General features: G+C 42.7%; 1 protein-coding gene and 1 long non-coding RNA gene across 6 annotated transcripts; one reads left to right on the top strand and one right to left on the bottom strand.

The window, feature by feature from the left end:
• Positions 1-29,494: 29,494 nt before the first annotated feature.
• On the bottom strand, positions 29,495-43,272 carry YPEL5 (yippee like 5). 5 transcript variants are annotated; one of them, XM_009183924.4, is made up of 5 exons: positions 42,957-43,059; positions 41,487-41,783; positions 34,115-34,175; positions 33,235-33,399; positions 29,495-31,397 (listed from the first exon to the last, which is right to left on the bottom strand). In XM_009183924.4, the coding sequence occupies exons 4-5, from the start codon at positions 33,373-33,375 to the stop codon at positions 31,173-31,175; spliced, it is 366 nt and encodes a 121-aa protein (XP_009182188.1). In that variant the 5' UTR covers positions 33,376-33,399; positions 34,115-34,175; positions 41,487-41,783; positions 42,957-43,059; the 3' UTR covers positions 29,495-31,172. The 5 variants fall into 5 exon arrangements, with proteins under 5 accessions (XP_009182188.1, XP_009182192.1, XP_009182189.1 ...); XM_009183928.1 differs by lacking the exon at positions 41,487-41,783 and having other exon boundaries at positions 42,957-43,107; XM_009183925.4 differs by lacking the exon at positions 34,115-34,175 and having other exon boundaries at positions 42,957-43,072.
• A 15,969-nt stretch (positions 43,273-59,241) lies between these two features.
• Positions 59,242-70,596, top strand: LOC103876827. Its single transcript, XR_002516585.2, has 3 exons — positions 59,242-59,578; positions 69,117-69,198; positions 70,355-70,596. It is a non-coding gene; the product is annotated as an uncharacterized LOC103876827 (long non-coding RNA).
• The last annotated feature ends 1,493 nt before the right edge of the window (positions 70,597-72,089 follow it).

The raw sequence follows: 72,089 nt of genomic DNA, 5'->3' as shown, positions 1-72,089 counted from the left end.
ATTGGCTACTTGTATATATTTTTCTAAATATAAAAGGGGAGGGGGGACGTGAGGTACAGAGGTGGAGTGTGTGAGACGTGCAGTTTTTGGGGTAACAATGGGTACAGGTAACCAAGGGAACAGTTGTGAGTTATTGATTAGAGCTAATGGGAAGGGGGTAGGCTGTTTACTGTAACTAGAGGCAAGGAAGAAAAAGAAAGTTGAGTTTGAGAACAAAGGATAAGGAAGTTAACAGGCTAAACCCTTTGAAGACAAACTCAGAAAGATTTATTGTATCTTATATGAATAATATTCCATTGTCTGAATGTATCACCATTTACCTATCCATTCACCTCCTGAAGGATATCTTGGTTGCTTCCAGGTTTTGGCATTATGAATAAAGCTGCTAAAAGCATCCACATGTAGGTTTTTGTGTGGATATGTTTTCAAGGTACCTCATTCTTAGAAGGTATGAGGCAAAGAGGGAGATAAAGGATTTTTCATACATTGTAAAATAAATAGGAGATGATTCCATGACTTATGATAGCTTTTTCTGAGATCTTGAGACCAGAATCACTTTTTAAAATTGACAATAGAAAAAATGACACAGGGTTTCTTTCTCTGAAAGGCTTTCCTTGACCATCCTTCCTTCCATTCCAGCTCCAGAAACCTCCAGACCTTTCTCAACTCAGGATCATGGCTTCTGACTGTTCTCATGGTTCTTGCACTGTCTTTCTCACCAGACTGCGAGGACTTGAGGACAGGGAACTGCATCTTACTCATTTTTGTGTCCTCAGATCCTAGCAATTGTTCAAAAAAGTTTTATGGATATATGCAGGCAAAAAGGAATTTTGTGTTTCCCTTACTATAAGCTAAACCTAAATTTACATCTGTAGCTATAGCTGACTCAGTTTGTCTTTTGGTAACTCTGCTCCATTGTTCAAAGGGCTTTTAAGAACACATTCACTTTTACTAATGCTTTCTGAGGCAGAAGGTGTGTTATTCCTACTGGAATGCAAATTCCAAGGTCAACAGAGCAAGTCTCCAAGCCAGGAATAGAACCTGGGTCTTTGGCTCAAACCAATGCCTTTTCTTATCAGTGTCATCCCTTTTCTGTAGCATTGTTACTGAAGAAGGGTGTCCAGGGTCTTGGCGTCTCAAAAAATAATTGGACAAAACACACAAAGCAAAGAAAGAATGAAGCAACAAAAGCAGAGATTTATTGAAAACAAAAGTTCACTCCACAGGGTGGGAGTGGGCCCGAGCATAGGGGCTCAAGAGCCCTGTTACAGAATTTTGGGGGGTTTAAATACCCTCTAGAGGTTTTCACCGGTGTACAGTCTATGTAAATGAGGAGAATGAAGTAAAGTTACAAAGTCATTTACTTGGTGTATGCCCTATGTAAACGGAGAGGCTATTTCCTGTCATAGCTGAAGTGTTTCCATTTGATTTAGTTCTAGGAAGTCAGTGTGAATCGGCCTTATGTTCCCTCCCTCCAGACCCTATTCTCCTGCCTCAGCATCACTCTCTAGACCATTCAATTGTTACTAATGTCAGGGAGGGATAGGCTTCAGCCAACAGCATAGCTGTTCTGCAGCATGCCAGCCATTCCTGTAGGCTAATTGCAGCCAAAAAGATGAATTGGCCAGCCTTGCTCCACATGGCATCATGAGATTCAGGGGAAGAGGGACTCAGAGCCTGCTACCTTCCCCGAGCCCAGCCTGGTCCATTTCCTTTCCCAGGGAGGGGTTCAGAGCTGGGTGCTGTCCATGAGTTACCTTGTTTTATCCTCACAGCACCCGAAGTGCTGCTATTATCCCTATTTTACAGTAATGAAGCCAAGGATCAAAGAAGTTTGTTGGTTTGTCCAAGATCATCTGTCTTATAAACAACAAAAACAAGATTTTACCTAGATCTAACAAACTCCAAGCCATGTATATTAGCGTGGCTTAAAATAGTAGAAATGTATTATCTTACAGTTCTAGAGGCTAGAAGTCTAAAATCAAGGTGTCTACAGGGTCATGTTCTTCCAAAGGCTCTAGAGAAGAGTCTGTCCTTGCCTATTTTAGCTTCTGGTGCTTGCTGGCAGGCCTTGGTGCTCCTTGGCTTACAGACAGATACAGCATTCCACCTCTGGTCCATCTTCAAGTGGCCTTCTCCCCTGTGTGTCTGTATCTCTGTGGCCACATTTCCCTCTTCTTACAAGGACATCAGTAGTATTGGATTTAGGAAACACCCCAATCCAGTACGACCTCATCTTAACTTCATTACATAGGCAAAGGCTCTATTTTCAAATATGCTCACATACATAGGTTCCAGAGGGTAAGGCCTGAATACATCTTTCGGGGGGAGACAATTGAACCTACAGCACCATATTTTCCCTGCTATATTTGCTGCTTCAGATGAAAGATCACTAAAACGTTAAATGCTTCACTCTGACATTATTTGTTCTCAGTTTTGCTTGAAGACGCTTGTACGGTGGACAGAAAGAAGCCTAGTCCTTGAGCTGTGGGCTGCAGCTCAGCTCCGCTAATCACTGGAAGGGACTACTCTCATTTGCTCCCCTAGGGCCTCAGTTTCCTCATATGTAATACATAAAAGTTACACTAGATGGGTGACAAGGTCTTTTTCCAGCCCTAGATACTGATGTGATGGGCTGCAAAGACTATAAAGACAAAATCTCATATAGCACCTCTCTCTGTCCAAATTACAGCTAGTTTAACCCCATTTGATAATATTTACTTAGCACTAGATACCCATCTCTAATTATATTGCTTTTTTTACTCCTCAGGGACAATGATCACACCTGGTAGAGTGATAGGAACTCAGGAGATAGGGAATTCGAATGTTGAATTACGTTGGCTTTCTCACTGAGTGCTGCATGGGTTTGCCTTGTTTCCCCGAAGGGAGTGTAAGCTTCCAGCAAACAGAGCTGTCCTCTGTTCTTTATAATGCCTGAGATAGGGCTAGAGAAAGTAGAGGTGCAATACATAGTTAAATTCCCCACCCCTTATTCATTTCTACATAAACACATACATGTGATCCTATCATTCTTGCTGGCTGTTTTTCATGGTTTTCTTTTGTTTGGTTCCACCTTTCATCTCTCCTCCATCCTCTTCAGCACCCACTGCCACCCAAAATCCTGCTGGGTAGTTGATATTAACAACCCGGTATGTTTCTTTCCGTATTTTGCTCCGTACATGCAGACTCATATGGGCACACATACATGTACCAAAGTATTCATGTACATAAGTGGAGGGTTGTTTGTCATTGTTTTATACAATAGGAGCATGTCATAGATGCTTTAAAAGCGAAGTATCTTGCTTTTCTCAATCAATAATACCTGGTGGAAATCCACCCAAGTCCATTGATGTAACTCTAATTTGTACTTTTAGTGGACGCACAATATATCATGGTGTGAGCGTACTGTAATTTATTCAGTGACTGCCTAGCAGATGGGCAGTATTTGATTTATTGATCACTTGTTCTTGAGGAAGAGAGTTCTGAAAATTTGCTGATCATACTGCCAAAGTACACTCCTTGTCCCCATTTTACCGCCATCCCTCCTCCCCCTTCCCCACCCAGGTGTTCTCAGGAGCCTGCCGGCACTTGGAGTTCTGTTTTCTCCTACCGAATCTAAATCCACCTGGTTCTCAATGTTTCATCTTTAATGGGATCTGAGGTTTTTAAAAATGGAATCCAGACTTTCTGGGCTGTTTCCAAAGAAGATGACTTTTTACTTAATGGCATCAACCCCAGTAATCCTGCCTGAAATCTAATCAACACATCAGACAAGGGAAGAGAAGGCTGTGTCTCGAGTGAAAAGGAAGGCGCCTTCTATAATAAGATGTGCCTCCTCTTGATTAGGCGCCTGAAAGGAGTGGGACAGGGAGAGAAAATTTTCAAAATCCCTTCCTCGTAGGAAAGGTAGCAGAGCCAGAGGCCAGAACCCTGGCCTGGGAGTCCGGCCTCTGAGCTGAAGCTGTCTGCCTGGGGTTCTTCCCAGAGCCTCCCATCTTCCAGGGCATCAAGACAGCAGAAACTTCTTAGTTTCTTATTTATTTTTAGAATTTTTTATTGTAAAATATACCATCTATACATAAAAGTACAGTATTGCATCACTTAACCATGGGAATACAGTCTGAGAAATGTGTCCTTGGGCAATTTCATCATTGTGCAAACATCAGAGTGTACTTACACAAACCCAGATGGTGTAGCCTACTACACGCCCAGGCTGCATGGTAGAGCTTATTGCTCTGAGTCTACAAACCGGGACAGAATGTTCCTGTATTGAATATGTAGGCAAGGGTAACACAGTGGTAAGAATTTATGTATTTAAACATATATAAACATAGAAAAGGTACAGTAAAAATACAGTGTTATAATCTTATAGGACTACCATTGTATATGTGGTCCATCACTGACCAAAATGTCCATATGCACTGCATGACTGTATATAAAACCTAAATGTTATGAAGAGCTTAATGGATTACTGTAAGTGATCATCTGTGCAACTACCTCCAGGTCAAGAAACCTCCAGAACACCATCTGTAGTCAAGGAGCCCTATCAGGCTTTTTCCTGATTATAACTCATTCCTTCCTCACAAAAGACAGTGGTATCCTGACTTCTATGAGAACCACCTCTTTGCCTTTATTAAAAAATAGCAGTGTAGCTTCTTTTGTGCAATTATATATATATATATATGTACTTTTTACCTTTTCTTATTGAGTTATAACATACACATACTTGGCATTTTCAATCTCTGTGACCTTTCTGGTGGGCATGTAGTGGTACATTATTGTGGTGTTAATTTGTGTTTCCCTGAATCTGAGCATGTATGACTTTAAGGGCCCTTGAAGACTATTTAATCTCTCCCTTCGGAGGAGGAAAAAAAACCCAAGAAAACAGATGGAGATAGGAGTGACTTCCAATGTCTCCTGGTTAGTTGGCATCAGAGCTCAGTGGAGAAGCGCAAGAGAGCCGCCATCTGGTCCAGGAGTGTCTTGCAAGGGTTATGCCTTACCCTCCTCTTTGCTCCACCCACCCAAGATAGCCAGTCATTTGTGTATGCCCTATGCCTGTAATTTGCTCATCCACTTCTGGCCTTTGGCTCCAGATTGTGGGACTGTGGGTTCCAATCCAGACTAACAATTTATTAGCCGTGAAATCTTGGCCAATTCACTGTGATGGTTAACTTATGTGTTAGATGGGCAAGACTGCAGTGCTTGATGTTGAGTCAACAGTGTAGATGTTGCTATGAAGGTATTTCCTAGATGTGGCTAACACAACCAGGAGATGTTGAGTCAAGCAGATTACTCTCCATTGTGTGTTGGGCATCATCCAATTATTTGAAGGCCTTAAGTAAAGCAAAGACTGAGGTTTCCAGAAAAACAAGGCATTTCCTTCAAGACTGCAACATAGAAACCCTGCCTGAGTTTCCAGCCTGCTGCCCTGATGAATTCACACTCGAGACTGTAGCACCAGCTCTTACCCGAATTTCCAACCTGCTGGTGTGCCCTGTGAATTCGGGACTTACCAGCACCCACAATCATGAAAGCCAATTCCTTAAAATAAATCTTTCTCTTTCCTGTTGATTCTGTTTCTCTGGAGAACCCTGACCCATACATTCACTTCATCTTTCAAGCCTAAGTTTGCTCATCTATAAAATAGGAGACAATAAAATCAACTTGCAAAGTTGTTGTGTGGATCAGATACAATGCGAATGAAATCCCTAACAGATATTTAATGGGGATTTAATAAATGGCTATTTCTTTAAAAACACTAATTTGCATTAAATAGAGAAAGTTATATGTGCTCAGGTTGGAAAAATAGTAAAACAAACGCTATAAAATGAAAAATTAGTCCTTTTTTTTTTTTTGAGACGGAGTCTTGCTCTGTCGCCCAGGCTCGCTGCAAGCTCTGCCTCCCGGGTTAATGCCATTCTTCTGCCTCAGCCTCCCAAGTAGCCACCACGCCCAGCTAATTTTTTTTTCTGTTTTTTTTTTTTTTTTTTTTTTTTGTATTTTAGTAGAGATGGGATTTCACTGTGTTAGCCAGGATGGTCTCGATCTCCTGACCTTGTGATTCACCTTCGTTGGCCTCCCAAAGTGCTGGGATTACAGGCGTGAGCCACTGTACCCAGCAAGAAAACTACTCTTAATGGTTACATTTATTTCTTCTAGAAAATTTATATGTAAAAACCTAACACAAATGGAAGCATGCTATGTCAACAGTTTGGAGCCTTCGTTTTAGATAAAAATATGTAACGCTTATAAAATATCTGCACAAGGCCCAGACTCTGAGCAGTGTCCCGACCAGAAACATCCACAACAACCAAAAGTTAATCTAGAGAAACTCAAGTTGGTCATTGTATTTTTTGAACCACATAAAGGATTTGTCTTAGAAAATCCTTTCTCTTGTGGTCGGGTGTGGTGGCTCACACCTGTAATCCCAGCACTTTGGGAGGCCGAGGCAGGCAGATCACCTGAGGTCAGGAGTTCGAGACCAGCCTAACCAACATGGAGAAACTCTGTCTCTATTAAAAATACAAAAAAATTAGCTGGGCGTGGTGGTGCATGGCTGTAATTCCAGCTACTTGGGAGGCTGAGGTAGGAGAATCACTTGAAGCTGGGAGGCAGAAGTTGAGGTGAGCCAAGATTGCACCATTGCACTCCAGCCTGGGCAACAGGAGTGAAACTCCGTCTCAAAAAACAATGATAATAATAAAAAATCCCTGACGGATATTTAATGGCGATTTAATAAATGGCCATTTATTTAAAAACACCAATTTACATTAAACAGAGAAAGTTACATGTGCTCAGGTTGGAAAAAAATAGTAAAACAAATGGTATAAAATGAAAAATTCGTATCTCTTGTAGCTCAGAGAAAACTATGCTTAATGGTTACTTTTATTTCTTCTAGAAATTTTCAATGTAAAAACCTAACACAAATGGAAGCATGCTATACCAACAGCTTAGAGCCTTCATTTTAGTGAAAAATACGTAATGCTTATAAAGTTATCTGCACAAGGCCCAGACTCTGAGCAGTGTCCTGACCAGAAACATCCACAACAACCAAAAGTTAATCTAGAGAAACTCAAGTTGGTCATTGTATTTTTTGAACCACATAAAGGATTTGTCTTAGAAAATCCTTTCTCTTGTGGTCGGGTGTGGTGGCTCATGCCTGTAATCCTAGCACTTTGGGAAGCTGAGATAGGCGGATCACTTGAAGTTAGAAGTTCAAGACCAGTTTGGCCAACATGGTGAAATCCCTTCACTGCTAATAATACAAAAAAATTAGCCAGGCATGGTGGCACACGCCAATAATCCCAGCTACTCGAGAGGGTGAGGCAGAAGAATCGCTACTAAAAATATAAAAAATTAGCTGGGCATGGTGATGCGCCTGCAATCCCAGCTACTCAGGAGGCTGAGATAGGGGAATCACTTGAACCTGGGAGGTGAAGGCTGCAGTGAGCTGAGATCGCGCCACTTCACTCCAGTCTGGGCAACAGAGTAAGACTCCGTTTAAGAAAAAAAAAAAAAAAAAAGAAAGAAAGAAAATCCTTTTTCTTGGCTCACACCTGACTCCACTTGGCTCCACACCTGAGCTGACCTGCGTTTTCTCCTTCAAAATTCCCTGAAAAACTCTCTCAGTGTGGGTCCTGCTTCCTTTTTTCTTTCTCTTGCTCATTCTCTCCTTCCCCATAGGAAAAGCTCCAGAAACTCCCCTAGCAAGGCTGGACCTCTCCAAGCTTTAGAAATAGGAAGACAGCTGGACAGGCAGGGCTTGCATCTTCTTTAGAGGCGGTGGAGTTGGAGGACAGCTGGTAACAGGATAGATAGCAACGACCACCTTGAAAATAATGCAACAAGTGCTGGCACTGCACAATACATGAATGATCTCACTTAACTCCCGTGCAAACCCTATGCCATGGGTGCTATTATCATTCACGTTTACAGGATGAGGAAACTAATGCTCACGCAGGGTGAGTAGTTATATTAGGGCACGTGTAATTTAAATAGCTAGTGTGTCCAGAGGCTAGGGTAAAACCTGTGACAGTACAGAGATTCCTGCTTACATGCTAGTAGGTTTTGTCCAGTCCCTCTTTCCCCCTGTTGACTTTTCTATGGACCTTCCCAAATGTCTAATGATGCCTCCTGTTATATTTACAGGCTAAAGCCTCCCTTTCCTACATGATAATCATCAGAGCACATTTAATTCCTCTCTGGGAGGGAGCTCTTTGGGGACTGCTGGCTAGAGCCTGAATGAGTCCTCTTACCTCCTTCTTATGCACCTAGGCTGGAGGTGGCATGGCATCATGAGAGCTAAAGTCTTAAGGTCTTTCGATCCGTATCTTCTTCAAACTTCAGCGTCTTAGTTTTGTGAGGAAAGAAGAATATGGGAATAACCTTAAATGCCCTTATTTGTCACCCTTGAATGTCTTTATTTGTCAAAATCCATGTAACTATGAGGCCTATGGTGGTTTTAAAATAGGTCCACAAATTCTTTAACCCTTCTCCCGTCTAAAGATGGCAGCTATTTCTCTTCCTCTTAAATATGGGTAGGACTTAGTGTTATGTATTATAACGAACAGAATGGGGCAGAAGTGATACTTTGTGGCTCCCAAGGTTATAAAAAGGACGAAGTTTCTGCCTGGCTCTCTCTCAGGAGCCTGGCCCTTGGACAGCCACCATACTCTACAGATGCCCAGGCTGAGTGGAGAGGCTGATGTTGGTGTCTGGCCAACTGCCCCTGCTGGGCCTTCAGCCTGTAGTCAGCATCAACAGTCAGGTGTGTGAGTGAATGAGTCTTCAGATAATGCCAGCCCCAGCCTTTGCTTCTTTCAGCCATGGCCCCAGACATAGTGGAGCAAGGACAAGCCATCCTCACTTTGCTGTGCCCTGTCTGAATTTCTGAGCCACAGAAACTGCGAGAGATAAATTATTATTGCTTTAATCTACTAAGTGTTGAGGTAATTTGTTAGGCAGCAATAGACAACTAATATAAAGCCATTTCCAGCCTCTTGAGTGAATGACTGGAGCACAGTTTTCTCATTTATTGACTATTCTGCTAGATGGAAAGCAAATTATAGACTCTTACCCAATGCTTGAGAGTCCTGGGCCTGGGACCCTGCTTGTCTACACCCACTAAGACCTGGAGTATCAGGGACCTGCCTTGGTTTCAATGGAGGCTTGCCTGGACCCTTCAGATCGGACCTCCATTTGTCATCCTGCTTCCTTCTGGCTGCTCGGGTTGCTTCTCTTTTCTCCTCAGCTCCCTGGTGCTCATGGTAGATGGTGACCGAGCAGAACAATGGGAGCCAATACCTTGGTTTATTCATCTCTGCTGCATACTATTTGCTATGGTCTGAATGTTTGTGTCTACCTACAAATGTATTTGTTGAAATCCTAACACCCCAGATGATGGTATTAGGAGGTGGGGCCATTGGGAGGCAATTAGGTCATGAGGTCAGAGCCCTCATGAATGAGACTGATGCCCTTACAAAAGAGACCCAGGGGAGCTCTTTCACCCCTTCTACCATGTGAGGACACAGTGAGAACACCATCTGCAACCCAGAAGAATCTCTCGCCAGAATCTGACCATGCTGTCATCCTTATCTCAGGCTTCCCAGCCTTCAGAATTGTGAGAAATAAATTCCTGCTATTTGTAAGCCATCCAATTTATGGTATTTTGTTATAGCAGCATGAACTGACTAAGAATTCATTGCAGCAGGAAGTCAGTGAGGGCATGTGTGGACCTCCAAGCCTTGCTGGTAGGTCCCAGGCAGAAAGCACCCTGCCGTAGTTACAGGAGATGTCAAAGTTCCCCAAGTCCCTGCAGTAAGGTTATGAATTCAACACATCAGCCCCAGTTGCTATCTATGCTGCCATATGCTCCTTTGAGAGTGGCGAGTGCGACCTGCCCAGAAATGCTGTCCCACGTGGCTCTGGGACTGCCAGCTCCGCTTTGGGTGAGGCCTTGTAGATGTTCATGTGGGCAGCAGCATCTCTGCTGTGGAGCCTGTTCAGCCTTGTGTTATTTCTGAGGCATGTTCTAACCCCTTCCCAAACATTTTCTCTGTTCCCTAGCACAGGATTCGCTGCTAATCCTTCTAATTTCCAGCGGAAAGCAGTCTGTTCTGATGCTTCCCAGGTGTTCAGTCCCATAGGAGCAGCTGAGTCCTCAAGGCAGCAGCCGGTAGGCAGGCAGGTGCTCTCCTTGAACCAGCCTGACCATCTGACTCTGATTCTGCAAGGGAGTCTTAGAGACTTCCTCAATTTAGTGACTCATACTCGTCCTCCACTTGGAACATCCAGTTCTGAACCTTGCCGTCTCCCAGAAATTGTCATTCTAGCCTCAGCCTCATCTCTACAATGTCCTTTTGGCTTCCCAGTGGTGTTCCAGGAAACTCGTTCATGCCGGGTCATCTGTCTCCCCTTTCAGGCAGCCAGCATGGCAATGGAATTTTGGCTCCTATCCAGGGGGATGATTTTAATTCAGGATGCAACTGGGCGCTGCCCTTTAACTTCAAAGCCACCCGTGTGGTACAGATATAGAGTGGTATAAGGATTAATGAAACACAGTGTATCGTTCTACTTCATTTAATTTAATGGTTGCATCATGTACCATGGATGTACCGTAATTTGTTTAACTAATCCCCTATTGAAGAACATTAAGGTAATTATTATTGTTATTCGATGAGCAGCTGAACCTTGGAAATACACTCTTAAATGCTTTCCCTCTGAGGAAAATGAAGAAGCTGACTGTTTCTTATCAAGAGGATCATGCCCCTTGGAGATAATTATGCCCCAGCCTGAGACACGCTGATATCCTCACTGGCTGTTCCCAATAGGAGGGGGCTACTCAGGGGTACTGGGGTGAGAAAAGATTGGCTGTCACCACACCCTTTAAGGAATGGATTTTCAAACCAAGGACAGTGAAGGGCAAACCTCTAAAACGTCCGCTAATGAAAGAGTAACTACAATGTTCTTGTATGTTCCTCTGATTATCATCATCCCCAGGGCCTTCCTGTACCCTGCCATGAACTGTGTCTTGCTGGAAGTGCTTATGGTTTGATGTTGCCTCCATGCAGATATTCAGAAAGGACTGCTCGCTGGAAAGGAGAGAAGCTGAGAGATGACCACATTCCTCCTGGATTAATATGGGCTCCGATGGCTCCTCCCTGTGATGTGCCGTGCTCTGTGCCTTGGGACTTACCATGTCATCAAAGGCAGCCACATTTATGCAGACATAAGGGAAACCAGAATCTATGAGAACTGTCCCTCCAGGATGGAAACACTCCATTGAACAGTGTCAAATGGACCTCATCAGAACCTGGACTTGATGGGAGACCACAGAGAGATGGCCACGGAAGCAGAAGGCAGCTGCCAGCAACTGTTGCTGCCATGTGCCAAACATGGTTCTTAACGTCTCATGTTTCAACTCTTTTAATCTCATAACAACCCTGTGAGGTAGGTGCTGTTGTCCCCATTTTGCAGATGAAGAGGCTGAGGCACAGCAAGATTAGATGCCCATCCCAAAGCAAGAACCCAATGGTGCTGGATCTGAACCCAGGCACTACGACTCAGGCTCCTACCACTGCACTAAGAATCTTTCAATGTAGTTGAAGCAGAGGTGGTCACAGCAGAGAGCAGTCAAGAGGAGACAGAAACTGAGAGATGGATACAGAGCTTTGTGATCAGCAGGGGACTAAGGACATCTACTTCTGAGGGGACAACAAAGCGACCAGGCCACCATAATAACCCTGAAGGATAAGAACCTTGTTCCTGTGCTCCAGTGGGTAGTGGGACATCTGAATGGATGGCTTCCCAAGCTCTGCAGCCTCAGGTAACAGGAGCCAGTCTTTGTTTCCTGTGGCTTGGAAGAGCCTAACTAACTGTTTTATTGTTAATTGTGCAGATAATCATTGAGTTAAGTGATCATAGAGAAAGAGAAAAAGGGACGGCACAGCATGGTGGCTCATGCCTGTAATCCCAGCACTTTGGGAGGCTGAGACAGGCAGATAACAAGGTCAGGAGTTCAAGACCAACCTAGCCAGTGTGGTGACAGCCCGTCTCTACTAAAAATACAAAAAATTAGCCAGGCATGGTGGTGTGTGCCTGTAATCCCAGCTACTCAGGAAGCTGAGGCAGGAGAATCACTTGAACCCAGGACGTGGAGGTTGCAGTGAGTCAAGATTACACCACTGCACTCCAGCCTGGGCAGTAGAGGGAGACTCTATCTCAAAAAAAAAAAAAAAAAAAAAAAAAAAGTTAGGGTAAGTAAACCAAGAGCTCCAGGGCCCAGCTGAACAGCAGATCAAAAGACAAAGGAATTCCATATCTTGAGACTTTTAAAATTGGACCACAGCACTTGGCAACTACAGTAGTAGTCTGTGCATCAACAACTACCAATTATTTTCAATTACATTGTGTTTCGCAGTTTCAATAGTTGTTCATGTCCTGTATTTATTTAATTGTCATGTCAGCCCAAGGAATTATACCAGGTAGGTATTGCTATCTCCATTGTACAGATAAAGAAGCTGAGGCCCAGGGAAGATGTGAATTGCAAAGGGTCTTGCAACTAGGGAGCAAGGATGCCAGAAAGAGAACCAACACATCATTTTCATTCTTAGTTCCAAAGTACCAGCAGGACCAATGGGAGCCGGGTTATGTTGGCTCATGAGATGCAAGTGTGCACACCATTCTCAGCTCCACATTTAGGGATATCATTTTGGTAGCCTGAAATCAGTCATGGTAAGATTATTTACACCACAGGAATTGTCGAATGCTGCAAATCAGGGTTCCCCAGCTCCCCCTGCTACACCCACACCGCTGAGAATATCCCGATAATTTCTTAAGTTGGTGCTAAAGAATATCTTATAGTCCTTAAGCTCAAAGTTGATGCGTCATAACCAAGATACAAAAGTGCTGTCTTTCCATGCATTTCAAGTTCCCCTCTTGCTGCAGCAGAAATCATAAGAACTAATATTTATTTTGTGTTTGCTAAGTGCCAGTCTCTGGGCTATATGCTTTATACGTCATCTAATTTATTCCTTATCATAACCCTTTTCTAAAGATGAGGACGTTTGAAAAGTTAAGTAAATTGTTCAAGGTCACACAGCCAGAGAGGGGTGAAACTGGGATTCAAATCTAGGTTTCTCTGCTTCTTAATCATGGAGCCACCATCCTAATTACTACTATTATTTCATAAGTAGACATCTATTTTATGGCACCCTATCTTCCTCCATCTTGTAAACATAGAATGGAATTATAACTAAAATCAATCAAGTCAACTAATTTCTAACACACAATGAATATTTTAAGGGCCATCTCAAATCTCAATAAAATTCCATAACCTATTAGACCATTTTAGCAATTTATACTCATGGTCTATAGAGAATGTCAAAATTAATATTCTGCTCTCTTATTATTTTGACCATCAGAGATATTTTACATGATAATTGGCTCTTAACAGCTGCAATTCAATTTAATTTATTTATGAATATCTTGTATTTATATTTTATGGATATTGTTTTAATTATTAAATCACTACATCTTAGAACAAAATGTAATTTTGTTATGGAGCAAATATTCTTCATGTCGACATCCCTAATGTCATTTTAAAAGTGTATGAGGATAAAACGATTGCCTAGGTTTCAAAGACAACATTTATTATATTTTGCTGAACATTTTTTCAGAAAATAAATACTTCACATGCAGAACTATTTAGAGAGCTAAAGTAACAATCTCGATGATTAAGGAAAACCACCTGCTAATGCGCTTTAACCTGGACTATCCAGAATTAATATCCTAATTCAGAGAGGTGGGCTGACTGGAATTAGACAGCTGAGCCAGGAGGGCAGTAGATCTGGGGTTTATAGCAGAGACCTGGCTTCAAAGCCCAAAGCTACCATCCTCAGTCTGTATGATCTTGGGTGAGTTCCTGAACCTACTCTAATCATAAGTTTCCCATTTAAAAAATAGGACTAACAATACCTACCAAGCAAAAGGGTTATGGTGAGGATAGGACTAGCTCTATTCTTTGCAGGTGCAGTGTGAAGTGAAAATGCAGGATCCTTTGCTCAAAAGGTATTACAAATGTCAGGAGAACAACAGCAAAACGCTAAACCAAGCCCAGGGCCCTTCTGAGTGTGCAGCCCTGTGCAACAGCAAGGTCACATATGTCTTCAAGACAGTGATGGTGACGATTACATTAAATGTCGCATCCCCCTTGGGAAACTGCATCCCCCTTGGGAAGCGCCTGAAGAATGACAACTATTTGTGTTTTGGCTCCATTTGCCACCTTACTTTTACTTTGGCTCAGTTTGCCACCTTACTTTGCCACCTTAGAAAAGAAACCTAAGAAAAAAGCTATTGTTTTAAAAGATAGGCACAGGCCAAGCTTTACAGAGCAGGTTCTTAGATATTTAGGGTTCAAAAGATTCAGAGAGGAGTAGGTCATAGGACCCAGGAGGGGGCCCAGGCCCCAGGCTGATGTGCCCCCAACATCCTTTCCTCTGTAGGTGTATATCAATTTTTGAAAGAGAAATAGAGAACGCAGGAATCTGTTTCCTAGCGAAGGTCTTGAAATCATAAAGTTAATCTCATTGGGCTTTGCACTACATTGAATTAAACTCCTAATTCTAATTTCACCAAATAGGGTTACTGAAAGAACAGGAAGTGAAGCTTGATAACTGAGTTCCACTGTCCAGAGGGAGTCGAGAGGGAACAGAAAATCAATTTTGTGACTGTTGAGAAGCGGGTAAAGCTATTCCAATATGCTGGGGGGAGGTCGTTTCTTTGTAATGAGGCAAACACATTTCTCATAAGAAATTTTTCACGTAGAGGCAGGCCATAATGGTCTTCTAAATATGTTTTTGGGGCCAGGTGCTGTGTCTCACACCTGTAATCCCAGCATTTTGGGAAGACCGAGGTGGGAGGATTGTTTGAGCCCAGGAGTTTGATGCCAGCCTGGGCAATGTAGTAAGACCCTGTTTCTACCAAAAAATAAAAATAAAAAAAAAGAAAGCAATTAACCAGTCATGGTGGCACGTGCCTGTGGTTCCAGCTATTTGAGAGGCTAAGGTGGAAGGATTGCCTGAGTCCAGGAGGTGGAGGCTGCAGTGGGCCATGATTGTGTCACCGCACTTCAGCCTGGGCAACAGAGAGAGATCTTACCTCAAAAAAAAAAAAAGTGTTTTGGGGGGATTCTCTTCATCATGGGCTGAGAGAGTCTCTGCTGATTTTCTTTGTTCTTACCTACTTACCTACTTCAGGAAAGAGCCCTTGACAAGACTAGGGATTGGAAAGGTGAATGTACCTGGGATGGACGCATTCTTCCATCTTTCATAGATATTCCAAAGAGCTCCTTTTTGGGTGATTTTTCCAAAAATGCATACATGTGCAGCTTCTCCCCAAAGCCTACCACTTAGACTCTCATAGTTCTCCACTTTCTTCCCTGGGCCAGAAGGGACCACCCCAGCTTCTTGATGGCCGTAGAGCACCTTTCATTTTGCGCACGGCTGTGTTTTCTACGTAAATAGTGACTTAGTCTTCCAGAGGGTCCTGCACAGACTTTAGCATAGTCCCTTAGACGTAGTTGGCGCTCAATCATGATCTGTTGAATGAATATATTCCTATGGTGCTGTTTCTTTTATCTACTTAGTTCTAGCATGCCCTGCAGACCATAAGCCCCTTGAAGCATTCACTTATAAAAATATGTATTGAACACCTGCTATGTAACAGGCAGATTCTGAAAACAAAAGAAATGAATGTGGACTAACCCTATCAAATACTAAAGCATATGCTATTCTACAATAACAACAAGGCGAGTCTGGAGAGGGAAGGTGACTCACTGGGCAGGCAGACAGACTGGTTCAATCACCTAAGGCACATCTTCCTAGGGGCAGGATTAACTTCACTGCTAGAATCAAGATCGGGGAAGGGACCGACAGAGGGGGTCCCAGGGAGACACACGATGGAAACAATCGGCTTTGGGATACTTGTTACAGCAACTGTGGGATCAGACTTGTTACCAATGAGGGCAGGCTTGTTCTTAGAAGCCCCAGGAATGTGTGGTAAGCACCACCTTGAGAGCCCAGCAGGATCATTTCTTCTGTTGCCAGCTGAGCTCTCTGGGGCAAGTTATGTAACCTTTTTGAGCTGTAGTTATCTCACCTGTGGGGTAAAGCTACCTACCTTGAAGGATTGTTATTAGAAGCAGAGATGAAAGAAGCACACACGGAAAATACCTAATAGCTGTCACAGGGACTGACCATGGGGCTGCTACAAGGACAGGGTTAGGATATGTACCTGAGTAAAGGTTAAAGCATTATCTATGCTTCTTCCAATCAGATCTACATGATAATGACATCATTTTGGAGCCAAAAAAGGAGGTTCCCATCGTAGGGTTGGATTGCCAAGGGATGAGCTAGGGCAGTAGGTGATCCCTCAATAGCTATGCTTCTCTACACAATCAGACTAAGTGCCCCTATTTTATAATAAATACGTTAGTGCCCCCCTTACAATGCTAAAGTCCATAATTATTAAAGTCTGGTTATATACATAATTCCGATGAATTATAAATAATGTGCTGTAATATAAAGAAGACATTAATTTATAATGTTACTTATATGTTTATATTACAATGTGTAGATGCTTAAAAACACCACATTATAAGAAAAACAAATGCCTTTGTTGCATTTCCACAGGTTGCCTCGGGGAGGAGGGTGGTCCTGCTTCCTATCCAGTCTATGGGAACGGGGAGCAGGTGCCAGGGATCATTCCTGGGGCTGGGGCTTCTCGAGGTACCTTAACTTTTACCCTCTCACCTCTTGTGATGACCTCTCACCTCCAGCCCCATACACCAGCAAGGAATGAGGTGAAGCATCCAGGATATGTCCAACTCTTTCCTCCCTCCCCTGCAAAGTGCTGCCTTTACTGGGCCAGGGAGATGTAGCAGAAGGACCTGGAAGGCCCTGATACCCTTGGTCTTAGGCTCCGGGAAGATGTGAGCCATAAGGGCTGTCTGTTCTTTCTGGAGGGCACAGAAAGAAAGCAGGGGTGTTTGCTCAGCTGTTTCACTCACCTCTCCCACCTCCTGGAAGGAAGTAGGCCCTACCCTCTCCAGCCCTGACTCCAGCTGGCTGTGTGGTCCTCTTTGGGGCTGGCTGGCTGGTCCTTAGGTATGGTCCCTGAGGGTCTAAACTGATGATTAGAGTGGATTCACAGCGCTTCTAAGGTTGGGGCAGATCCAGTTGAGGCTGGGTTTGATCCCCACTGGGTTTGCAAGTGGGCACTGGGGAGGGACAGTGATGTCAGTCTGATGGGGGGCCCCAAAGCCTCAGTCATCAGATGCCTCTGCCCTCCTGCAGCCAGAGACTCACATGCTGGTTATGAAACAACCACAAGGGTGGTTACTGACAGCATCAAGGGCTGGGGTTGACACAGGACAGCAGAAGGAGCAAGACCTGTCACTTGGGCCAGGTACTCTGCCCCTTTCTTCTCAAGGGCAGAAGAGTAGCTCGGAAGAGATACAGGTGCCTTTCCCCAAGTGGTGCCACTGGCCACGACACCCTTCTCGGGGTCTTTGCTCAAGTCCAAGAACAGGAGCTTCTCTGGCCACTGGGGAGTTGTATTCAAGCCCGCCCAGAAACTTACTTTCAAGCCCATGAAGCAAGTCTCAGAATCATTCTCCAGGTTTCCTGGTACAGGGCGGGAGCCTGCTCTGAGCTGGTTCTTGGGACTGAGCGTTCCCCTGGAGCCACCAGCAGCTCATTGATGGAGCAGGGGCCTGGGGTGGCCAGCCTCTTCTTTACTGGTCTGGCATCTCCTCTGGCCTAAGCTGGGTGTGCTCACTGCTTTAGTGAGGAAAATGCCAACACAGCTGGACCAGAACATAGTCCAGTGACTCTCCCTGCTGACCATGTGCTGGACTGCATGGATTTGTAGAAGGAAATACCAATCTGTTTTCTCTCACTTGGAAGGGAGAGGGGACTTTTTTTTTTTTTTTTTTTTTTTTTTTTTTTTCTGAGACGGAGCCTCGCTCTGTCGCCCAGGCTGGAGTGCAGTGGCGTGATCTCGGCTCACTGTAAGCTCTGCCTCCCGGGTTCACGCCATTCTCCTGCCTCAGCCTCCTGAGTAGCTGGGACTACAGGCACCACCACCACGCCCAGCTAATATTTTTGTATTTTTAGTAGAGATGGGGTTTCACTGTGTTAGCCAGATGGTCTCAATCTCCTGACCTCGTGATCTACCTGCCTCGGCCTCCCAAAGTGCTGGGATTACAGGCATGAGCCACCGTACCCAGCTGACTTTTTTTTTTGGAAGCACTGTATCAGCTAATTTTTGCTTCATAACAAATGAGTGGCTTAAAACAACAAAAACTGATCATGCACAGTTTCTATGGGTCAGGAATATGGTGGTTACTATGGTCTGAATGTTTACATCCTCCCTAAATTCCCATGTTGAAACAATTCCCAATGTGATGGCATTATGAGGTGAGGCCTTTGAGAGATGGTTAGGTCATGAGGGTGGAGCCCTTGTAAATGGGATTAGTACCTTTATAAGGGGTGGAAGAGACCAGAATTTTCCCCATCCACTGTATGAGGACACAGCAAGAAGGCACCATCTGTAAGGAGGCAGGCCCCCACCAGACACTGAATCTGCTGGGGCTTTGGACTTCCCAGCCTTCAGTACTGTGAGAAATAAATGGTTTTGGTTATAAGCCACCCGATTTATGTGTTTTGCCATAAGATCCCCCAGTGGACTCGGACAGTTTGGCTGGCCAGTTCTGGCTCTGGGTCTTCCATGAGGTTGCCATCGTACGTCATTCAGGGCTGCAGTCATTTCAAGGCCTGACTGGGGGCATCTTGGAGGCTGGCTACCACAAGTACCTACCATGAGCTAGGTGGTGTACAAGTAATAGATAGCAACACAATCATAATATACAATTGGAAGTTATTTCATGTTAACTATGTGTCCAGATGCTAAGTACTTTCCCTGAGTTACCTCCTTTATCTTCATAAAAACCCTACAAGTTTGGTCTGGTTATCATCTCATTGAAGAGGTTAGAAAACTGGGGCTTAGAAGCCAAGTGTGGTGGCTCACACCTGTAATCCCAGCACTTTGGGAGGCTGAGGTGGGCGGATCATGAGGTCAGGAGATCGAGACCATCCTGGCCAACATGGTGAAACCCCCTCTCTACTAAAATACAAAAAAAAAAAAAAAAAAATTATTTGGGCGTGGTGGCACGTGCCTGTAATCCCAGCTACTTGGGAGGCTGAGGCAGGAGAATCGCTTGAACCCAGGAGGCAGAGGTTGCAGTGAGCTGAGACTGTGCCACTGCGCTCCAGCCTGGCAACAGAGCAAGATTCCATCTCAAAAAAAAAAAAAAAAAGAAAGAAAGAAAGACAATTGGGACTTAGAGAGGTTAGGTACTGCAGTCACACAGCCAGTAAGAGGTTGGGTCAGCATTCACACTCCTAAGACTGTGCTCTGTGTTCACTGTGCTCGAATGCCTCCCTTGGCATTTAGGTTTAACAATCCAGGAGGTGTACACAGATGAGGACACTGAAGCTCAGGGAGGTCAAAAACATGGTTGAGGTCACAAAATCAGTAAATGGCAGAGCCAGGATTTGAACAGAGGCCTGACTCCAGAGCTCATGCTCTGTCCACTCCATCACATTGCTCCAGAACAGAGGAGACAGACATAGAAAGGAGAGAGTGCAAAAGAACCAGGTAGCCAGTCACTGTAGCACCTCTTGCTTGTTAGAAAAGGCGTCCCCTTCAGGGTGGCTAGGTGCTTGGCGTGGCGAGCTCAATCCCCACTCTCTTCCTTGGCCAGGCACTCCTGGTCAGGGCAAAATCTGAGTGTGACAGCCCTGGGGAAGGTCACAGGAGACAAGTGGGAAAGAAGTAGGCATAAGCAAAGGAGGATGCTTGCAGAAGAAAGAAGAGAGAAAAATAAACAGAAATAAAAGAGAAGGGAGAAGGAAAAATAAATAACCAGATGAGGAAAGAAGGGAAAAGAAAGGACAAACAACAACAACAACAACAGAAGGCCGGATGTGGTGGCTCAAGCCTGTAATCCCAGCACTTTAGGAGGAGGCCAAGGCTGGAGGATCACTTGAGCCCAGGAGTTTGAGACCAGCCTGGGCAACTTAGGGAGACCCTATCTCTGCAAAAGTTAAAAAAAAAAAAAAAAAAAGAAAGGAAGCAAGGAAGGAAGGAAGGAAGGAAGGAAGGAAGGAAGGAAGGAAACAAAACAAAAACAGAGCAAGCACATGGGGTCTGATTGGCCCTCCCAGGTGTAGGCTTGGGGCCTTCTCCATGTGTGGCAAGGGAGCCCACCAGGTTGGGGGAGCAGGAGACCCAGTGGAGAGCTTGAAGCCTCCTCTGACTCCAGCTCACATATTGTTCCCCATGCCTTTCCCTTTCTGGGTCACTAGTCTGGGGAATTAGGGAGAAGAAAAGACACTCCAGCATGTATCTGGCCAGAAGAAAAACATAGCTTCAGAGAAAATGGGGTGGCAGCAAGGTGAGCGGCCTCCTGGATAACACAGGGAAATCCAATTCAGAGGATAATTGCTAGAGTATCAGAGAGCTGATTGATTAATTGATTAAATAGAAGACAAAATTGGCTGGGTTAGGTGGCTCACACCTGTAATCCCAGTGCTTTGGGAGGCCAAGGCAGGAGGATCACTTGAGTCCAGGATTTCAAGACCAGCCTGGGCAACATAGACAGACCTGTATCTCTACAAAAAAACTAAAAAGGAGACTAAATAGGAAAGCATTATTAATGGCTTCACCACTTTGCTTCTCTTTGCAGTTTGGCTCCCAAAGCAAATGACTTCATTGGCAGGGTTAATGTTGATTATCACTGGCCACTGATGAATCAATGTCTGTTTGCCCTTGTGTATGAATTAGTCAATTCTCACTTTTCCCTTGAGGGTATTGAGTGAGAGAAACCATCTGGAGGAGCTGCTAATTTGAAGTAAGTATAAAGAGTTGTGAGACTTGGAGGCCGGAAGACCTGGATTTGAGTCCTAGTTCTGCCAGCAGCTGAAGATCAGGAACACCACAGCCACCCCATGGCTTCCAGTGGTCTCATGATCAGCCTTCAGTGGGCTGCTGCTCCTGAAAGCTGACCAGCCTCCCAGAGGCCAGTCTCTAGCAGGAGGGTTGAGCAGAAAAATCATTTTTCCTGCCTCCCGTCTTTCCCTGTTCCAAGGTCTCACAATTGCCAATTGGCTTTCATAAAATATATATTTGACCATTTCACTCTTCTACGTATAATCCTTCTATGGCTTCCATCTACCAATAGCATCGAATTCAAATTCCTGAGTATGGCAGGTCAGGTCCTTTGCAGTGTGCCCCCTCACTACCTTGTTAGTTTTGTCTTCTATCAGTTCCTGTGTACCTTGTTACTCTGGGCTTTTTCTTATGCTGTTAGCTCTTACTGAAACCACTCTCCTTCTGCTTGGTACTCTGTTTCAACCCTCAGCTTGATCATCCATGTATCCATCCCTCCATCCATCCATCAGCCATCTAACTATGCATTCATCCAACCACCCACGCAACTCATCCTGCACTTATTAAAACTCTGTTTCAGTGCTTACCAAGCTTGCCTGCACACTGGACTCACCTGGTGAGGTTTGAAAAATACTGATGGCCTGTTCCACCTTCAAAGATTGTGACTTAATTAGCCTGAAGTGGCCTGGGCTTTGGAATTTTTTAAAGATACCCAGGTGATTCTAATGTGTAGACAAGTATTGAAACTCTTGAAGACTTAAGAGATAAAGATTGGTTGAGACTAGAAATTTAGCCTAGAAGGAGAAAGAGACCAGTAAATAATTGTACAACCATGTACACAAGTGCTATGAAAGGGGTAAGCCAGAGTTTCTCGGGAAGGGACAGGAAGAACACATAACCCACACTGATGGGGGTGGCCGGAGGAGTTGAGTCTTCAAGGACAAGTAGGAGAATTCCAGGGAAAGCAGGGAGTAGACATCCAAGTCAGAAGAAAGACCGAATGCAGCAGAGCAAGCTGGAGAGAGCGTGCCATTTCTGGGATGAATGAGGACTTAGCGTGACTGAAGCTTTGGGGGCAATGAACCTATGGAGGCAGATGGGGCCTTGCAGGGCAAGGAGGGAAGAGCCAGTGAAAGCAGGTGTCAGGGCTGTGACGGGTCCAACTCAGTAGCTGTGAAGTAGAGGAGGTAAGGCAGCTGGTGGACTAGGAAGGAAGATGGTAGAAACTGGTGGTTAGGCCTTCCCTTCTCCAGAGAAGCCGTCCTCACATTTTCTCCACCCACACACTCCTGCTCACGACAGAGATCCTGTGCATCTTTGTTCCTCCGGCCCACAGCTCTGTGCCTGGCAGACCATAAATGCTCATGCCTCATCTCGCATGGTGAGGTAGGAAAAGCACAGGAAAAAGAGCTTCAAAGGTAGACCACTGGACTTAAGATCAATTCCATTCCTTACAAATAGTGTGCTGTTGGATGAGTCAGCCACATGCTCCGAACTTGGTTTTCTCTGTAAGGAAATGGAGATGATGCCAAGCCCATAAGTTTATTTTGAGGATTAGAAAAAGAGGTATGTCAGTGGTTCTGAAAGTGTGTTCTCTGGACTGGCAGCACCAGCATCATCTGCTAGTTAGAAATGCAGGTTCTCAGGCCCCACCCAGCCCTGAGGAATCAGAATATCTGAAGAGTGCAGCCAGCAGGCTGTTCTAACACACCCTGCGGGTGATTCCTATGCACGCTCAAATTGGAGAAACACTGATATATGTCAACTACTTCATCCTTGCTTGCTTTTCTAGAAGCCTAGCTACTCTTGAACAGTGGAAAGAAACAACTGGCACCTCGCTCTGGGCTCTGTACCAGTCCCTCCTTTTGTTTTCCTTTCCAAGTCTGGTCATTGCAGATGTGGGGCTTAGGTGGTCAGGCTTGGAAATCAGACATCTAAAAGGGAGTTCCACATCAGCTGTCTGTGCGCACACACACACACTTGACCTCTAAGTAAAACTGTGTGACCTTAACCTCTGAGCATCCATTTTCATCTATAAATGGGAGTGATAATAGTTATGGGCCAGTCATTGGTCTAAGCACTTTACATCTATTACCTCATTTTAGCCTCACAACAACCCTATGAAGGTAGTACTATTATCATCCCTGTTTTAGAGATGAGGGAACAGAGGTACAGAAAGGTGAAGAAACTTGCCTCAGGGCATAGTGATCATGTGTGAAAGCTGGGATTCAGGCACAGGCACTCCGGCTACAGGGTCCCCACTCTTTGCCAGTATGCCTCACCAGGTTTTGAAAACATTACTACATTTGTAAGACGTTTAGCACACTCTGTTGTGCTTTGTTAAGATGAAATGTCTCATTGTGGATAGTCATGTCTTTCTGCTTCTCACAGTGAGAACTTGGCTTAGTCACTTCACTTCTCTTGGCCTTAGGTTCCAAATGTTTAAAATGGGAGGTTAGACTAAATTAAAGGATATAAACTGAAGTTCCTAAGGCCCAAAGAATAAACTGTATTTGGCCAGAATTTTCTCTTAAATTGAAAGTGACCATCTTTAAGGGGTACATGCTCTCCCCTGCTCACCCCGTAAGCCCTGATTTCAGCTGTCTACCACAGGCCCACTTCTTGAGTGACCTGGCACCTGGAGGCATTTAAGTTGGAGATCACTGACACTGATCACAGCCAATGGCTAAACCTGAGGTCCTACGGATTTACTATTCTTTCAATTTCACCTCTCTTCCTCCCCTCCCTGCAATCCATCTTCATGCTTTACCTGGGATGTTTCTTGTGCAAAGGCAGCTCTGAGCCTTGGCTCCTTGCCTCTCACTGTCACAGAAGCCCTCTACTTGGCCTGGCTGCCAGAGGTGTCAGTGTTCCTACTGGCGTATGCCCCAAAATTGCTGATTTATATTTGTTTCTGCAAGGGAAAACAGATAAAGCTTGTTTTAGGGTGTATAGTTAAGCCAATTTCAGAATCTCCTACACATGGAAATAGATTTATTTTCACTTAATCTGAAAGGCTTCCTCGTTTCTAATGCAGACATTAAGCAATTGCTGGAAGAGGAAAGAACTTTTATCCAGCTTCATGAGTTCATGCACCCCTACACTGAATACCTTTCATTTCCTGCGGCAGGAATGCATTCAGTATTTTTACTGGCTTTGCAAATATCCTTCATCTGGCCGCCGGGAAACAGGTGCCAGGTGTTGTTGTATTACTCTACTGCCTGACACACATAACAGGCACTCAAGCACTGCTGACTGGAGAAAGGAATGGGCAAATTCTTTAAAGCAACTGGAGCCTACACTACCAGTTAAGTAACACTGAACCTCATTCAAGTTATAGGAATATATATCATTTTTAGAATTCCATACGGCTTATAAAGTCCTCACACATGTTCTCTAGAAATTATTTTCCCTATTTGAAAGTCAAGGAAACGAAGCTTCTAGAGGTTAACTTCAAAGTCACACTGTGACATTCAATTTTCTGAGACCTCAGATTACCGTTACCAAATTAAGGCCAATATTAAAACATAGTTTTTGACAAAAAAACATTTTTGAAGTTGTATAAGCTAAAGCTTTAGATACTAAAACAAACATTGCAGAAAAAAAATCATGTATCGTAAAGAGGAAACAGTACTATTGCATCGCATTTGATAGTTTGCAAAGCATTTTCTCCATAATTCGATGTTGTCCAATGACGTCGTGCCATTGTAGTAAGACGGTCCCTTGCATCAGCACCGGGTACTGCACCCTAGTGGACGAACAGCAACAAGAAGTGACTGCCGCAACGTTTCTCTTTTCCAAGATAGGTCAGACTGGTGGTTAAGAATGGAATTTCTTGCACACTCATGCCACCTACTGGTACTTTTCTTGTAGCAAAGGTTCCAGTCGATTTTTTTTTTTTAATTAAAAACATTTTTTTTTCAGTGTAAACTTTAGCAGGATCATTTGAATGTTTTACTCATTAGCCCAGTTCTTTAAAAATACCGCCCCCTCAAACTTTGAGACTCGCTTCCTGTTGTTGCCCTAAGAAGGCTTCTCTAACACAGAATCTGACTCACTTGAAAGGGACTGAAATATTTTATTCCTTTTGGCCTGTTGACAAGCTTCAGAAACGCCTCTGAGCACCTTGCATTGGGCTGGGAACAAGGGAGATGGGTTAGCTGGGAAGAGATTACACTCATGGAATCTTCTGGAGTTCATAGTAATGTCTCCACTTTGCCCAGTATTTCCTGGGAGGGCTCCAGGTAGAGTGGGATAGTTGAGAAGGTGGTGGCCAGCTCCCCCCGTGGCAGTTCAACTGCGGAAGAAGAGGGAAATTCTGAGTGAATTCTGAGGAGTGGCTTTCTCCTCTCCTGGATCAGGGGCACATCAGGGGATTTCTCAAACTGCTCCAGTCCCTGAAAACCTCTGGCCTATCCTCAAGGACACAAATATCACCTGCAAAGCTGGGTTTTCGAATTTTCTTTGGATACAGGTTTTAAAAATTACTACATGGGATTTGTCTTTGTATTTTGCTTTAAATCCAGGTGGAAGAGATAACTTGTTCATCTGTAGGGCACATCAGAAGAGGTATATAAGCCATTTATCTCACAACCTTAGGATTCTTTAAAAACTGGACGAATGTCATTATAGCAGTAGTATGCAATAGGCTGACACCAACACAGGAGAAAATGAGTCAGTTGCTATTAGTGAAAGCTCTGGCAGGTTCTCAAAGTTAGCTTGTCTGCGGGGGGAAATGATGGCCTTTTAATTACCATTGATATTATATTCAATGAGCTTTTCACCTTTTTCTCTTCTGCTCCATGGCAGGAGGAAAATAGCAGCTTTGAAGACTTTTGAAAGCAATGTAAAATTCTATTACAGCAGATTATGAAAAATTCCTTATAATGAAAAGTCAAGATGGTAACATTTAATAAACTGCAGATTTCAAATCTTCATTTGCTGAAAGGTTTAGCAGTACAAGTTAAGTCCAGAAAGGATTTAAAGAACTTTGAAAGCATTCTGGTCATTCTATAATTTAGAACAAATTAGGTTAAATTGTGAAGAGTTGTTCAGGATTACTGAAAAAAGTAGTTACTCCAGTTACACGCATACTGCTTATCAACAGGTTTTTATGATCTATATTTCACTATGTTCTGACAAGATTTAAGACGGGGCTTGTTTTTACAATTCATACTTGAGAGAACTAAGGTTCAGAGGTTAACTGACTTCCCAAAGTCACACAGCTAAAGTTAGTCAGCATTGCAGATATGTCTTCTTTATTACTATTTTTTTTTTTTTTTGAGACGGAGTCTCACACCGTCACCCGGGCTGGAGTTCAGTGGTATAATCTCGGCTCACTGCAACCTCTGCCTCCTGGGTTCAAGTGATTCTCCTGTCTCAGCCTCCCGAGTAGCTGGGTGCCCGCTACCACGCCCAGCTAATTTTTTGTATTTTTAGTAGACGGGGTTTCACCAAGTTGGCCAGGCTGGTCTTGAACGCCTGACCTTGTGATCTGTCCGCCTCGGCCTCCCAAAATGCTGGGATTATAGGCGTGAGCCACAGCGCCCGGCGATTTTACATGTAGCAGTCTTCCCAGAAACTAGGTGCCTCTTTCCCAGGGACTCTTCCACTCCCTAAAGTCAGTTTATCAAATTGGTGTATTAATCCATTTTAAGACACTTTTTAAAGCAGATGGAAAGCCATATTAATGTGTTTTTTTTTCTTACCCATACTTCTTAGGCTATCAGCCTCTTGTGTCATAGGCTTTTATCAGATGGTAACATACCACAACCATATTTTCAATAACCCTTTGAATAATGATTGTCATGTATTAGCAGATGTTTTGTAGCAGCAAGGTTGTATGAGGTGCCCATGAAAATGGAGCTCTCTTAGCTATAGCACTGGCCATGACATGGGTAATGGGCATACATGGGGGGTGACTATCCCGGTCATCATAAAGGCAGTCCCACATGGCTTGCACATCAAGTATATTAGCTGCTTTATCTTGAGTGTTCTGCCTCGCATTTATAGGGGAAGTTGGACAGTTCCCATTCTCAGGGTAAACAGATCTTACAGGGGCTTTTAAAATCCAGTCCACCAGACTAGCTATTCTTCAGGAATAACCTGTATGTCTGGATCATGTTTAGCCATCTGCAATCTTTCAATAGTGAACTGTGGGTCCTCCATCAACCCAAACATTTCTTCCATTCTGCAGCATGTGAAACTAAAGATACTGCCCCTAAATTACTCTCATAGTCCATTTTAGTAAAGGTTCTTCAGGAAGCTAATGATATTGATCTACGAAATGCAACAAATCCTTGTACACTATACCCTCTGGTTTCAAGTTACTTGGTTTTGCTTTTCCCTGACATTGACTACCTTCTTGGTAACCATAGATCTGAGATTTTGTTGTTGCTGCATAACTTTGCCCTTGTGGGTGGCTCTGAGGCTAGTGGCTGAAGCTCGGCCTGAAACCTAAGCTTGGTGCAGCATCAAAGTTGGACCCAGCAGTCTCTGGTTTCATTTTAGCTATTATAGATAATAACCAAGGGCTTGTACAGTTCACTTTTTTCTTATTAGCTTGCATTTCCTTATGCATCCAGTGAATCACCTCTCTACGAGTTGGATCCATCTCTAAATTTCACTGGTAGTAATTGAGTGCAGTTGCAGCTGTATACCATGGGTGGCCATGTGGCCACCCAGGAATCAAAGGTTTCTGACCATCACCCTTTCATCATTTTTCTTGTCCACCTTTCTGAGCCAGGGCCCTTCTAGCAAATCCCATCTCTCTGACGGCAATTGGTAATCAACTTGACCTGCAACCCTTTTCCCCTCCCGGGAGGTTGCTCTGTGAGGCTGGAAGCACCTTACCTCTAATCATGCCTGTATCTTTCCCGTGACCAGCTCTACCCTGGCTATCAGTCTCTATTAGCACACACAAAGAAAATCTTTTGAAAATTCCAAGGATTTTAGGGATTGTATTGCTAGGAAATGGGGACGAAGACCAGACGACCAAATACATATTTCACAGCATCAAAGAAACATGTTACTTTTGGAGTTTGGCCAAAAAAAAAAAAAACACTGGAGTTTTGGCTCCACCTGAGACCCATTCAGTACTGGGGAGGGGAATGAGGACATAATCGACATGTTTAACAAGGCTCCCAGGTGCTCATGCTGCAGATGGGTTTTTTTTGTTTTTTTGAGATGGAGTCTTGCTGTGTCGCCCAGGCTGGATGCAGATGATTTTTAAAACCCAAATATGCAAAGTGATGCTTAGGATTATACAACCTTTACTGATGCTTTGGAATGTGTATTTTATGCTTTACCACAGAAATTTCAGTTTGAGAAGCCCAATATTTTAAAATAAGCCATGCAATTAACACCCAACTTAAGAGTATCCACCCTAATTTCTGCTTAGTTCTGCTTTCTTCCTATAATAGATATCTTATCAGTGCAACGTGCTAGCCTGATAAGAGTCCTTCAGTTTAATCTTGCTTTATTCCCAATTCACATAGATTAGAAGTAAATTTATATGGCTCCTGGTAGGAAACAGGTGTTAAACAGATGAACGATTAGTGGATCTGTTTAAACTGAGATTTTTTTTATAACTGATGTTTAGGAATGAATCATCATAAACATGTCTGAATATTTTACAACTGGTAGTTTAATTCTGCCCCACCAAAAATTACCTGTTGACTGATTTAAGCCTGGGCTTGGGCCCAGCCTCTGATTTAAACATGACTTTATGGATAGGTAAATTTAGGAAACAGATGGTACTGATATTTTTCCCCTCCAATCCCAAAGTAACAACTCCTAACTGTAACTTAAATCTTCACATAATTACTAAAATTATTTTTAACCAGGAATGTTCACTTGAGAGTCTAAATAAAAGCACTTTAAGATCAAAACAACTTACAGTTACACGGCCACCTAAAACTAAGGGCAAAAATCTTCCTCTTCGGTCAGGGGAAAAAAAGCTTAAATCTGTATATTCCTCAGTAACCTACTTAGTTAAGTTCACCTGTACTTGTTTAACTCTCATATCCCAAAGCAAAACTCATTCCTATTAATTAGTATCCCCATCCCAAAAGAACAATGGTTTCTGTAAATAATCCAAAGTAGACCTTCATTCATATATATATATATATATATATATATATTTTTTTTTTTTGCAAATGAAGTTTTTAAAAGGCACAGAGGAGCTTGTTGCTGGTACCTGACAGTCACCTAAAAGTTTACCCAGTAATATGAAATTTTTCTGTTTATATATACTGAACTATAGTTACCAGTAGCTAAGGCAAAATGATCTCAGAGAAGTTAATACTGGCAAAGTCAATGTCTTCACGTGTGAATTAGGCAGTTAACCATGTCAGAACGTCACTATCACTGCCAACTGAAGAAAGCTACGGGTACTCAAAGATACCAAGTATGTGTTCAGAGATAAAAATTAAGATGATCACTAGACAAGATCAGTGGAAAATAAGTAGCAGTACTGCACCAATGCAAGACAAAATATACTTTATTGTGACAGCAAATGCACATAGTGCTGTAGGTAAGGCATGCTACTAGGAATCTGCATATAATCAAAAGCCAGTATGGAAATGAATGGAAATGAATGCTGTTCTCAGATTGAGTCCATGGTGGAGAAAGGGTAGTTTGTGTTCACTTATTTCAAATGCAGTATCATACCTACTTAATCAGTTACCTATGCTTCTAACCAACAGCCCAGTGGCAAATAAGAGGAACTTAACTGTACTCAGAAGTCACTTTCAGTATCAACGACAGAAATATTTCACTAATTCAACTGAGGCAAATTTCCTTTCTAGACAAAGGACCTAGAAATTGAGCATGCAAAACATCCATCCATCCATTCATTCATTCAAATAATTAGCCAATTTTACCATCATTTAATTCCACCAGAAACAAATACTAAAATACCTAGAAGTAGTTTGGATAAAGAAACATTTACATTTTAATACTTTGTAATGTCATAAATTTGGGGCTAAAATAACACCAGTTCAAATTTGATCCCTTTCTATTTGAGGGTACAAAGTACAGTTTTGGTTTCAATAGCTGAACTTCTGAGGGAAGAGCTGAAAAAAATGCTCTTAAGAGATCTAGGCCTTTGATGAAAACTATTAGGCTCTACAGACTTGTCAAAAATCAATGCAAAACTGAGGGGAAGAGGCTGAAATGCTGTGTAAAGCAGTATTTTTAGATAAGTTGCTTCATTTCCCCCTTTTCTAAAACAGATGCAGATTAAATGGTTTTTGCATGAATGCACATTGACATTCTGTTCAACTGTTCTCTAAATGCAATACTGCCGGTTTAAACAGTATGCTTTCATTTAAACAAAGAACGTTATATGCATGGTCAATTTAGTTTAAGAGATGAAAAGAAACTTTACTACTATGAAAATTGCTTATCAAATCCTCTCCTCTTTTATAAGGTGTTTTTAAAAGCAACACAGGACCAAAAGCATCCAACTATTACTTTATTTATATTACTATGCTTAAGTTACATGGAAAAAGACAACCCAGCAGTTCTGTCCCATCTCAGAAGTTTCCAATCAACACCAATTATGTGGTGACAAATAACTAGGAATGGTGACATCTTTGGGTCAAGACTGACAAGGAAGAATGGGCTCTGGTGCTATGGTTCATCTCCAACAAGAATATGGCACACCGGCCAGCACAAGCCATGCTAACACTGAGCCTTTAGCGCTGGGCACAGATTCGGATCTCTTCTCTGGAGCTAGCAAATCAAGTGAGATAACTGGGTTTAAAAGAAAAAGTTTAAAATGAAGCCCAAGTTTAAAAACCATACTCCTAACATCTTCCTTTCAAAATTTACATAAAACACACTTTTTCACTCTAACAGCCCAGATTTTTTTCCTTACATAGCTCACCACATAGCTGCAGACTCTTCTGCCTCAAGATGTAAACATAGGGTAAAAAATTAACGGCATCTGCATAATATTCTCTCTACACACTGCTGTTGGATGGAAAATACAAAATTAAAAAAAAAAAAAAAGAAAGAAAGGTTCCATCTTAGATTCTCACAACCTCTTGTTCCGCAGTTCATTAATCCGACTCTGATGCTAAGGTGACAGTGTATGTAAGTAGATTTTTGTTTTCAGTGAAGGAGACCTGGGAAAAGATGGATTTCTCTCTGTATCTTCAAGAGTTATCAGATGGTACATGCTCCTCAAAGCCCTCACTCTCTCGAACTAGAGCACGTTCCAGGATCACGCGGCCTTCCTTATATCGCTGGCTGTCTTCAGTGGCAAACTCATAGATCCATCCCAGTTTGCTATTGCAGTTTTTGCAGCTCACATCTCGAACCATGTGGCGGCCAGTGAGCATAACCCGATCTTGAACTTCACTGTACTGCAGGTTAACTACCTAAGAAGGGACAAGGAAAAACAAAATTGCGAAGGCATGTGAGTTATATTGCCAAGTATGTACAAAGTATTATGGTTAATGCAACAGCAACTTCAGAAAAGGAGAAAAAAGTTGTTACTTTAGTCAAACCTATAATACCCGAGACTTATTTACAGAAGCTGCTGGGGCAGGCAGACATCTGGAAATTGCACAACACTAGACATCTAATGCAATCATGCACTACTGTACTAGCCTAAGTCATACTATTAAAACATACTACATTTCTGTGTTGCAGGTAAGAAAGAGTCCTGGAATTGGAGCCATAAAATGTAGGTTTCGGTCCAACTGTAGTAATTCATCATTATTCAATGATGAGTGCAAGTAATACAATCAATGTAAAAGAACCTAATGCCCCATCGTTATTCCATGAAACAGTCTGTTTCTGAAAATATACTTTATATATAGACTGGGACAGATTAAGCCAACTACAGACCATATATCTGCAATGCATAGTTTTAAAGTGAGTTCAAAGACAATGAACACAATGAAGTGGGTCTGAGACAACCTGTGGCGAATTTCCACTGATTCTGGATACCCAACAATCTTCTACCCTTTCCTTTTCTGTAAAGGGCCAGATAGTACATATTTCTGGCTTTGAGGGCTATGTGGTCTTTGTTGCAACTTTTTTAACTCTGGCACTGTAGCATGAAAGAAGCTGTAGACAATACGTAATGCACAAGCAGAGCTTTGTTCCACTACATTTACAAAAACAGGCAGCTGTCCTGCTGCAGTGTGCCCTCCTCTGTACCGAAATAAATGTCAAAGAGTATGCTCCATCAATTCTGAGAAAAGCTTCTTTCTACATGGAACAGAGGAGTACCCACTGGGGAAGTTCATCTGATCTTCTAAGAACAGTACCCTAGACTAGCTACGTTCCTTGGCCTAAAATACTTGGAAATTCAACTTTTCTATTATACACTAGATTCCAGCAGGCAGAATCACAGCATCCAACTTGAATGCAAGCCAGAAATTAGAGACAGGCAGACTGGGTACACACTTGCAAATTAGAAACACTCTTCCTGTCAGCAAATCCATGTAATAAACCAAACAGAATTGGAAGGATGATTGGTGAGCATGAATTAAGAGCATGAAAAGTTGGTTAGATGATCCTTATTTGCTGTCAAGTTATAATAGTTTAATGCCACTATCTCCCTATATGGATAAACCAGTGGCATGTGGAGAAAGGGAGGTGGGTGTCTTGACCTGTTCCTTCCATAGTCTGCGCTGAAGTCACTACCAAATTCTTACACTGAACATTTCCTGAGGCAACAGGAAAAGTATACGCTTCTTTATACATTTTTTTTTTTTGAGACTGAGTCTCTCTCTCTTGCCTAGGCTGGAGTGTAGTACAGCTATCTTGGCTCACCACAACCTCTGCCTCCCAGGTTCACGCGATTCTCCTGCCTCAGCCTCCCAAGTAGCTGGGACTACAGGTGCGCAACACCACACCCAGCTAATTTTTGTATTTGTAGTAGAAACGGTGTTTCACCATGTTGGCCAGGCTGGTCTCGAACTCCTGACCTCGTGATCCGCCCACCCTAGCCTCCCAAAGTGCTGGGATTACAGGCATAAGCCACTGTGCCCGGCCTACTTCTTCAAACTTCCAAGGTTAAAATCACATCCTAGTAACACCTTCCTAAGGTCCCATCAAAGACGAGCTAGTGGCCAATCATTTCTGTAGATTTCAAGCTCTCATTCTGACTCTTCCTGGTATCTCTAAACTCTGAGGGGGTATTCTGGTGTTGCTGTCAAATACAGCCAATGAGCCCACTTAGGATTCAAACTTTTTCTCACTAACCTTGTTAAAAAGAAACGCTCTGCCAGTGGCGCCTGTGAAACGAGTGGAGATGAGTTCTGAGCGGTTGGTCAGGATCGTATCACAGTTTGCACAAGAAAATAGACGGGTACCACCGATATGATCAAGGAAAATTCTGCCCATTTTTATGGCTGAAGTTCTAAAAACCTAGGAGCAAATAGAAAAGGATAACAAATGCATTATAATAATCATGTTATCACCTACTTGGGGGGTGTCATAGAGAACCATTTATATACATTATTTATGTAATCTCTGCTTTGTAGTACTCGATATGTGAAATAGCTGATCCTGAACAAAAAGATCCAAAGTTCACACACTGAACAAATAAACAGGCATGCCTAAGGTAAGATTTTAAAGCAGTGAGCCAAGGAAGTAAACCTATTAGCCAAGGCTAAAGAATGGTGTCACTTCTCTCATGGCTGGTGTGGAAAGAGAAAATGGAAAGTGGAATTTCAGAAAATGAATGATGTAAAGCACTGGCAAAGAGGTGAGAAAAGGGGTTTAGCATAAATGTTAAGTATATGTTCTGAGCATGTATAATTTCAGAAAAGAATTGTGAGGTTCCAGGGGGATACAAGCAGAAAAAGGGGCAATTAGAAAACAAGAAGAGTAGTCTGGTTTGAGAACATGGGGTGAGTAGGTCTGTGATCACCAGGTGCACTCACAACTGTATAGAGCTGATGACTAACTTTAAGCCAATGTCTAGGGAGCACCGTTACTAGGTACTTACTTCAAAATTGTCACAACTCTGTGAGGTTGTTACCACCACTTCATAGATCACCCAAGTCAAGTCTAAAAAGGTTATTAACCGGTCAAAGGTTACAAAACTGTTAACTACAGAAAAGTACAGAATGCAATTCACCTAATTCAAAGTTCTTCCATGATCCTACAGTGCCTCCAAAATGGTCCAGGCTGGCATAAGGCTAAAGCAATGGGAACAGAATAAGGGAAAGATAAGCTTTCCCATACATAACTTGATTATCTTTAAGAAATCTTACTGATTCAATAAATCACAGAAGGGCCGAAACACTGAAAAGATGTAAGTTTGAAACATATGTCTGAAACTAGGCTAACACTTTAACATTCAAAAGTTAGGGAAGTTACTATATGTAACTTCTTAAATTCATTACAACTAATTCTCGTAAACAGTATTCTTAAAGATCTAGATATAGACAAGAATATACCACAGTTTTAGTTTAAAACATAATTTATTCTTGGGTATAGTTATCAGCTCCTGTGTTTTAAATATTTATTATACATCTTTCCAAAGGCATGCAGAGCTAATATAACTGCCACCGTGGAAAAAAAAAACACCAAAAAACTCCAGAATGCATGTTTGTAATGAGAATCTACTGTTGTCTTAAGATTGGGGGAATTCCATTACAAATTTAAAAAGAAATTCCATTCCTTCTAGTCTATGAACTTCCCCAGCCATTAGGCGGTCCTAATGTCACTGGAAATGTTATCACAAAAATCATTATGACACCCCTTAAACATCATGAAAGTTTAATAGGGAATAAAAAACAAATGGTGAATATAATGACAATGTGCAGCTAGTAAATGGAAAACCAGCATATTAACAAGAGTCACAATGAACCTTGAACTAAAACACAGACTCTTAAGCTATAATATTTAACTTTCTAATTACATTTCTACAAAATGACAGCAAAAGGAAACACTTATTGCCTTATTTCAGCCTTTAAGATTACCACATTATTTTTTTCCAGATGACTAAGAATACAACACTTGGCCAGGTGAGGTGGCTCACGCCTGTAATCCCAGCACTTTGGGAGACTGAGGTGGGCAGATCACCTGGGGTCAGGAGTTCAAGACCAGCCTGGTTAACATGGTGAAACCCTGTCTCTCTTAAAAATATGAAAATTAGTCAGATGTGGTGGCGCACGCCGGTGGTCCCAGCTACTCGGGAGGGTGAGGCAGGAGGATGGCTTGAACCCAGGAAGCACAGGTTGCAGTGAGCCAAGATCACGCCACTGCATTCCAGCCTAGGTGACAGAGTGAGACTCCGTCTCAAAACAGAAAAAAGAATACATTTATTATTTATTTACATATAAGTCAGAAGTTGCAAATTTGAGGCCTACAGGCTGAATTCATTTGGTAGCCTAGGAATACAGCAGTGAACAGATACAAAAACCCTTCCCTGAAAAACATATGTGGACATGTGTGTTTTATTTGGGTCAGTTTTTAATCTTCATTTTAGAAAGCTGAGGTGACATTTAAAATTTGGAAGATCTCATTAAAGAACCTGTAGTTTGGATTTATTTTTAACAATGGGGAGGGCACATATTCTCCTATGGCAACAACTGACTACAACTGAACTGCAGCCCCTAACCCTCACCAGGCCATTTTATTTGCTTGGTCTCCACTTTGCTTCACACAATTACTTCACCTGTTTGGTCCTTGTACCAATATTTGAATTTATGACTCCTGATATAAATAAAACATTCAACAAGCCTGTGAGCAGCTAAGTTTGGTCATGTTTCTGAATCTTGATCATTAACAGAAGGGAATCAACGGCAAGGTTTGAGAGTCTCCGCCGTTGAGGTATAGGCCTCAGATTCCATGTCTTTGAAGACTAGTATTTGTGCAGTCATTTGTAACCTCCAGCTAGGGCTTCTGGGACTCATTATTTTAAAGCCAATTTCCCTTAAGACTTTTAAATACAATATTCATGTTGTAATTTATTTCAACCATAATGGAGAGTAACTAGCTGTTTCTACATTGATCACTGTGACACCATGCTGTTGTGGTAAATATGCTGGACTTCAAAGTGAACTTCCCTTATACCTTCTGCTCACATCATTTTATCCTTGGCTAAAAGCTACTGTGATCATTTCCTACTGAGGGTAAATAGACTTAACATGACTTTTTTCCCTGATTCCAAGTCCATCTATTTTTTCTCTTTACCCAAGTATTTTTACTGGATTCAATTATATGATTCATTACCAAGACCAAAAATATCTGAGCAAAACCTTATGTTACACTATTCCTAGTTGTGGTTGCCATTTATAGAGAATATATATATATAGAACTGTAGAATGTGGTTTTTGTTTGCTAAGAAAGATAAGAGAATGCCACAGGATCTAGCAGAAGCAAGCAAAACATCACTTGCTGTCAAAGGTCTTTAGGAAGTAGAAAAACCTCTGTAGGGTCCTTAGGCTCCAAAGGTAGCCCTGGCCTTTGCAGGGTTAGAAACTCAACCTAACACTGACACTATTCAAACTCTCAAGAGGCTGACACCCATTAAAATGCCACTGCTATGGTCTCAATGCTTGTGTACCCCACCCCACTAATTCATATGTGGCATTAGCAGGTGATTAGGTCACGAGCAGAGTCCTCAAAAATGGGATTACTGTCCTTATAAAAGGGTCCCAGAGAGCTGCCTTGCTCCTTTCCATCATGTGAGGACGAAGCTAAAAGGTACCATCAACAGACACTGAATCTTATCTTGGACTTCCTGGCCTCCAGAACTGGGAGAAACACATTTGTTGTTTATAATCCATCCAGTCTACAGTATCCTGTTAGAGCAGTCAGAATGAACTAAGACAGCCACTTCATTATTTAAGGAGGACAGTCAGTAAAAAGCTAAGATATAACACTTGAATCAGGCTTCTCTGGACCTGAACAACATATTGAACTCTGCCTTAGACCTAATAATTACTTAGCATCTACACTGTATGGGACACTGTACTTGGTACTTACATACCACATTTAATTTTGACAATTTTTAAAGTAGGTATTTATCACCTCACTTTCATAGACGAATTAAAGAGACTGTGACTTTCCAGAAGTGGCCAAGCCACTGCATTCTATTCTCTCCCTAGCGATTAGAGGGCTGTCAGATTTACTCTCTCCCTCAGGGTGTACCATCAGCCCCTCCTGCTTCCATGCTGTTCCTCCTGTATTCCCTATCTTGGTTGGTGTCAACTGCAATCACAAACTCTCCTAAACTAGAAACCCTAGTAAGTCATTTAAGAAACTGCAAAATTAACAAGACTTCCTAAATCACTTTTGGAAGTTTTCCTCCCTCCCCTTCATCACTGTATTAGATTCAAACTCTCATCACATCTGGATAAAACTTTCAGGGTCAGGGAGTGGGAACTGTTAAACCCAACATACATTCATATATACCACTTCATTTCTGCTACACACAGCTACAAAAATACAGTCAAAGGCATGTGCCTCCCCTTTCTAAAAGCTCATAGAGGTTGCTCCCTTATAAACTTTGAAACTTTTCTGACAGAATAGAAAATTGCTGGTTTTTTTTAAAAACAAAAAAAACCAGTTTTATTAAGGAATACTCTAAATGACAAAGTTTACTCACTATAAGTGTACAATTCAATGACTTCTAGTCAATTTATAAAATTGTGCCACTATCACCACCAACTGGCTTTAGAATGCTTCCATCAGTCCCTCAAAAATTCCCACACCAGCCTGCAGCCAATACCTTCTCCAACTCCTGGCCACTGGCAACCACTGATCTGCTTCCTGTCTGATTGCTTTTACATTCAAAATATTCCCCAAGTATGCTAATCACCGTGGTTGGACTTAGAGTAATCCCAGATCTCTTCAGCCACGTATTGCTAAAACATCTTAAGAGTGAGCTGCTTTCACAGACAGCTAATGTTTGGTGTTGATTCTGGGGGCAGCTTACTGTGTCCTTTAGTAGCAACACGCAGACTTTGGTATATGTCAGTGCTGAAGTTCAAGTTTATAGCTGAAATGAGAGCTAAACTCATCATAAAGCTTAAGTTTTCTTTAAGATGTTCCCTACCTTATAATGTTATACATAAGGCCTCTTTGGTACTATCTTCTTGTAGGTCCAGGTTATAAAAACCCTAAAAAGGTTGAATAAGAAAAGTACCAAGCTTGACTGTTTAACTGGAAGCCTATTCTTAGTTTACTTGAAATTACCTGAAATAGTGAGGGGCTGGAATGAAAATATAAGTGAAATTTATAGATAATTTCACAGATCGTATTTTAGCATTATTTTCAATTTCCTCCCTCTCCCACCAATAGCATATTTAGCTATCTAGAACTTCCAATTTCTCTTTTATCAGAAGACTCTGGTGAAATATAAAAAACATTTTCGGATCTCTGCCTTGTTACAGAATTTTTTTTTTTTAACTACAGAATCTGTTAAGAGGGGAAAAAAGGGTGATTCTCTTCAGAAATCTGCCAAAGAGTCTCCAGGAATGCATTATTTTAAAATGCATGATGGATATGATGGACTATATAATTTCCTAGTTGCTTCCACATCAATAAAACAATTTTCTAAAAAGACTATTGGTTTATCATACGCATACACTATCAAACGAAATACGGTGTCTTGTTCACTTGTCTGGCTCATTGCTAACTGTTTTCCTTAAAAGCAGGGAAGGCTGTGGTCAATTCAGCTCGCCACCTGTTTCTGTACTGCCTACAAGCTGAGAATGAATTTTATACTTTTAAATGGTTGGGGGGAGGGGAGAATATTTTCTGACACATGATTATATGACATTCACACTTCAGTGTCAAAGTTTTCAGGAACACAGCCACGCCCATTTGTTTACACTTAACTCCTTCCACTTTACAATGGAGAGGTATGAGGAGCTGCTACAGAAACCTTCTGGCTTGCAAAGTTTAAAATATTTTTTACCTGGTCTTTTACCAAAAAAAAGTTTTCCCTGCTTAAAAACACATTCTGATAGTGAAAGAGCTTTGCATTTAGAAAGCAGTCTTTCCCAGAAAAAAATGGAAACTTGGTTGGTATTTGGGATTAAGGCTAGATAGGAGTATTTGAAAAGATCAGTTTAATCCCATTCCCCTTTTCTTTACTGATTTTTTGGCTAAAATCCTAAACTTTCTGTAACCAGTTCAGCATGTTGAAGATCAACTCTAATAAAGATTATAAAAATAGAAAATATCTACCAGCTGCTGTCTCTCTCTCCACCCCCAGGTCTTAAACTGTGGAGCTGAGATACTGGAACTCTGGAGATTCCTAGATTCGAATCTCAGCTCTTCCCCTTAATAGCTTTGGAAACACTGTGTGAGTTCTCCTCTCCTGTTTCATCTGTAAAATGGCAAGAGTAGCAGCCATCTCTGAGTTATGAGAAATTAAAAGGAGATACTCTATTCTGAGAATGGTGCCTAGCACACAGTGAATGCTCAATAAAGGTCAGTAAAACTAGATTATCTATTCTTCAACATTCCCCATCCCAACTCGCCCTATGACAGATGAGAAAAGCATGGCCCAGAAAGGATATGAAACAGTAACAATTAACTGGCTTCACTTCCTGTTAATTATGCTAAAGCTAAGCGACCAGGTGATAGAAATTAGAAGCTGGAGGAAAGTTAGAAACCTTCTGAAGCATGTCACAGTTCTAGGTCTTAAAAGAGGTACTTGTTGTCCCTATAATTAATAATCCAGTTTGGTTTCAACCCTGGCAAGTGGAATTAGTCAAGGGAGGCACCACTTCCCAGCCCTAAAAATACCAGGGAGGGTAGGTATTGCATCTCATAGGACCTTCTGATGGATGGAAAAACACCCAGTTCACAGATAAACTTTTCCTTAGTAAATGAAACCATCGCCTCAGGGCATTTCCATAGAATACACACTCCACCAGATCCCCAGTGTCAGACAGACGGCAGTGGGTTTTCCATTGCACCAGAAGATGGGACAAAGGCAAGGTACAAAGACTCTGCTGCAGGGAACTGAGTATGCAGGCATCTAGCGCAGAAAGGGTTAAAGGAATCTGCCCCTTGCAGAGGTCGTTTTGTTTTGCAATGATTCTGCTAAAATGGAATCCGGTGGAAGCCAGCTTTCGTATCTCGTTTTTAATCTCTTCCCTCCCTCGCCAAAACAAAGGATAAAAACCCAAAAAACTTTTAAGAGTGCTGGGTTGATTACTATAATAATTAGCACTTACGGCTATTGTAACTTCATCAACTTTTTATACTGAGTTGTGACTAAACGCTATTAAAAAAATCTACATGGGGCCGGGCGCGGTGGCTCAAGCCTGTAATCCCAGCACTTTGGGAGGCCGAGGCGGGTGGATCACGAGGTCAGGAGATCGAGACTATCCTGGCTAACATGGTGAAACCCCGTCTCTACTAAAAATACAAAAAACTAGCCGGGCGTGGTGGCGGGCGCCTGTAGTCCCAGCTACTTGGGAGGCTGAGGCGGGAGAATGGCGTGAACCCGGGAGGCGGAGCTTGCAGTGAGCTGAGATCACGCCACTGCACTCCAGCCTGGGAGACACAGCGAGACTCCGTCTCAAAAAAAAATCTACATGGGAAAACAGTTTGATCCATACAACCAACTTTCCAATTTTTGTGCAAAATATGTAACAAGGTAAGTTTTCAGTGACACAAGCAAGCTCTGCTATCCTCTTGCAGTACGCGACCAGTTTGCTGTGTCAAATGATGTCCTGGTTGTGGAATCAGGTCTTCATTTGCAGTAAGTTTTAAGGATATATTTTTGTTCTCCCCCCCAACAATGCCTTATTTTTTCCTGTTTTGTTAGATGATTTTCAAGTTCACTATATTTCAATAACACTTATATTTGTTTAAATATCAGAAAATCAGACTAGTCACTTAACTCAGGAAGCCGTGTGTGTTAGTGCACAATCTGAGTTGGTCATATCCCCCCAAACCCTAGTAAGACAATTTCATGATCTCGTTTCTTGTGATGCATTACCAAAAGCCTCGAACTAGGTGGACTGACGTGTAATCTGTCTGGCTTCCCTACCCAAGTGTCAAGTAGCAAGTTCAGGTCTAGCTAAGGTTCAGTTCCTGCATTACACTGACATTACTACACCAGGAATACCTTAAAACTGACACTGATCTCTATAGGCATTCACTATTAAACCTAAAATGATATTTTGGGCACAAGTATACCTAGGACTGCCTTCATGTCTCATGGACTGTTTGAATTTCAGAGGGTAGTAGCTGCTTTAATTTCTTCATTTCATAATTTTTGATCTTATTTCCTTTCGCTTTTATTTTTTCTAAACCTTTTATTTTTCTCATTACTTAAATAGAGAACAGAAAAGGGAAACTAGAGAAAAGTTCGCCATGATCCAACCAGGTAACATTTTCCAAGTCACATATATTTTACTAACGTCTCATACTTACTATTTTTCATATTATTGCTCGATTGCATTTGTCTACGACTTTTGATTAAGTTATAAGCTTCTAGAGAAACTATTCTAAATTCTTTGTACTTTACTTCTTACCTAACCCAGTACAAGTATGCGATAAACTTTCAGGAAACGAATCCACCAAGGCACTTCACTTCTGGGATGAATATGTGCCCTGGGAACACCATATGCCTTTTGGTTCCTCTCTGGTGGAATGCAGCTGCAACGCTGTATATGTGGCTATGCAAAGTTAGCTAATATCCTATTCCTCCCAGTTTCTTCACCACCAAGTGTACTAATTTTCCAAAAATACAAGGTTAGCCCGAGGTTACTTCAGGTTTTCCATCTGTCAAGAAGACGTGGAATAAAAATCCTCAGATTACCAACAGATCTCTGTAAACAGAAAAAGTTTAAAAATAAATGAGCTGAACAGCTTCCCAGACTCTCCCTGGAAAGGGAGATTAGTTGGTGTCAGGATTAAACAGATCTTTGTAGTATTTCAATTTCCCACTCCCGCTGATCCGGACACTCGTTTGTCCCATCTACCTGCAGAGGAGGGTACAGGAAAGGGGTTGCAAGGGCACGCCCACCCTCCCAACAGCGAGCGGAGAGCAAGCGGAGTACCGAAGCTGGCAGAGCTGGGCCGGCCCGGGCGACCCCGGGGTGGGCTCGGCCGGCAGCCGCAGTGGCACCCGCGAGCGCCCCCGCTGGCCCAGCTGATGGCGGCCACGTGACGCCCGCCGGCCAATCGGGAGGGCCTGGGGCGGCGGAGCGCGGCGCCAGCGGCGGGGCCGCCCCCGGCACAACAAACATGGGCAGGAAACAGCTGAGCGGGTGGCCGGCGGGCTCTCTTGGTCCCGACACCCGGCGGGCTGCACAAGCGTCACCCCGCGCTGTCAGCCCCGGGTCCTCCGGGCAGGGGGGCGGGGGAGGTGGACGTTCAATACGGGGGGCAAAGGGAGACACCGCCCCCTCCCGGGGGCTGGGCCGCTTGGGCCGGGCGTGGGCCCTGCTCAGGACGGTTCACTCCGTGCGGTCATCACTGCCCAAACAACTCGGCCAAGTTCCGACTTGGCTTCGGGGCGGAGACCGGGCGCGCCCCCGACGCTGCGGCGGGTGGGGGCGGGGCGGCCGCGGCGCGGCGCGGCGAGTGGGAGGTCGCGGCCAAACCGTCCGCCCAGGGGGGAACGTGGGCCTCGGCGGCTGACCGCTGAGGGCGCGGCGGGGAAGCGGGGCGGAGGCGCGGGCGCTGCGTGGAGGGGTCGCGGCTGTTGTCGCACTGGTCGCCCGGCTGCGCGGCGGGGGCGGGCCGACGACAGTCGCCGCGCCAGGCCTCACAAAGAGCAAACAGCTCCGCGCGTCCGCCCGCGGTCCTGGCGCCCGGGCCCGCCCTGAGGGGTTGAAGGCGGCCGCTCTGAGACCCCGGGATTCGTGCGGCGAGGAAGAGGCACTTCCTGCCTGGGCCCCCCACCCTTGGCCGATCCCCGAGTGCCTCGAAGCCGCCCGACCCGAACGGGCGCCTCAGTCCCCACCGGCCTCTAGCCCAGCCCCTCCCGCGGGACTCACCCTGAGCGGCGGTGAGATCCGCGACTGCCACTGGCTCCTCGCTCTTCAGCTGGTCTAAAGCCCCTCGGCCGCCCGAGTCTCCAGGTTTAGTCAGGCCCTGGCCTTGGCCCCGCCTCTCCCTGGTTGGGCCTCAACGTCAGTCACCCGGCGTGCTCCGCCCCTCCCGCTGTCAACTCTCCCGGTTGGCCCAGAACACCCTTCGTTTCTAGGCCCCGCCCCTCTCCTCGGCTCCCTGCGTTTTCCGCGGGGCCCCGCCCCTTCTCTGGCTCACCCTCCCCCACTCCTGCACCCCTCCGCTTCGCGGCCCACCCCTCCCAGAAGCCGCAGACCCAGGGCAGGCTCGCGACAACTCGCCCCGCCCCTGACCCAGCACCCCGGACTCGTACAGCCAATCAAGGAGGCTAACTCTGCCCCCTCTCTCCAGGCGGCCAATGCCGTGAGTCCGGGGACCACATCCCCCTTTCAGCTGAGAGCACACAACACAGCATCCACGTGAGTCAGCTTCTTAAAGGAGAAGGCTCAGCCTTTCTGATTGCGGCAGCTGGGAGACATCGCGCGTCATTAGCGTCACCAGGTGGCGGCTGAGGCCGAGCTTCCGGATACCTAGTGAGGCCCAGGGATGACAAATGAAAACAATAAGCTGTTTCCTAGACAAACAGCTGCCTAGGTAACTAAAGTGCACCGTGTAATTCGTTTCTTGGAGGCCTTTTCCCCTGACCACGCTTGGTAGAGCGCTGCCTTTTGCTTTCAAACCCCTAGCCCTCGAGTCTGAGCACATAGGCCCTACTAAAAAACATCTGTGTATAAAGGATTTTTCAACTGCACTTGACTTTATTTACAACTCGTTTGAATTTTTTTTTTCTGGATAGTGGAAATGATTATCAAAAAGATGAAGAAATTCAGTGTTTTATATGGAGAATTTCTGCTTCAGAGAGTGAGATTTGTTTATTGTAAAGGGCAGCTGTTCCTTAACCCTCATCAGTGCTTAAGATGGAAGGTTTTGTTTCTCATTCCATTAGAGTTGCTCAGGTAATTACATCTCTGTTAGCTGACTTTCGGGATAAAACCAAAATATTTGATGACGCATACCTCTCAGATAAAAAATGTAGGTTAACATTTGGGTCTAGTTTGCAAGAAGTTTAAAGTCATTCTTGGTGGAAGAGAAGTTCCGAAGCAAATTCTAGCACTTGACTCCCGCTCATGCCCAAATCCACAAGTATCTTCATTTAGTTCGTCTGAAGTTAACCTGAGCATCAAAGGCAAAAGGACTAGTTATCTTTTGCCAAGTGAGTTTTCCAGGAGATAAGGAAGTTTTTTTGTTTTGTTTTTGTTTGTTTCAGACGGAGTCTCGCTCCGTCACCCAGGCTCGAGTGCAGTGGCGTGATCTTGGCTCACTGCAACCTCCGCCTCCAAGGTTTAAGCAGTTCTCCTGCCTCAGCTTCCTGAGTAGCTGGAATTACAGGCGCACACCACCATGCCCGACTAATTTTTGTATTTTTAGTAGAGACGGGGTTTCACCATATTGGCCAGGTTGGTCTGGAACCCTGACCTCGTGATCCGCCCGCTGTGGCCTTCCAGAGTGCTGGGATTAAGGCGTGAGCCACCATACCCGGCCAGAAGTTTTAAACATACAGTATTTTAGTTTCTTTTCCTTTATATTTCTTTATTTTCAATTAATATTAATTATTTAATATAAAAGTTACACGTTTATTGTAGGAAGGTCATACTGCCTCATTTGATAAGAGACTTCTGTCTTCTAAAAGCTTCATATGTATCCTTCTATTCTTCCCAAACTGAATGTATTATACATAGAAGCATATTGTACTTCTTGTTTTTAACCTGCTTTTGTTTTTCACTTAACAATGTGCTATATAGCTATCCTTTCATGTCAGATGTGTCTTTTATCTACAAATTTACCTTTCTCTCCATAGTTTTCCATAGTATGACTTCACCATCTTTTTTTTTTTTCCACACAGAGTCTTGCTATGTCGCCCAGGCTGGAGTGCAGTGGAATGAACTCAGCTCACTGCAACCTCCACTTCCCAGGTTCAAGGAATTCTCCTGCCTCCCGAGTAGCTGGGACTACAGGCGCCCACCACCATGCCCGGCTAATTTTTGTATTTTTAGTAGAGATGGGGTTTCACCATGTTGACCAGGCTGTTCTCAAACTCCTGACCTCAGGTGATCCCCCCGCACTGGCCTCCCAAAGTGCTGGGATTACAGGTGTGAGCCAATGCACCCAGCTTTCACCATCTTTTATAAACATTTTTCTGCTGATAGACATGTGGGTTGCCTTCAGTTAAAAATCATGATGTAATTGACAACTGTGTACATGGATAAAATATTCAAGTATTTCTGAATATAATCACTTGGAAAGAGAGCACAATGCTTAAACCCGCAGAAATGAACACTTTAGATATCAGGTAAAACAGTGGGGACAATGTTTATTGATTTAACAATACATATAAAATTTTTCCTGTTGTAAGTGCCTTAAAATTATAACTTTTAATTTTCATAACAACTCTATGAGATAAGTACTGTTATCCCCATTTTATAGATGACTAAACTGAGGTACAGTGATTAACTAACTTGTCCAAGGTCACCCAGTAGACTTACCGACTACAGTATTTGTAAACTTGAAAAATAACAATGAAAATCGTATTTTAGAAAGATGAATCTAGATGATGATGATGTGCAGAGGTAAGGAAGGCAGACAGAATGGAGCTAAGGTGTGCAGGTTTAACTTTAGCAGGAAGGGCTACACAGGACTGACTTTATACTTGGGCTAAGGACAGAATTTTCAAGATCAGAGGTTTTATCCTAGGTGACTGATAGGGTGATGGTTTCCCATTGCCAGATATAGGGTGGTTGAGAAGGTTGATTTGGGGTGAAAGGCTGGGTCTGAGCTGATAGTGGGACACTCATTAGAAATAAAGAGTATACAATTAAAGGTGATTTGAGAAATACGTAAGAGAAACGAAAAAGAAAGGGTGAGAGGTTTGAAGAAAATCTTGTTGGGCTTTCGGTTAGAATTGTGTTTTACCAGTAAAGTAATTGGAATAAATTGATACTTTATTGAAACTTTATAATACTAAGACTTTCCCACCAAGAGTATGGTGCATTTTTTTTCCATTTATTCAAATGTTCATTTATGTCTTTCAGTAAAATTTTATGGTGTAGCTGCCTTCCTCTAGGTTTTTTATATAACATTTTAGGATTGTATTTAGGTATTGTATATTTTCTGGGAATGTTATGGGCTAAACTGTGTTTGTCACTGAAATTCATGCATTGAAATCCTAATCCCCAGTACCTCAAAATGTGACTGTATTTGGAGGTAGGAACTTTAAAAGGTGATTAAATTAAAAGGAGGTCATTAGGGTGGGCCCTAATCCAGTCTGACTGGTGTCTTTATGAGAAGAGGAGATTAGGCCACATGGAGAAACCAGGGATGCCTGCACTCAGAGAAAAGGCCTTCTGAAAATGCATTGAGAAGATACCATCTGCAATGCAAGGAAAAGGGCCTCAGAAGAAGCCAAACTTGCCAACACTTTGATCTTAGACTTCTAGCCTCCAGAATTGTGAAAAAACACATTTCTGTTTAAGCCACCCACTCCGTGGTGTTCTGTGGTGAAAGCCCTAGCAAACTAATGCAGGTGGCTACTGTGAATGGGAACTTCCCATATTATATATTACATCTCTAACCAGTTATTTGTTTTGTAGGAAACATGATGATTTTGTAGTTTATTTTCCTGGATTTTCTGGATGGAAAAATGTTTTTGTCTGTAAATGATCACAGTTTTGCTGCCTACTTTCTAGTCATTTTGTCTTTTGTTTCTTTTCTTTTTTTTTTTTTTTTTGAGACAAGAGTCTTGCCCTGTTGCCCAGGCTGGAGTGCAGTGGTATGATCTCAGCTCACTGTAACCTCCACCTCCTGGGTTCAAGCGATTCTCCTGCCTCAGCCTCCTGAGTAGCTGGGACTACAGGCACATGCCACCATGCCCGGCTAATTTTTGTATTTTTAGTAGAGACGGAGTTTCACCATGTTGGCCAGGATGGTCTCGATCTCCTGACCTCATGATCCACTCGCCTCAGCCTCACAAAATGCTAGGATTACAGGCATGAGCCACCGCACCCGGCCTTTTATTTCTTTTTAAATTCTTGCTCGTATATCTTTGAGTATATCTGTGAATATTTCTGTCAGATAAATTCATAAAAGTTATTACTAGTTTGTAATGTTCCTTTTTTTAAAGAATGGGCATGCAATTTTATTAAATATTTTTTAGTGTCCATTGAGATGACCATGTTTTTTTTCCCTTTATTCTATTTCTTTATATATATTACATTAGCCCATCTCCAACATTAAACTAGCTTTGTGTTTCTGGGATTAAAAACTCCTTTGTCATTTGACATGTGCTATTACTGACATTCTTTGAATAAAATCAAAAACAGGAGTATACCAATGTACACCAACATATCCTGCTGCTTTATTTGAGTTATTGACTATACTTTCTGTCTGAAATTGTATGCTGTGTCCCCAATTGATGACTCTATTTAGTAACTACAAACCCTGAGTCAGGCTTTCAGAATGCCCTTATTTTTATTTATTAGTAGAGATGAAATCTTGCTATGTTGCCGGTGCTGGTCTTGAACTCCTGGGCTCAAGTAATCCCCTCTCTTCTGCCTCCCAAAGTGCTGGGATTACAGGCACGAGCCACTGTTCCTGGCCCAAGTGCCCTTCTAATGGTGCTTCCGTGGACCTCTCCTTTGCTCTGATTTTCTTTCTCCTGCTTTTGGAGCTGCTCCTTTAGAGGTGAGACCACTCTTCAGGTGGGTGAAATCAGCAGTGAGTCTCCCATTGCCTCTCTGAACTTCCCAGAGCCTGGTAAATTTTCTCCTTGTTCCTCAAGCCCTGGAACATTTGGGCCTCCACCCACCTGTCTTACTCTCTGCGGAGAGTCTTGCCTCATAGTTTAGAGTCAGATTAAGACCGGTGGAAATGAACTGCCTTACATTTTCTGTCTCAGCATATCTTCCTCTATCACGTATTTTCTGCAGGTTTGGATAAAAGGTAGTCTCTCCTGATAATTCTCAATGCCTGATGGACACCTATTCCAGAACACTCTGCATCCTGGAGCCCATTCTGTCCTAAATGGATCCTATATCTCCTCTCAACACAAAGACAAACAACAAACATTCCTTTAGGCCTAGGACCGTCACTTCCCTGTGTCTGTTCATGGACCACAATACCTTGCCTGCTTCAGTGGCCGCAAGTGTTTATCATCTCTGTCTTGTCTGGGCTCTACATACAAGTGACCTGCCCTCATATCCAGCACTCCAGTTTAGACCCCAGTAACTTCTTACTGGTTGGTTCTAATAACCTTTTAATAACTTCCCTCTATCTTTCTCCTTGCTTTATATTGAGATCTTATTAATTGTTTCCCCTCCATCTTGCTGCCTGGATCATGGATTATGCCAGTACCGCAGGGACCAGGATGCCATCTGGGGACAATGGAGCAGTGAGCTGGGAGGAACCTGGATCCTGAACATCGTGTGGAGTACAGGTGTCATAAGCCTGAGGCTGGATTTTGTGTGTGTGAGTGAGTGTGTGTTTACTTTAACCTGAGCTTATGAGCGCTCTGGGTAATGTAAATAGAATAGCTCCTTTAGGAAGTGTCTTAGTCAGTTTGGGCTGCTATAACAAAAATGCCATATACTGGTGACTTAAATAACAATTTATTTCTCATAATTTTGGAGGCTGGGGAGTCCAAGATCCAGGCACTGGCAGATCTGGCATCAGGTGGGGGCCTGCTTCCTGGCTTATAGACAGTTGCCTTCTTGCTGTATCTTCACATAGCTGATGGAGAGATCATTTTGCTCTTGTGTCTTCTTATAAGGGCACTCATCCCATTTGTGAGGGCTCCACCCTCATGACCTGATTACCTCCCCAAAGCACTACCTGCTAGTATCATCATATTGGGGATTAGGCTTCAAACTATAAATTTTATGGGGAAATGAGCAATCAGTCCATATCAGGGGGAAATAAATATATGTAATTATAATCACAAGTTAAGTAGTTAAGATAAAAAATATCAACACCTTATTCTGTGCGTGGCCCTGCCAATTTACTAAAAGCTATCATAAAGGACACTGATCATAAAACTTAGCCAATCATTTTAGCCTGCACAAATTCTATACAGTATTTGAAATAATCAACCAAACATTAATTCTTCAAACTTTGTTTTGTTTTGTTTTGAGACAGAGTTTTGCTCTGTCACCCAGGCTGGAGTGCAGTGGCACGATCTCCATTCACTGCAACCTCCGCCTCCCGGGTTCAAGCAGTTCTCTTGCCTCAGCCTCCCAAGTAACTGGTGCTATAGGTACGTGTCACCCCACCGAGCTAATTTTTGGTATTTTTAGAAGAGATGGGGTTTCACCGTGTTAGCCAGGATGCTCTCGATCTCCTGACCTCGTGATCCATCCACCTCGGCCTCCCAAAGTGCTGGGATTACAGGCTTGAGCCACCACGCCCAGCCTCAAACTTTTTCTTCTCTTGGCTCTGGAAGCATAGTACTCACCTATGGAAGACAGAATAATAGTACACCCAAAGATGTGTATACCCTCATGTCCTATGAAGATGTTACCTTACATAGCAAAAGAGACTTTACAGGTGGAATTAAACTAAGGGTCTTGAGATGGGGAGATTATTGTATTTTACCACAATTTTAAAACTAAACTAGGTTTTCTAACATTTGTATGTTATCCAGGTGGGGCCCTATATAGTCACAAAGATTCTTGTAAAAGAGGGTCAGAGTCAGAGCAAGGGACTAACAAGATGCTCAACATTGCTAATTATTAGGGAAATGCAAATCAAAGCCACAATGAAATATCACCTCATAAGGAAGGCTATTACAGAGGAAAACAGAAAATAACACTTTAAACATAAACATTTAAGACACCACCAAGTTATGTTGACTAGGGTGTGGAGAAATTGAGAGCCTTGTGCACTATTGGTGGGAATGTGAAATGGTACATCTGCTATGAAAAACAGTACAGCAAAAAGTTAAACATAGAATTACCACATGATCCAGCAATATGACTTTTGGGTATATAGTCAAAAGGATTGAAAGCAAGGTCTTGAAAAGCTATTTGTATACCCATGTTTATAGCAGCATTATTCATAAAAGCCAAAAGGTGAAAGCAACCCAAATGTCCATTGATGGGTGGATGGATAAACAAAATGTGGTATATCCATACAATGGATATGATTCAGTCTTAAAAAGGAAGAAGGTTCTGATACATGTTATAACATGAATGAACCTCGAGAACATTATGCTAAGTGAAATAAGCCAGTCGCAAAAAGAAAAATACTGTATGATTCCACTTATATGAGGTATATAAAGTAGTCAAATTCATAGAAACAGAAAGTACAGTGGTGTTTGCCAGGGGCTGGGTGAAGTGAGTTATTGTTTAATGGGTATAGAGTTTCCGTTTTATAAGATGTTAAAAGAAAAACTTCAGCCAAATTAAATTTAAAGGAGTTTAATTGAGCAACGAGTGATTCGCAAATGGAGCAGCCCCCAGAATCAGGGCAGATTCAAAGAGTCTTCAGTGCAGCCACGTGGTGGAAGAAGATTTATAGACTAAAAAAGGGAAATGACCTACAGAAATCAAAAGTGAGGTACAGAACAGCTGGATTGGTTACAGGTTGGTGTTTGCCTTATTTGAGCACAGTTTTAACACTCAGCTGTGTATTCATGGTTGAAGTACGGCCTCTGGGATTGGCCAAGACTCAGCGGTTGTTACAGGTGCATACTCCTAAATTAGGTTTTCAGTATTGTCTACTATTAAACCAGGTGGCAGTTCGTCCACAGGGACTCAAATATAGATGTACAGAGTCCTTCTCAGGCCGTATTTAGTTCACTGTAACAAAGATGAAAAAGTTCTGGAGATCTGTTGCACACAATGTGAATATACTTAATGCGACTGAACCATACACCTAGAAATGATTCAGATGGTACTTTTTTTTTTTTTTTGGAGATAGGGTCTTGCTCTGTTGCCCAGACTGGAGTGCAGTGGCATGATCAAGCTCACTGTATGTAACCTTGGACTCCCTGACTCAAGTGATCCTCTTCCTTCAGCCTCCCAAGTAGCTGAAACTATAGGCATGCACCACCATGCCTGGTTAATTTTAATTTTAATTTTTTGTAAAATAATAAAACAGTGAGATAAGGTCTCACTAGTTTGCCTAGGCTGGTTTTGAGCTCCTGGCCTTAAATGAGTCTCCCACCTTGGGCTCCCAAAGCGCTGGGATTACAGTCAGGAATCACCGTGCTGAACAGGGGTGGTACGTTTAATGTGTATTTTACCACACTTTAAAAAACTAGCTTTTCTAATGAAAAGGAAGTTAAGAGAGTCAGAGAAGGAGAGGTGACCATGGAAGCAGAGAGTACAGTGATTTGGGCCAGGGGTCAAGGAATGGAGGCAGCCCCTAGAAGCTAAAATAGGCAAGGAAACAGTCTCTCCTAGAGCTTCCAGCATGGAGACAGCTCTGCCACTTTAGCCTCTTTTTTAATTTCATAAGATCCATTTTAGACTTTTGACCTCCAGAACTGTAAGAGAATAAATTCATGTTGTTTTGGCTGGGCACAGTGGCTCACACCTGTAATCCCAGCACTTTGGGAGGCAGAGATGGGTGGATCACTTGAGATTGGGAGATTGAGACCGGCTTGGCCAACATGGTGAAACCCCATCTCTACTAAAAATACAACAATTAGCCGGGTGTGGTGGTGCACACCTGTAGTCCTAGCTACTTGGGATGCTGAAGCAGGAGAATTGCTCGAACCTGGGAGGCGGAGGTTGCGGTGAGCTGAGACCGTGCCAATGCACTGCCACCTGGGTGACAGAGCGAGACTCCGTCTCAAAAAAAAGAAAAAAAAAAGTTGTGTTGTTTTAAGCCACTGCATTTGTAGTAATTTGTTATGGCGGTGATAAGAAACTAATATATCACTTATTTTCCTAAAGTCATATTTCATGTTTTCTTGTTTTAATTACTTGGTGCTGCATACAATTCATTTTAATTTTGTTAATACACATAACTGTGTTCTTTCTAATGTACCGTATTTCCAGAAACCCGACTCAAGATAATGTTTAAGTGGTCAGGGAACAGAGCATTAGTTCACCCCATAGCTCTACCTGCATCAGGTCAAAACTACCAAGAGGATATTCTAATATTTCCCCTACATTATGTTAAAAACAAAAACTGTAGTAAAACACTCACACACTTTTCTGACAATAAACACTTCGCGTTTCAAAATCTGAGCCTTGGGATAAGGAGTGATAAATGTCCCCAGTTAGGTGGGGCCACTTAGCAGAATAAAATGGTGGTGAGAAACTCAAGCTTTAGAATTAGTGAGCCCAAGGTCAGACCCCAGCACTGACAGACACACTGTCTGACCGTGGGGAGAGCTTCACATAATTACCAAAAAATAGTCATAACTTAGGTGATTGTGAGCATTGACTACGCTGACTTTAAGTGCGTAGTCAATGTCCCTGGCACCTATTACATGCTCAATAAAAGCTGCTGCTGTGTTGGTTCTTGTTGTGATTGCCGTGATTCTTGATTATGAAGCTGAGTTCAAGGTAAGCAGCTTTTGCTGTTTTCTGTGTACCATCTACGTGACAGAGTGTTAAGGTCACCTCGCAGACTGCCAGGCCGATGCTTGATAGCTCTCTTTTGTGGTTCAACTCCGAATGGAGAGAATACTTGAAATATTGCCAAAAGTCTGACCTGATTTATGTCATGGAAATGAAAAACTAGTCATTCGACTTCTTTCCACACCTATCTGCACACAAAAGGTCAGCAGAAAGGTCTCTGGGCTCTAAACGAGAATCCTGTCAATGAGATTACAGTAGTTCCCCCGACCTTCAGTTTCAAGTTCCAAGAATATTAAATGGATAATTCCAGAAATAAACAATTTACAAGGTTTTTCCCCCACACATAACATGGATGTATGATTTATAAGTTTTAAACTGCGTGCTGTTCTGAGTAGTGTGATCTAATCTGGCTCTGTCCTGCCCTGTCCTGCATGGGGCATGAATCAGCCTTTGTCCAAGCTATACACACTACCTGCCCATTACTGTACAGGAAAACACATGGTGTATATAGGGTTCAGTGCTATCTATGGTTTCAGGCATCCGCTGGGGGTCTTGTAATGTATCCCCCATGAATGGGGGGGATTACTGTGCATACACTCCCAGTGACCACCATTACCAATGATAGTCATTTAGGAGGATACACTTTAAACATACACATTTAAGACACCAGCAAGTTACTGGAAGAGAAAAACACACAAAAAAAATTTAATTTTTTTTTAAATTAAAATTTAAAATTTAAATTTAAAACAAAAACAAAAAACCCACCAAGCACCAAGCAGATTATATGAACTAATATATTATGATGTCCAAAAGACGTTATTAATTGGGAAATGCAAGCTATGTAGAATTCTATACAGGGTCTGATCCAATTTTTGTAAAATAAGATCAAATGTATTTATATATGTACAGACATCTGAAATATTGCCTTTCTGCACTGTCCTGGTTTTCATAAACATATTTTACAATGGATATGTTTAATATTAGCGATTAGAAAACTGGTAAAGATAAATGTATTGCCACAAACATTTTTAATTTTAGTTTGTCCTTGGCTGTTACAGAGAATTGATACAAAAAAAGATCATGTGAAGAATTTGCATCTTCTGCAGAGCTACCAGTATCAGTCGGCACTAATAGGTTGTAAGTAGCAGAAATCCAGCTTGAAGGAGCTGAAACATAAAACGGAAATTTATTGGCCCATATCACTGAAGAACAGGAAGGGTGGTTGGATCTGGCCTTAGGAAACTTATAAGCAGCCAAGACTGGCTGGCTCTGTTGCTACTTCTCTTTCTCTTTGTAGGTTGGCCCCTTGTACTCCATGTTTATGTCCTTGTGACTTCTTGACTGGAAAGTCTTATCCCTGTAAGCTCAAGTTGACAGAGTCCCAGAGAAGGATTCTGTTTGGCTTGGCTGGATCAGGGACTGATTGCCAAGGTTAGGTGTTTGGGGTCTTCTCATTGGCAGCCCCTATACCTCCCTTGTACCATAGGTCTGGAGTTGGAGAAATGGCATTTCCCAAACGAAGCAAGGCTCTACTCTGGGCAGACAGAGCTGTGTTGTTATTATGCAGCTTGCAGGGATACCTTGCAACATCTGTTATAAAAGTTCCTCAGTGATTAACTTGCCCTTGAGCAAAGGCTCTGAGACAGGAACTGTTAGTGTGCTTGGGGAAGATGGGAAGACTTGGGAGCTCTGTTCAACAGAATAGTATCTGTATAGGACAATGTTGAAAGCCCAGGCTGAGAACAGATAGTAGACAGGCGATAAGTGTCAGTCAAAGAAATTTAGCTAGACTAATTCATTTCTTTTAAAGTTTAATTACACTTTTTTTTTTTTTTTTAACACAAAGACGTTAAAGTCTTAAGAACTTCAATTTCAAGTTTTCCAAAACCTGGGTTTTCAGGATCAGAAGCTCACTATTGGAAAATTGAATACTGTATGCAAATCTTTATTGAATGTCAATTAAATGAGTCTGTTAAACGTATATTGGTGATAAGACTGAGTGAATTAGGAGTTCTATCAAGATACCTTTACATCCTTACTGTAATTCTGAATTTTAACTGGTACCATCTCAATAAGCTTTGATCTGGGATTTTATCCTACGGAGTTCATAGGAAGCTCTTTGTTTTGATGAAGGTTGTAGTCGTATCAGTAAGCGGAGAAGTGGCTCATGGCTAGCATATTTTTTATCTCTGTGGGTGTGTTCTCTGGCTCCAATGGACTTTGAAGAATGAGCAAATGGATGGCTTCTTGGGGAGAGAGAGAAAGAGATACAGAATTTCAAAGATACAAAGATAATAAGTACACGATGGATGGAATCACAGATCAATGTTTGTTTATGTAATTCTAAATAGGCTTCTCCTTCTCCGGCGCCATGGCCGTTGTGTTCCACCGTGTTCCTGGGAAGCCTCGTGTCACCTAACATGTACCAGGAAAAGAGGGTTAACTGTGTCCACTGTAACAGCTCTGTTTCACTAGTAAAGCTTAGGTCAGTTAGAATTCTACAGAAAGACTTCAAGCAGGGCTGAGTTTTGTCTTTTGTGGACTGGCTATCTGAATTTCAAGATGAACACACCACAAATAACAAATAACAAGCAGTGGCTTTTGGCGATGCTACATGGTAGTGTAGTACACTGGCAGCCTTGTTTAATTTCTATTCTTTTCTTTGCATTTTCTCAGAGCAGTGCTATTATCATTGTGTTTATTTCCTAGAAAACATTGAGAAATATTAGGGTTTTCTTTTTTTTTTTTTAATCCAGTTTGAGTGACATATCTTGAATATAGAATAGATGTATGTGAAGTATTTTGTGTGAACGAGCTGAAAAGGAAGACAAAGGGTAAGAAAGCTTAGGGAAAGGGAAGGAAGTGGTTGGAGAACTTTTTACAGTTTCTGAAGACAAGAGGACCTTTTTTGTAAGCAAAAAAAAAGTATCAAGAAGTATTTAGTTAGCTCTGTTCTTCATGAAGTAATGCTTTATGCTCCCAAATAAATCACAACAGCATCATAACAATAATGATAGTAGTGGTATAGTGTTTATTATGTGCTCCTCAGTATTCTAAATATTTGTTACCCACATTGATTTATGTAATCCTCACAACAACTGTATGGAGTGGATCTATTATTAAGCCCATCTTAGATACAGATGAAAAATCTGAGTAATAGAAGGGTTGAATAATCTGTCTATAACTGAGTACCCCCATTTTTCAAAGAGAAAGGGAATTAGTTATTTTTTAAATTATTATTTTCTTCTTTTTTCTTTCCTCCTTTTCCCCTGTTCCCCACTTCCTACTTATCTGTTTAGAAATGCAGTTATCACCTTTACCTTCCCTTCACTAGACACTCCCTACACAGCAAGCTTGTCTAAGTGTGTGCTTACTTAGAAGCTCCAGAGCTTCTGCCACTAGGAGATTGTCTCAGGAGACAACAGTCTGTTTACATTTACAACCTGAAAGTATGCCCAAGACAGAACTCTCTGAACCCGGACAGTATCTCAGACAATGGCCACTTTACAACCTAACTCTGCCTGCGATAGCACCAGCCTGACTTCTTGGTAGATAGAAGGCACAAATGCCAGTCACACAGAACCCCACCTGCTCGCTTCTTCTCCTGCATGCTGCTCATCCCAAGTCCCCTGCTTTCTGCCCCAAACGCGAAGCAATACCCTTAAAGGCAGGAGCCTGTACTTATTCCCCTAAGCTCACTTTGGAATGAAAAGTCACTTTCTTTATAGCAGACCTTGCTCTTGTTCACTGAATTCGGCAAGCAGCAAGTGACTGAACCTGTGGTTCGGTTACATGTCCATGGCACACAGTAAACAGTGGTGCCTAATATTAACACTCAAACAGGATGGCTCCAGAGCCCATCCTCTTGACTACTGCTCTATACTACTTGATTGACAATTTTTCCTTTTCTACAGAACTTTATGTTCTAGAAATACTTAACATTCCCATGATCTCACATGGATGTATAGACAGTAGGGGGACTTTTGCTGAATCTCAGAGACTGCAGATCTCACAGAGCAAGTACATGGAAAGGATGAAATACAAACTCAAATATTCTCAAATGGAGACATGATCATTCTCCTAGTCCACAGTTATCTCCCTAAAGGGCAGCAAAACTCTAAGCCAGCAATTCCACTTCTTGAAACTTAGTGTATGAAACATTTATACCAGGGTACAAAAATATATACAAAGGAAAGTTCATTAAAGTCCTCTTTGTAATACCAAAAAAGCTGGTAATGATCTAAATGTCTATCAGTAAGTAAATGATTCAATAATTATAATACAGATATACTATGATATTTTGTGTTGTAAGATGTGTTTATATGTGCTAACATAGAATGGTGTTTGTGTAATATTTTTAAAGAGAAAAGAGCAAGTTAAAAGGAGAATTAAAGCCATTATTTAAAAAATCTTGGTTATAGGTCAGACAAGGTGGCTCACACCTGTAATCCCAGCACTTTGGGAGATTGAGGTGTGTGGATCGCTTGAGCCCAGGAGTTCAAGACCAGCCTGAGCAACATGGTAAAACCCCATCTCTGCAAAAAATACACAAATTAGCCGGGCATGGTGGTGTGTACCTGTGGTCCCAGCTGTTGGGAAGGCTGAGGTGGGAGGAACGTTTCAGCCCAGAAGTTGAGCCATGATCATGTCACCGCACTCTGTGGGTGACAGAACAAGACCTTGTCTCAAAAATTAAATTAAATTAAATTAAAAAATAAATAAAAATCTTGGTTATATGAGGAGAAAAAACACACTTGTGTTTTTATTCTTTCAATAATTGTTATTAGAGCACTTCCTATGTACCAAGCACTGCTTTAGAAACTGGGGGTGCCATGCTAAGACCAAGTCCTTGCCCCTCATGGTGGTGGACTGTAGCGAGAGAGAAACTGAAAAAGTAAATAACTGAATACTTGCAGATGATTGCAGATGCCTTGAAGAAAACTAGGCAGTGGAGTTGGGGTAGGGTGGCTGTTTGAGATTGCGTGGGAAGGAATATTTGAGAAGGGACAGTGTGTGCAGATGGTAGAAAAGAGCATCCCAGACAGAGGGGATGGGAAATTGGAGGTCCCTGAGTGGAAGGAGCTCACATGGCTTGGGAAGGCTTGTGGGGCATAGGCAATGAAAGGAAGGAGATTGAAAGTGGGGCAGATGCCAGATTTTGTAGGACTAAGGGGGTCGAGTTCTATTCCAAGTGTAATAGAAAGACAATGCCCATAGGCCAAAGCTCATTTTCATTTTGTGTTTTAAAACAGCCCCTCTGGTTCTTCTAGAAGCATGGAGATCAGTCCAGAAGTGGATGCGGAGATCTAGGTGAGAGTAGATGGGGCTTACACCAGGGCCGCGGTGTAAGGGCATGGGGAGAAATGATGACATATGGGGTATATAACATGTTCCAGTAGACAGGACTTATGCATCGGACGTGGGATGTGAGGGAAAGAAAGGGATCAGAGCTGACCCTTAGGTTTTAGCCTGAGTAATGAAATGAATATTGGAGCCCTTTAGTGAGAGGGAAGCACAGGGGCCTCAAGGAATGGCTTTGGCAAGTGGGCGTAGGGTGAGGAGAGTCAGGAGTCCTATTTTGGACTTGTTGAATTTGAGCGGTGTGTTTGGAATAGGAGGAGAGGTTTCCTAGAGGTGGTTGTGTATTCCTATGTATGTGTTAGCTCTCTGGAGTTGACTGGAATGGGAGACAGGTCAAGTGAAACTTACCCTTTTCCTCCGTAAGCTTCAGGTTCTTCTAAAAAACATTATTTTTTTTTACAATAAACATCTGTTTCTTTTATAATTTTTAAAGTTCAAAAGAAAAAATTTGTATATGGGTTTGTGTAAAATAGGAAGTTTTGGAAAGAAACATACTGTGAGCAATGAGCACCCTTAAGCAGTTTATACACTTATGTATCAATTGGCTTTTTATTTTGTTAAAAAATATATATTTTTTGAGATAGAGTCTTGCTCTGTCACCCAGATTGGAGTGCTCACTGCGACCTCCACTCCCCCCGCACCCCCGCCGCCCAGGTTCCAGGAATTCTCATGCCTCAGGCTGCGGAGTAGCTGAGACTACAGGCGTCAGCACCATGCCCAACTAATTTTTTTGTATTTTTAGTAGAGCCAGGGTTTCACCATGTTCACCAGGCTGGTCTCGAACTCCTGACCTCAAGTGATCCTCCTACCTTGGCCTCCCAAAGTACTGGGATTACGGGCATGAGCCGCTGTGCCCAGCCTGATTGACTTTTTAAAAAGCCTGTAAACCCTTTGTAGTTTTCAAAAAGAAGTCAATAAAGTAAGGGCAGGTTATAATCTCTGCACCATCTCTGTTTTCAAGCAGGAACCCAAGGACACTGGTCTCCTTCCTATACCCCTAGTTCTTGGTAGCCTTCCTCCCTTGTCCGTTTTGTTTCTCCCCTTCTGTGCCTGGTACGTCACTATACCCTGGGATTAATCACTGCACTGTCCATAAGAAAGATTCATTCCCATTTATTGGTTAATAGGGTCAAAGGAAATCCTTTCTCTTTGGCAGTAGAGACCACATCCTCAAATTTGAAATCTTAACAAATTAAGTTTGTGGCAACACAGAACCGAAAGGACTTGGAAATAATGTAGCCCATCTCTCTCACTTTACAGACGAGGAACCCATGGCTTTGTGAGGAGTGATTAATCGTCGCAATCCCGGGTGTGATGCTAGGGTGACAGTGAAGTCTAAAGGAGCAGGTTGCCCTTTGTGACTTGTCAGATGCCCGTCTCTCAGTCAGCTCAGGCGCCTCAAGAAGCAGATGCCAAGATGGGATTAGATGTACCAAAGACGACATGGAGGAAGCCCCTGGGAAGGAAAGAGGGACGTGAACCACAGTAGGCCAAAGAGCCAACCGCCCGCGATGTAGATCTGACACCTGTGGAAGGAGAGAGGGAGGGAAGGAGGACTGGGTAGGAAGAGCTTCGGACAATGGGGCAACCCCAGAAGAAGGCAGCCTGTGAGCAGAATCCCACATCAGGCAGAAATCGCACCCGGTGCATGCTCAGGCATGGGGTGTGAGGGTGTGAGTGCCGGGGACAGTGTGGCTCTGTGGCAGGTCTGTGCGGGAAGCTGTGCTCCCTGCAGCTGGTTCTTTTGGAGGGAGGTCTGAGGCCACCACACTCCCTCTCTACTTCCTGTACCCATCTTCTCACTGCTGCATCCTCCACTGTGGGTCTGTTCCTATTATCCCCTTTCTATAGTTGCCTGATGCTGTGACCATGTTACACTCCTGGCCACTCTGCAGAGCTGCCCACTGACCTGTGTTTTGCACCCATTCTTTGCATGGCTCCTGGAGAACTTCTGCTCAGCTTTCAGGGCTTTTGTTTGTTCTTTCTTTTTTAAAAATAAATTTTTAAAAATTTGAGATGGGGGTCTCACTTTGTTGCACGGGCTGGTCTCCAACTCCTAGGCTTAAGTGATCCTCCTGCCTCGGCCTCCCAAAGTGCTGAGATTCAAGGAGTGATCCACTGTGCCTGGCCCAGACTTTTGTTCTTGATATAACTAGTCAAATTTAGAATTTCACATTTTTTGTTTTTATATATAATGGTATTTTTCTCACTACTGAAACCATCCAATATATTCATGGCACTTGCCTTCAGGGCATGTTCAAAGCTGTGTGCTTGTTCTAAAAATGTTCAGCCGAATCAAATGTACCCACCATCCATATATATGCCCATCCGTCCATCTGTCTCTATTTCACTCTGTTTCTACCTTTCTGTTTCTTCAAGCCTACTGTTGGCTCAATGTCTTACCCTTGTATGTAGTGTTGGAACACAAACTCCTATGTCTGGGGACACATTCTTTTCCACATTTTCACTATTGTCACAAATATGACTCTAGAATTTTTAAAGCCTAATGTCTGTGTTGAGAGTATGGGCAAACAGGCAGAGTCTCATACTCTGTTGATGATGATATAAATTGGTACAATATTTGTGGAGAGCAATGGGCAAAATCTATTACATTTTAAAATAGGCAAAAACTGGTCTCACATTTTCTACTTCTAGGAAATGAGACTAGAAATACATTAACACAAATAAATAGTTGTTTTCAGCAACATTTTTAATGTCGAAAGAAAAATACATATATATTTCCACCGTTATAAGAAATGATAAATCGTGACACAGCCATTCAGTAGAATACTGTGTGGCCATTGATAGCAATAAAATACTGATATAGAAAAAATGCCCAAAATATATTGGATAAGAAAAGTATGTTGCAGGACTATGTTTAGTATAATTCCACTTTTGGTTTTAAAAATGTAAATTATATATAAAGGTAGATAGATAATTTAGGTTATGCAAAAAATCAGAGTAGGCCAGGCGCAGTGGCTCACACCTGTAGTCCCAGCACTTTGGAAGGCCAAAGCAGGCAGATTGCTAGGGCCCAGGAGTTCAAGGCCAGCTTGGGCAACACGAGAAAATCCCATCTGTACAAAAGCAAAACAAACAAAACAAAACAAAAATTAACTGGGCATGGTGGCATGAGCCTGTAGTCCCAGCTACTTGGGAGGCTGAGGTGGGAGGATCGCTTGAGCTTGGGAGGTCAAAGGTGCAATGAGCTATAATCGTGATACTGCACTCTAGCCTGGGCCACAGAGCAAGACCCTGTCAAAAAATCCTCCCCAAAACAGAATCAGAGTAAAATATATCAAACCATTAATAGCATTTCTCTAGAGGTGGTGTGTGTATGGGTGAGGGGTATGGGAAGAGGGTGAAGGGAATGAGTATGGTCTGGGTATCTTACAAGAAACTTTTTATATTATAGACTTCTTTAATGCTTATTTTTCAACAAATATATATGTAATATTTTTAAAAAATTAAATTCATCTTGAAAAATTATGGGACAAAATCACGACCAGTTTATGAACATTGATATAGTCAAGATAGAGAACATTTTTCCACAACCACAAGGATGACTCATGTTGACATAGCCACGCCCACTTCCCTCTCACCCTATTCCAGCTTTAATTCCTGGTAACTACTGATCTGGTCTCCATTTCAAAAATGTTATATAAGTGGAACCACACAGTATGTAACCTTTTGGGGATTCGCTTTTCTGTCCACTCACCATAATTCTCTGGCTATTCCTCCAGGCTGTTCATGTATCATCAGTTCATTCCTTTTTGTCTCCTTCCTTCCTTCCCTCCCTCCCTCCCTTCCTTCCTTCCTTCCTTCCTTCCTTCCTTCCTTCCTTCCTTCCTTCCTTCCTTCCTTCCTTCCTTCCTTCCTTCCTCCCTCCCTCCCTCCCTCCCTCCCTCCCTTTCTTTTTTTCTTTTTTTCTTTTTTTTTTGAGAGGGTCTCGCTCTGTCGCCCAGGCTGGAGTGCAGTGGCGCCATCTTGACTCACTGCAACCTCTGCCTCCTGGGTTCAAAAGATTCTCCTATTCCAGCCTCCCAAGTAGCTGGGATTACAGGCGTGGGCCACCGTGTTCATTCCTTTTGGTTGATGAATAGTATTTCATGGTAGGGATGTATCACAGTACATGCAATCATTTGTCATTGATGGCCATCTGTGTTGTTTCCAGTTTTTGTCTCTTATGAATAAAACTGCTTTAAGTACTCATGTATGGGTTTTTTGTGAACATGTTTTGCTACCCCTGTGGGATGTATGCCCACCTATGCAATTGCTGGGTCATACGGTAGCTGTGTGTGTGGTCTTCTAATCCGCAAACCTGGTAAGACTCTCCATTAATTTAGATCTTCTTTCTTTCTTTCATCAGTATTTTGTAGTTCCAGCATACTAGTCTTATGTTTTGTTAAATTTGCACTCTTTAAGCATTTTATTTTTTGAATGATTGTAAATAGTATTTTTTTTTTTTTTTTTTTTGAGATGGAGTCTCACTCTGTCACCCTGGCTAGAGTGCAGTGGCATGATCTCAGGTCACCACAACCTCCGCCTCCTGGGTTCAAGCGATTCTTCTGCCTCAGCCTCCCGAGTATCTGGGATTACAGCACCCACCACCACGCCTGACTAATTTTTTGTATTTTTAGTAGAGATGGGGTTTCACTATGTTGGCCAGGCTGGTCTCGCACTCCTGACCTCAGGTGATCCACCTGCCTCAGCTTCCCAAAATGCTGGGATTACAGGTGTGAGCCACTGCACCTGGCCAGTGTTCTATTTTTAAATTTCAGTTTTTCACGTTTATTGCTAGTATGTAGATGTATTAACAATGACTGTATTGATTTTTGAACACGGAACTAGCTTTGCATCCCTGGAATAAACCTCACTTGTTCATGGCACGTAATTCTTTTTTTATATTGCTGAGTTGTTTTTGCTAACATTTTGGTAATGTTATGTGCATCTATATTCACGAGGGATATTGGTCTGCTGTTTTCTGTTTTTGTACTGTCATTGTTTGGTTTTGGTATCAGGGTATACTAGCTTCATAAAATTATTTGGGAAGTATTCCCTCATCTTCAATTTCTGGAAAAGATTGAATAGAATTGGTGCTAATTTTTTAAACTTTGCATAGAATTCTCCAGTGAAGCCATCTGGGCCTGGAGATTTCTGTTTTGGGAGTTTTAAATTTTTACTTAGTAGTTGTAGGGCTATTCACATCATACATTCCATATTGGGTGAGTTGGGGTAGTTTGCATTTTGTTTGAAGAATTGATCCTTTTCATTTCAGTTGCCAAAGTTATGGATGTAAAATTACTTATCGTATTCTCTTATCATTTTGACATATGCATGGTCTATAGTGATACTGCCTCTTTCACTCTTGATATTTGTATCTTTTCTGTTTTCTGTGTCAGTCTTGCTAGAGACTCGTCCATTTTACTGATCTTTTCAAATAACCAGCTTTCTCTTTTATTGCTTTTTCCTATTGTTTTTTGTTTTCAATTTACTGAATTCTGCTCTTTATTATGGTATTACTTCTACTTGTTTTGGTGTTTGTTTTTCTATCTTCTTTCTCAGTGTTCTTAGGTGTGTAGCTAGATTATTGATTTCAGGCTTTTTCTCTTTTCTATTAGAAGTATTTAGTGCTAAAAAATGTCTCTTCAGTGGCGTTCTAGTGGTGTCCCACAAATTTTGGTATGTTGTATTTTAACTTTTGTTCAGTTCAGTGTATTTTTACAATTTCCCTTGAAACTTTCTCTTGGCCCAGGAGATATTTGAAAGTGTGTTGTTTAGTTTCCAAGTGTTTGGAGATTTTCTGTTTTTCTACTATTGATTTTTAGTTTGATCCCATTGTGATCAGAGAATATACTCTGTATGACTTCAATTGTTTTAAATTTATTAAGTTTTTATTTTTTAAATGACACAGAATATAGTTTTTCTTGGTATGTTCCATTGGCACTTGAAAGGAATGTGTATTCTGCTGTTATTGGATGAAGTGCTCTCTAAATGTCAGTTAGATCTTAGTATTGATGGTGTTGAGTGCTATATCTGTCCTGATTTTTCTGTCTTGTTTCTCTCTGTTATACACTTTTGAGAGAGGTTTAAGTCTCCAACCATAATTGTAGATTTGTCAATTTTTCTTTTTAATTCTATTAGTTTTTGCTTCACATATTTTAGCTCTGTTTGGTGCATAAACAGGATTGCTGTGTCTTCTTGGCTGGACTTACTCTTTTATCATTATGTAATGCTCCTCTCTGTCCCTGGTAACTTTTTTTTGCTTTGAAGTCTACTTTATCTAATGGTAGTATAGCTACTCTTGTATTCTTTTGATTAATGTTTTCATGGTATATTGCTTTCCATTCTTTTACTTTTAAAATCTATATTGTTATATTTGAATTAAATGTCTAGTAGACAACATAGACTTGGATATGTGTTTTAATCTCTCTGCCAACCTCTCTTAGTTTATTAAGACAATTTGAATTTAGTGTAATTATTGCTATGTTAGGACTTAAATATGCTGTTATTTTCCCCCGTATTTGTTTTCTGTGATTTTTATTTTTTAGTTTTTATTTTTTTTCCCATTCCTGTGGGTTACTTGAAAAACTTTAAAAATAATTTGTTTCCTCTAAGTACTTTTGGTTTGATTTTGATTTTTTTGTTTTAAGACAGAGTCTTGCTGTGTTGTCTAAATATAGTCTCAAACTCCTGGGCTCAAGCAGTCCTCGCACCTCAGCCCTTTTAAGTAGCTGGGATTACAAGTGCATGCCACTGTGCTTGGCCCTCAGTTATACTTTTTTGAATGCATGTCTTTGTTAGCTTTTTAAGTTGTTTCTCTAGGTATTTCATTATATGTACATAACTTATTACTGTCCATTGCCAACATTTTACCAGTTCAGATGAAGTGTAGAAACCTTAGTTCTTTTTGCTATCTCCATTTGTAATTGTCTTACATATTTCCTCTTTACAGAGAATAGCATCAGAGAGTGTTATAATTTTTGCTTCAGTGATCAACTAATTTTAAAAACTCAAGAGCAGGAAATATTGTACTTATCCATTTTTTTTGCTTATGTTCTCTTTCTTTCTTCCTATTGTTCCGATATTCTTTTTAAAAACCATTTTATTTTTCTTTTTAGAGAATGTTCTTAGCTATTCTTCCAGTGTAGGTCAGCTAGCAACAACTTTCTTTGGTTTGTTTTCTTTCATTGAGAATGTCTTTATTCCCCCTTCATTCCTAAAGGATATTTTCTCTAGATATAGAATTCTGGGTTGACAAGTCTTTTTTCAACACTTGAAAAATGTTGTGCCACTTTCCTTTTGAACTCTATGGCCTCTTTTGTGAAATCTGTTGTCATTCAGATTGTTTTCCCCTTACACGTAAGATGTCCTTTTTTATTAGAATTCTTTTTTTTTTTTGGTCTTTAGTTTTCAGAAGTTTGACTGTGACATGACTTAGTATAGATTTCTTTGGGTTGATATTGTTTGGAGTTTTCTTGGCTTCTTGAATCTGTAGATTTGCATCTTTTGCCAATTTGGGGAAGTTTTCAGTTATTATATCTTGGAGGACTTTTTCAGCCTGGCCCTTATTTTCCCCTTTTTCCAGGATTCTGATGACACCAGTGTTAGGTTTTTTGTTTTAGTCCCACAGATCCCTAAGGCTCTGTTCTTTTTGTTTGTTTGTTTTGTTTTCAGTTTGTATTATTTTCTGCTCAGATTGAGTAATTTCTGTCTTCAAGTTCACTGGGGTTTTACACTGACTTCTGCTATAAGCTCATCCATTAAATTTTATAAAAATTTCAGTTATTATGATTCCCAGTTCTAAAATTTTCATTGTTTCCTCTTTATGTCTTCTCTTTCTTTACTGTGTGTTTTTATTTGTTTCAAGCATGTTTGTAATTGCTCACTGAAGGATTTTTATGATGGCCACTTTAAACATTTTGTCAGTAATCATCTTTGTCATCTTGGTGTGGCATCTTATTATTTTGAGACAGGTTCTCACTCTGTCACCCAGGCTGGAGCATAGTGGCATGATCATGGGTCACTGCAGCCTCAACCTCCCAAGCTCAAGTGATCCTCCCAACTCAGTATCCCCAGTAACTGGGACCGCAGGCACATATTTCTATACCCAGCTAATTTAATTTTTTTGTAGAGACGGGGGGTCTCTACAAAATTGCATATGCTACCCAGGCTAGTCTTGAATTCCTGAGATCCAGTGATCCTCCCACCTTGGCCTCCCAAAGTGCTAGAGTTGCAGGGGTGAGCCACAGCACCTAGTGGTGGTGGTATCTATTGATTGTCTTTTTCATTTGGTTTTAGATCTTCCTGGCTCTTGGTATGATGAATATTTTTCTATTAGAATTTGTATATTTGGGGTTTTATGTTATAGGATTTTTAATCTTGTTCAAACCTATGTTAGTTGGCTCTAGCAGGTGTTGAATAAAATCTAGTGTGAGCTCAGTGGGGGAAAGGGAAAGTGCGGCCCATTTTGCCAGGTGTGGGGACAGAAGTCCAGATTCTCTACTTTGCCTCCGTTGACACTTATGAGGCAGTGCTCCTCCGTGCTGCTGGGTGGAGGTGGGTGTTCTTGATTCCCTCTGGGCTTACACACCCTGGCTGGGAGGGACAGGAGTGCCACTGCTCCCTACATGGCTTCACTGACACCATGGGAGGAGGTGGTTTGATTTTTACTAGGCAGTGGTATAGGTCTTAACTCTCCACCAGGCCTCCTCCAAGCCCCTAGCCCCTCCCTAGTGGGGAGAGGGAGGGTTGTCTCATTACCACAGGATGGGGGCAGAAGTTGAGGCTCCCCACATGGTCTCCACTGCCACCACATGGCTGGATGGTGGGAGGTAGGAGGGGTCGCTGCCACCTGGTAGAGATGAAACCTCTGGCTCCACACTTGGCCTTCTCTGACACCACCCTGGCAGGGTGCTTGGGGCACCTTGCTACAGCCTGGTGAGGGTGGAGGTTGAGGTGCCCCACTGGCCTTTGCTGGTGAGGGTGGGTATGGGGCCACCGTTGCTGTTGTTGTTTCCTGTAGCATTTGGCTGGAGTCAAGTGGCTGTTGTCTAAAGGTTTTCTCTTTTGCTAGGCTGCCCTTTTCCTGGTCTTTTGCTAAAGAAAGCAGACTTTTGTTGGGGATGTTTTTGTGTGTGCCTTTTGCCATTTCTGAGTTGCCAGCTCCTTTAGCTCCAAGACAAAAAGAAAACTCCAGGGACTCACCATTGTATCATTCCCTGTGACCCAAGGCCCCTAGCCTGTCTGCCTCCTTCCCTCCATCTTCAGATTCTCCTGTTTGTTTTATGTATAATGTCCAGGGTTTTTACTTGTATTTAGAGGGACAAATAGGGAAAAGTATGCCTCTTCCTGGAAGCAGAAGTCCTTGGGTAACACTGAGAAAAGGGCAAACTGTAAGAATAGAATCTAATGTCAGCTCAGCCCTCTGTTTACTCAAGAAGCCCTGCAGGGCCCACAGCAGGGATTGCACCAGAAGATGTGAGGAGGGGGAGCAGGTGGGGCTCCTGTCACAGGCTGGGTTTTTCTGGAAGCAGACTCAGAGATGGAGTTAGCATGTAGGAGCTCCATTACGGAGTGCTTTTGGTATCAAACCTATGGAAGGGAATGCAAGAGGAAAGGAGAGGAAGGGGAAGGGGAGAAAGAAGGGGAAGGCAGGGAAGCAGGATTGTGTAGATGGAGATGCCAAGGCTCCATGGAAGCCACCGCTAACCTACCAGGGCAAGCTGAAGATGGGATGAGCTTCCATAGCTGTCCTAACTTGGGAAGAGAAGGTCAGGCCTTTGTACACCTGTATTGCCAAAGCGCGTGTGTTACCCCGAAAAGGGATGTGACCCTTGGCAAGACAGCCTTCTTTACTGAGGTCATCCCCAGGGGTGGTGATGGCGGAGGCTGGCCTTGCAGCAGCCAGGGGATAAGTCCTTCATTCTGAAGGGTGCTTGTGACATGCCGCGGACCTGCCACGCTTTCCTTTCTTCAGCTAGTGACAGAGAGCTCTGATCACAATGCTTCTCTGTGGCCAGAACTGGGGACTGACGGTTCCCTGTTGATCGTCTATGTCCTTGATGCTGTTCTTGAGGAAGGGGTAAGCCCTGGACATGGAATGCTTTCCCTGGTTATACAGGCTGGTCCCCAGCAATGAGTACAGAGTTCTTACCCTGTTCCCTTCCATCATGTCTGACTCCAGCCACCTTGGCTTCAATTTAATCTCCTCTTTTTTCAAGACAGAGCTGCCACCTTTAAAGACATTATTGTTAACAGTACTAATAAGATGACTATACTTGATTGAGTTATCACTATGTCTCAATCGATTTACGTATTTTATTTTATTGAGTGCTCATAACCACTCTATGTGGTAGGAATTATTATTGCTCATTTTGCATATGAGAAAATGGAGGCTCAGAGAGGTTAAATCACTTGCCCAAAGCCTACAAGTTACTAAGAAGCAGGATCAGAACCAAACTCTTGTGCTTTTCCCACCCTCTAGTGCCGTCTGTATCCTGTTCAGCAGGGTCTCAGCTGGCTTAACAGAGCCATTATCATGTAGCAATACAGCACATTCACTTTGTCCGCTGTGCAAAATGAGACTGCCACATGCAACTTCGGTTTTAAAAAAGAATTTGGAAGAAAATATTTCAAAATATTTACTTTGGTTACCTCTAGACTAGTTAGGGTTACAGATGATTTTGAAAAAACTTTAGCATTTTCTAACAATTTTACAAGAACATGTATTACATATATAAATAGGAAAAAAAAAAAAAACCTTTTAAAAAGGAAAGTAAATAGTGAGACAACAAAATTTGTTCAGAAATGAAGCCAGCTGTCAGTGGGCATGGTGTGAAAGAAAAGCAACAGAGCCTGAGAATAGACATGATTTGTGGACTCTGCCCTCATTTGTTGAAATGATTGCATTTATATACTAGATGTCTCTGAAATGCAGATTCTAAATCCATTTTGTCTAAGTCAGAGTCTATTTTGGATAGACTAGGGAAAGTGCTTATATAAATAAATATTGTAGTAATTCCCTCCTAAAGTTATAATCATACATCTATTTGTACCTTACAGTTTACAAAGCATTGAACGTATACTCTCTAGTTTGATCCTCCCAACAATAATGTGTAAGGCGTTGCTTTCTTTTTTCTACAGATATAAACTCAGCCTGAGATTCCAGAATATTCTGTGTATTGACCACCACAGCAAGAAGAAAAACTCCATGTAGGACTGAAATGTAAGTCTTATGATTGCTCAACTTGGTCTTCTCTCTACCATAACGCCTTTGAATTGAGTTATCTCACAAATAATAATCTCCATGTCTACTTGAAGTGGATTTGTTTATAGGGCATTGCTTTCATTAATTCATTCTGAAGCTGCTGAGCACTAGTGTAAGCCAGGCTTTCTCCCTTGCCTGGGGATGCAGCAGTGAACAAAGCAGACTCGATCCTCCTCTCTTGAGTTTTAGTCTGTAGGCCAGGAGTTGGAGGGTAGGAGAGGAAACTAGAGGAGCAGCGTCATTTCCAATGGGAGTTGAGAATGATGAAGATGAAAAGCATAATGCTGGGGGAGAGAGAGACTTGTTGGTGTGTGGGTGTGGGGCCACTTCAGGAAGGGTCTTCAGGGAGCCTTTCTGAAGAGCTGGCACTGACGCAGTACCTGAAGGAGGAAGCCAGTAACCATTGAGGGGTCAGAGCCTTCTGGTAAGAGGGAACCATAAAAGAAGACAGCCTGAGGCTGTGGGAATGGACTTGGCTTATTTGAGGAAGCAAAGGAAGGTTTGCATGACTAGAGTGGGGGCCCTTGGAGGGTAGTGGACCCTGGCTAGGAATGTGGCCTGTGACTTACTTCCTACCTTAAGAAGTCCTCTTCTCCAGGACCCTTTCTGTGAGCCACAGCCAGTGTGGTCTGGTGGGTTCCAGCCCTAGCTCTCACTCCATCCCAATCTTAGGAAAATGGGTCCCTGCATTCTCAGCTTCAATTTCCCTACCAAGAAGTGCACAGGGTTGTCACTGTCCTCTTCCTACTGAATTCATTTTTTCCCTTCCTCACAAGATGACAAGCTCTGTGAAGACTGTAATGAGGTCACTCCTTTCTGTCTAACTTCTCCACACTCCCAACCCATCCATACACCTACACCCAGAAGCATCCAGGCCACTTTCGTTCAATCATGGCAGATCAACTGATATACAAGCTAGGGATTTAAGAAATACACAGGGGTTGGAATAAGCTGGATTTATCGGCCAGTTGTAAAAACTGGTACTAATATTTATGAGCTACAGAAAGAAAAATAGAGGCCTGTGTAGGCCCTGTAGCCAGCTGCTAGCTCCCAGCCACCCCCACCATCTGGGCCTGGAGACAGAACCCACTCTCCAGTACTTTCCTGCCCCCAGGGATGACTTGCTGGGAGGATAATGCTATCTTGCCTGGGATTTACCCATCTGAACAGCCCATATTTCACACCTGTGGCTCTCCACTAACTACACCTCCTCTGAAGAATCAGCGAAAGGAAGGAGTCTTGCAGGAGGGGTAGGTGATGTTTGCTCAGCTTCACGCCTAGAGATAAAAGAGCAAGCTTTCCAAAATTCCAGTCTGATCTGTATTCCCCCGCTTCATGCTGGGCTGTACTCCTATCACCCTCAGAAAGAAGTTCCCTGTCCTGACCGGGCGTGGTGGCTCATACCTGTAATCCCAGCGCTTGGGGAGGCCGAGGCAGGAGGATCACGAAGTCAGGAGATGGAGACCGTCCTGGCCAACATGGTGAAATCCCGGCTCTACTAAAAATACAAAAATTAGCTGGACGTGGTGGCGTATGCCTGTAATCCTAGCTACTCGGGAGGCTGAGACAGGAGAATCACTTGAACCGGCGAGTCAGAGGTTGCAGTGAGCCGGGATCGCGCCACTGCACTCCAGCCTGGCGACAGAGAGAGACTACCTCTGAAAAAAATACAAATAAAAAGAAGTCTCCTGTCCTTACACTTTTAAGTCCTGCAAATTCTAGCCTCTGCCTCCCTCAGGGCACCCCCACTCCATGTTCTGTTTCTCTGACTCTGTCTTCTGGCCTCTCTTAGTCCCTGGCATTGGCCATTCTTGCCTCTTCCCTATGGCTGAGAATTCTCTGTGCCTTTCCCCTTGCCTCACTCTTTGGCAGGTGAACTCGTTACCACTTTCATCCCTCATGTCTCGTTTAAATATGGCTGTCTTGTGGACCCCCGGGGAGAGCAGCTTTCTGTTCCCCGTTCCCTCAGCCCCCAAGTCCCATCTTTGGCATATTGTCATAATTTGCCTTTAATGGCTGGCCTCCCTGTTGGCTATAAGACCCTGAGGACAGTGGCTGCATTTCTCCTGTTCCCAGGTGGTTTTTTTTTGGTAAAGGGTGACAGGATGTCACTGTGTCACCCAGGCTGGAGTGCAGTGGTGCAACCATGGCTCACTGCAGCCTTGACCTCCTGGGCTCAAGTGATCCTCCTACCTCAGCCTCCCCAGTAGCTGGGACCACAGATTTGTACTACCACACCCAGCTAATTTTTAAAAGTTTTGTAAAGATGGGGTTTTGCCATGTTGCCCAGGCTGGTCTCAAACTCTTGGACTCAAGCAATCCTTCTGCCTTGGCCTCTCAAAATGCTGAGATTACAAATGTGAGCCACTGAGCCTGGCCACAGGTGTTCTTCTTTCCTCACACAATGTCTGGCATAGGAGCCATAAAACTTGGTTGCATGGATGAATAAGTGAACCAGGAAGGCCTTTGAAGCTTTTTTAGCACTGCTTAGGTTTCAGGGTGAAATTTGGGGGATCTTTTGAACTTCAGTTTCTTAAACTCCAGCAAAGAACAGGACCTGTAACTGGGAAGTGAAGGTGAGAGAACCACAATGACAGGAGCGTTTTCAAGCTCTGACCCGCTAGCCTAGAGCCTAGTGCCAGGCCCTGCTCTAGGCTCTTTGCATGAATTACCTGGTGAATCTCACAACTGCTGTTATAATCTCCATTCTTCAGCCAGTCCTGGGAGTAAGGGGAAGGGTGCATGAGTACCAGGTCGGAAGAAAAGCAAGAAGTAGGTGGTAGAAACTCTAAAAGTTTAGAGTTCCAAAAGAAAGAAGCAGGCTCAATTTGGGAGGTCTGCTGGAAGAA

This window comes from Papio anubis, chromosome 14 (genome assembly GCF_008728515.1).
Source record: "Papio anubis isolate 15944 chromosome 14, Panubis1.0, whole genome shotgun sequence".
Lineage (NCBI taxonomy): Eukaryota > Metazoa > Chordata > Mammalia > Primates > Cercopithecidae > Papio > Papio anubis.
The sequence above is the reverse complement of the archived record's forward strand: the minus strand, read 5'-3'. Positions and strand labels throughout refer to the sequence as shown.

Bases quoted from the DNA above. Each gene is read 5' to 3' on its own strand.
- YPEL5 (XM_009183923.2), bottom strand. From the start codon at position 33,375: ATGGGCAGAATTTTCCTTGATCATATCGGTGGTACCCGTCTATTTTCT. The intron at 31,398-33,234 runs GTTAGTGAGAAA...GTCCCTTCTTAG, and splicing joins GAGCGTTTCTTTTTAACAAG to GTAGTTAACCTGCAGTACAG.